General features: G+C 35.7%; 2 long non-coding RNA genes across 2 annotated transcripts; both read right to left on the bottom strand.

Moving 5' to 3' along the window:
* Window positions 1-10,453: 10,453 nt before the first annotated feature.
* On the bottom strand, window positions 10,454-11,164 carry LOC142552534 (uncharacterized). The gene is made up of 2 exons (XR_012821832.1): window positions 11,066-11,164; window positions 10,454-10,810 (listed from the first exon to the last, which is right to left on the bottom strand). It is a non-coding gene; the product is annotated as an uncharacterized LOC142552534 (long non-coding RNA).
* An 8,446-nt stretch (window positions 11,165-19,610) lies between these two features.
* LOC142552533 (uncharacterized) lies at window positions 19,611-20,321 on the bottom strand. Its single transcript, XR_012821831.1, has 2 exons — window positions 20,223-20,321; window positions 19,611-19,967 (listed from the first exon to the last, which is right to left on the bottom strand). It is a non-coding gene; the product is annotated as an uncharacterized LOC142552533 (long non-coding RNA).
* Between the last annotated feature and the right edge of the window lie 40,627 nt (window positions 20,322-60,948).

Raw genomic sequence — 60,948 nt, 5'->3', positions numbered from 1 at the left:
GTATCTGAGTAACTGGTTAGTTGAAGCTAGAGTCACCCAAGACCCATATACCAGGAGTATCCTTTAAATATCTAAGAACGTGTTTAGCTGCAATGTAATGAGATAATTTTGGATTTTCTTGGAATCTTGCACAAAGACATGATTTTGGCCGGCTAGCGGTTAATTATATAGCAATGACCCAATTAAACATCTATACACATTTGTATCAACTGAAGTTCCCCTTTCATCTTTGAATCGTCGATACATGATATAACTTTTCATTAAAATATAAGAGACTCACGTCATCTACTTCACGTCGAGTATAGAGCTAGCCATTGTTAAGAAAGAAAAATTGATGGGATAATTTATAAATGGAGATAGATGCAAATAATCTAACCATTTCACTCTATTGACAGTAATATAATTAAGTAAAGAGGATATTTCAAAATTCCGGGTCATTTTCAAATTCAATATTGCCACCTATTCGTTCGGGAAAGTGATTTATTAAGTAGGGTTTATGCAAATGTTCATACTGAAAAATGAAGAAGTCGTTTGGTATGTGTTTGAATAGAGTATTTATTGTAAAAGATGTGATTTTCAATACAGAAAAAAAATGGAAGACCAAATGGTGGATTTTCTCATGCATGTTCTCATGATAGTTAACTAGGTCGAGTGAATTTGCGTATGCAGATCTAGTCACATAGTCGAAGGATTCTACTGCGTAAAAATATTGGATATTTGGACAAATTAATGCTGACTGAATAATTCGTACATGTTTAGAACAATGCAACGAATCAAGTATTGCTTTTAACCACATAGCTCGACACAAGCGTAGCTGCTGCTATAATTTATGTGTGCTAGAACTCTTTTTGGAATTCCATTGTTTATGACATTTTGGTAAATAATGTGATTAGTTTTTACACTCTTACCTCACTATTTTTTTTTCTAGAAAATGGTATTCAAAAAACCCTATCTTTAGTTTATAATAAGGGAATTTTTTTATACTTTTATAAAAAGTTAATATTAGAATCACTTATTTATATATCAAACACTCTACTTTTAAAAAAAATTCATCCGTTCGCTTTTAATCTCAAACAATACTACTGGTCATTTTTGATTTTTTTTACTCGTTTTTTTCACAATCTATAAATTTAATTGCTTATTTGAAATCATGATCTTTTGCAAACACACTACTTGAAAGTTGAAACAAATCAACCAAAAATAATATATCATGTACGTAAGTGGATTTACCTATTTTGATCAGGGGTATGATCAAAATATGTAACGTAATAAACTAAGTTAGTGCACTGTAATAATACACTCAACACAAACGGCAAGATTTTTATTCATTCACCGTACAAATTTAGGAATAGAAGAGACGATAGTCGAAACATAAAATACCACAAGACAAATTAAGTTCATGAAAGACAAATCATTCAAATTATTATTGGTTAAAGTAGAGTCCGGTCGGGCAGGATTTATGTTGCCAGTTTCACTCATGCACATATTCTGACAGCCGGAAAGAATTGTGCTAATGGTGTGCATTGGCTTTCACAACACTCTGCATCTGTTGAACATAATTGACCGATACTTATAGTGCATTCAGTTTGCAGGAGTTTTCGAGATGGGGCTGCAGTAACCACCATTGAAGACATCGTCGTTCTTATGAATCCCGAATCTGCAAACGATATATATTCTAAGTGTTCGACCAACAAATAAATCTACAAGTGCATGTATTGAGACGGTTAATCATATTAAAACATGTTGAAATTATATCGAATCCGATGATCATGTACGACATTTCTGTAAAAACCATGCATGATGATCTTTTTGAAACAATATTAATATTTACAGCACTTTTACATATTGTGTGATAAAGAAATTAAAAAGTAAAGAATAAATAGTATTGAAGATGATGAAGTAAGAGAGTTACTAGGTGTCGAGAGGAGGAGGAGGAGGCAGAAAAAAGCAAGCTTAAGGAATGCCTTCTCCATGGATGAGTTTAGTTTTAGTTGAATTATTTCATGTCCAAACAACCCCTTTTTATAGGAGGAAAAAGCTTTCGGGCGAGTCCATTTAAAATAGCTAAATAAATAAATTAAGAAAATATTAGCTGGTTTTTATATTATATTATTATATAAAATTCAGGAAGCACGATACCATTTGATTGTGGCATGTGCATGGTTTTGTGGAATATTAGCTGTTTTATTAATTTAACGTGAATCATGTTATAGATAAATTATTAGGAAATTAATTGTTTGAAGGACAAAATAATATCAAATACTATTTTTTTCTTTAAAACTAAATATAATATTTGTTTTTCATTAGCATGCATCGAACGTGCATGATTTTAAAATGTTATTTTGTATATTGTGTTGCAGAGCAAACTAAGTAAAATAAAAAATTATATATATAGTTTCTTGAATAATATATATATAGGCGTTTGTTCATGTTAATATTTGACTTTTCATGTCAAATTGTATCGGGTTGTATAACGATAATATTTATTTAATTTTTTAATGATGTTGATTAATGATCATATGTAGCCGTAGATATTAATGAAAATCCAAAGTGTTGTATTGACATATTGATCGACCTTTACATATATTTAATTACAATATAACAACCTTTAAAAATGACATGCCAATATATTTTTTGAAAAGAAAATGAAAATTCAATCGTAGTATTTAGTTTTATATTGTAATAATTTTCTTAAATGGGATTATCTCCCTAGGAAAACCAATTATAGGATAAGTAATTGTATTTATTTTAAAAAAAATTCAGAGCAATAATTTTTTAACTCGATCATTGTTCATAATTGATAGTTTTTAATCAAGATTCCCACGCAATAAGCGTGATATTATTTAAAGAAGCATGTGCATTTCATTGACGATAACTTAAAGAATTAACATATTTGACAAAATATCAGATAGTATTCTTTCATTTTTATCTTACCAATGAAAATAATTTTTTCTTATTTGGAAACATCAAGGATACTCTTTTTTTTTTTTTTTTGGTATCTCGGCTCATATTTTTTTACTAATTTGGGGGAAGGATGACCATAAGATCAATACAATCTTTTGTCTTTTCTATCAATAGAATTTATTGTGAATTAAAATACAGGAGTAAATGGATTTATATCATTGAAAAAATGTACATATTGAAAACACTGAACTGAATGTAGATGAGAGACAAAAGGCGATTTGATTGTTACAAAATATGCAACCATTAGATGAAAAGGGATAGAGTGCACCCCTTGTCGTTGCCTCTAGAACCACCAACAGGGCAGCCATGCCATTTTCATGGTATTGATTTCGGACCGGCTCTGTTTCAAGCGTTAGTTCGTCAGGATCATCCGACGATTCGGATCATTTTACTGAACAAAATGGTTTCAGAGGACACATTGAGAACAGAATATTAAGCCCACTTTCTCGAAGCCCTGGTCGAGGATTGAGGCGTATTACAACCGCCACTTTGTCTATCCATGCTCGAATCAATGGGATTAATTTGGACTATTCAAATGGGAAACTGGAAGATGGAAGGAATGAATTTCATAAGTTGCCCCTTCCACCTGGTTCTTTAATTAGTCTCTCCTCATTATCGACCCCAAGAAGTCCCGGAACACCTGAAAGACCTGGTGGTATTTCTTCAAATTGTAGGAAAGGAAAGATTCTTGGAAGAAGCACATTTGGTCGTGTTTATCTCGGTTTTAATAGTGAGAACGGGCAAATGTGCGCTATTAAAGTAGTTAAAGTTGTCTTGGATGATCAATCTTGAAGGGAGAGCCTAAAGCAGCTGAACCAGGAAATAGCTTTGCTAAATCATCTTTCGCACCCAAAAATTGTTCAATACCACGGAATTGCTCTGATACCACTTAATATGATCGGTTAATAACAGTTGAGAGTGTTTAGAAAGAGGGGTTGAATAAACACTACGCTTTTTGTTATTTTTGACGGATGAATCAGTCTTTAGCTTCACTGATCCTGAAATCTTGTTTGTCGATATATATAAATCAGTCAACTAATAATAGTGCGGAAATAGACTGAAATATAGATTGAATACTCATTGTAGAATATTGTGAAAACTGAATAAATAATCGACTAGAACACATGAATTTTATGGATGTTCGGGGTCTTCAAATGCTTCTACGTCACTCCTTCTATCTCGAGAATATGTTTTTCACTAAAAGCCTCTGATGTATACAACAGATTGTAATAATCTCTTTCAGTTGGACTTATACACTGTCAAACTGACACTCTTAGTTTTTCAAATTCCTTACAACAGAAAACTGATTTGCTCTTAACAAGTAGTCTAACTGCTACGAATTAATACAAAGAAAATAAGAGCGTAATTGTGCGATTTGTAGATTTAGAAAATTCTTGAAGAGAGTATCGCAACTGATCGATGATCGTCAATAGTGTGTTCAGTATGGTCACCAACCTTCTTCAAAAGTTGATCAGCTATATATATAGTTTTAGATCCCAAGGGTCGTATTGAATGCATTTAATGACAAATATCCGTTGAATTGTTGTTTAGTTTAAGCTATTGAATTTATCTGACAGTGGTACGAAATATCAGACTGTTCTGCTCTGTTACATCTATTCTGCTTGTGTACGAACTATCAGTCTGCCGGCTGATACTACAATTGATGTCGTGGCTAACTGATCAGAAGTCAATTGAATAGCGGATCGGTTCAGCTGGACATTTGCAGTTCAAACTAATGTTCTTTCAGTTTGGGATACTTTAGTTGATGAAGATTCTTCCAGTTCAATTAATCAAGGTCTTTAGTTTTAAATATCGATTCGTTAACTGAAATTTTACAACATTGGATTTAAATCTTTTCAGTTACGATTTGTCTGATCCGTTTGGCTCATCAATTCTATTGCGAATATATTTGTCAAACTCTGAAATTTCTAATATTCTAACAAAGGATAGCAAGATACAATGAAAAATTCGAGGTGTTCGAAAAAAGAACGGCCCTACATTGAAAATATATAATGTATGTGAGACAAACATGTTAGTCCAAGTGTTTGAATGTTTGTGATTATTTTTTGAAATTTGAAAAGTTAGAGAATGACTGCTGGGAGTTCAAATTTATCCGCGTGAAATTAAATACATAATAAAAGGTGGATAATAACTGAATATTCATTAAAATATTTAAAGAAACTTTATAATATTTAAAACATCAAACCATTCAAAATATTGATATTATTTATGAGAGAGATAAATAGTCATGGTTTGGTCAAACTTTCCTTGAACTCTAGCTGGAGCAGCTTAAGTTATGGTGCAATCTCCTTTGCACAAAATCGAGACGTAGCATCTCGAGTTTTGTACCAATTTAATAAATTAATTCACCAGCTCGACTTTTATTTCCTCCAAACTTATGCATTTAATTTAAATTTATTAAGCCGAGAATATTTCAAAAAAAGAGAACTTACAGTCTGATAATGGCATATGAAGATATCGGTAACTTGTTGTTCTGTTGATATGTAATCTAGCCGAATATCAATCTTCATCACATGTTCTAAGATAAAATGATGTCCGATTTCAATATGTTTTGTCTTAGAGTGCATTAATAGGTTGTATGTGATTGATATTGCACTGTTACTATCACAGAAGATTGTGGATTCAACGGCTTGAATTTCATATTCTCTCAATTGTTGTTGAACTAGAGTGTTTGTGCATAGCAGCTTCCAGCGACTAGATATTCAGTTTCAACTGTTGATGTGACAATTGATGTTTGCTTCTTACTGAAACATGATATCAGTCTATTTCCACGAAATTGACATGATCCACTGGTTTTTTCCTATTAATCTTACAACCTGCATAATCTGCATCTGAGTAACTGGTTAGATTGAAGCTAGAGTCACCCAGGAGTATCCTTTAAATATCTAAGAACGTGTTTAGCTGCAATGTCATGGGATAATTTAGGATTTTCTTGAAATCTTGCACAAAGATATGATTTTTGGCCGGCTAGCGAATAATTATATAGCAATGACCCAATTAAACATCTATACATGGTTGTATCAACCAAAGTTCCCCTTTCATCTTTGTATAGCTTAATTGATGAGATCATTGGGATATGATATAGCAGCACAATTCTACGTCCTAAACATTTTTAGTAATTCCTTGGTTTATTTGGCATGCTTAATTAAAGTTCCAGCATCCAGCTTTTTGACTTGTAATCTAAGGAAGAAATTTATTCTCATATCATACTCATTTCAAACTTATCATGTATTACCTTTGAAAATTTCTCACAAAACTCGGGGTTAGTGGAACCAAATATAATATTATCAACATAAATTTGTACAAACAATTAATGATCACCCTTTGTGAATCTAAATAATGTTTTATATATGGTTCCAACAACAAAGTCGTGATCAATTATAAACTTGAACAATGTATCATACCAAGCTCGAGGACTTGGATTCAATCATGCAATTCTTTATCAAGTTTTAATACCAAATAAGGATAAACACGATAAATGAAACCAAGAGTTTAGGAGTTTGTTTAACGTAAACTGCTTCATTTAAATGTTGATTTAACATCCATTTGATATACTTTGAATTCTTTAAATACATCAAATGCAAGGAAAATTTTATTTGTCTCAAGTCTAGCTACAAGAGAAAATGATTCATCAAATTCAATACCTTCTTTGTGTCTAAACCATTGGGCATATAGTTTGTCCTTATTTTTTTACAACTATCCCACCTTCATGTAATTTGTTTTTAAACTCACATCTAGTTCCAATGATGTGTTGATTAGAAGGTCTAATAACTAAATGTCAAACTTTGTTTCTCTTGAACTAATTTTGTTCATCTTTCGTAACATCCATCCAGCTAGAATCTGCTATAGCTTCATCTATTTTCTTAAGTTCAATCTGAGATATGAATATATCATACAATAATTCATCAATCATTTGCTTTCTAATCCTAAGGGGAGCGATTGGATTATCAATGATAAGCTCGAGTGGATGATTCTTATTATACTAGAGGCTAGGTCCGAAGGGATTGAAACTTGATATTGGGTAGTTTGATTCTGATTCGAGCTTGCAAAAACATTTCCTTGAGGTAAATCTGGCTTGTAGTTGTCCAACGGCTTGACTTTAGTAGCAGCTTGATTTTCCTCAATAATGGCTATAGTTTGTTCGTGATCAACTCCAACCATTTTTCTTAAATTAATCTTATCTTTACTGCTATCATTGATATATATATATTTGGATAATGATAATGAGATAGATAAGGGATGATAATTTATCATAAAATCAAAATTTAATTCAAAATTTAAACATGAAAATAAGCAGCCACCCCTCTATAAATAGGAGAAGCTCCCATTTTAAATTTACACCTCATATTACACTCAAATTTTCGAGTTTTGCTCTTCGTATTTTCGAAATCCTCTCACAAGTTCTGATGCAGTCATCAAAGTTGCGTCCAAGTTTGGAAAATTGTTTCCCTCGCTTGATTGCTCGGAATCCAATTTTCACTATTCAGAATATGTTTTCATATGTTTTGAATAACATATCCAAAATTCTGCCAGATCCAATAGTTAGTTTTTTTGTATATCACATTCGCAAGAAAACTGCTCAGATTCTAGGCAGAAATATACCTACAGTGTTTCGTCCATAAACATGTTAAAATGAATTCAAAACTCGATCTCCACCGTTCATAATTTATTTGACATACTTTTGAACTTTATGTGAAATTTTAAGCCCGATCCAATGCTTCAATAAGGTGCAAAGGATGTTGCAAAACGACTGATTTTTCGGTCGATGTGCTGCTTTGTTTTCAAAGTGTCGGTTGCATGATTCTTCTATGGTTTTCAAATTTTTCAGTTTTCTTCCAGCTCTAAGGTAAGTGGGTTTGCTTTAAAAGTATAATTTTGTTTATGAATTATTTCGTTTTTCAAAAATTTCGGTCGAGTGAAATTCTTTTTCTACCTCCTTCTTTATACGATTATTGTATTTTTATGTTTTGGTACTGTGAGAATTCAAATGGATATGGGTGAGAATCCCAATATAAGGTATGTTTATGGCCATTACACAATGGGATTGTAACCATTATATGCCTCACCCCTTTGGAGAAGTAAAAAAATAAGGACTGATATCAGTAAATCATGGAAAGTAGAGTAATCTCAGTGCCTTGGCCAAAATTATGCTTATGATTATGATGATGACATAATCATGTTATACATAATATGATGTGGTTTTCGAAATTCATGTGTATTTGTTATGTTTGTGTTCAAACGGCCCCCGCTTACTAATTGACGACCATATCATTCACCCTTACTATAACCTTCCCATATATGTCGGAAGAAGAAATCGAAGGACATGAACAATGCCAGTTTTGTAGCTGGTAGTGGACGTATAAAGAAATTTAATTAAATTTATGTACGAATTTAGTTATGTACAAATTCAGTTATACATCTTGAGATAATATTAATCAAGTCGGACTTGAAATAAACATTGGTTTTATTCATTAAGTTATGTTAAGGAACACGATACATGTGACACCTGTGATACATGGAAGATAATGATCATTATAAGAGGACATATGGCTATGATTCATGTATTTGTTTCTTAACTTTGGATGATGATTAATTTCATGATTATTCAGTTCATTTGAAATATGTAGACCAAGTGAGAGAATGCTAGATTATTATTTTATTAAAATCTACTAAAAATATTAATTGGAATCAACTATTTCTTTAAGATAAATGTGGGAGACGTCTAATTTTTAAAAGAAGATAAATAGAGAATATTATCTGAATTAAGATAATAAATATTTTAAGAATTGATTTGTCATATGCCAATAGAAGTCATCAAGACAAGCTACAATCAATTCAAATTTACTCGATAATACTACGAGTTGTCTACAAACATTGGAATACATGATCCCTAAATCTATGCAGTTATTAAAAAAATACACCATCTATATAATTGCATAGAAGATCTTTATTTTCTTGTGTTCGTGAGATATCTCTAATTCCAATCACAAATTCAATAATAACGACTAAAGACTAGAATTGGTTCGTATTTATATTTCGACGTATTGATCTTTACGTGTTATGTTCGTGTATATGTAAATCAAATTTAGTTTAGCATTAAGTTAAATATTTCTAATAGATCCACTACAGGAAAAAATCCTAAAGACAACGGTTTTTCACCGTTATCGTATGTCCTGAAAAACCGTTGTTAAAGCCTCTGTGGTTAAAGGGTTCGCTCAAAGACAACGGTTTTTTACTATTGTTGTAGCTACAATTTGCGATGGCAAAAACCGTCGCAAATAAAATTAGCGACGGATTTATGCACACCATCGCTAATTAGCGACGGTTTACTAATCTGTAGTTAAAATTCGCAACGGTTTGCCATAAAGTCCGTCGCTAAAATTAGCGACGGTTTTTTCATGATTTCTGTCGCTAATGTTTTAGTAAAATAAAAAAGTTAATTTTAATAATTTAATAAATCTAAAGAAACTTACAATTTGACTACCCTAAATTGAAACTAAAATCATGTAAGAGAGAAATATTTTAAGTGTTGTGAAGTGAAAAAATCGTGTAATAGAGAAAAAATTTAAGTGTTGTGAAGTGGTGTGGAGGAAAATGGACCGAAAGTGCGGATATTTATAGACAATTTGCGATGGCTTTTGCTTTAATAGCGACGGTAATTGAAAAACCGTCGCATGCTTTAAATTTGCGACGGTTTTGCTTACAATCGTCGCTAATTTATAACATGCGACGGTCGCTTTATATAGCGACGGATTATACACCATCGCTAAATTTAGCAACGGTTTTAAGAAAAACCGTCGCTTTTTTTAAATTAGCGACGATTTTGCTGAAACCGTCGCTATTACGATTTTGCTGAAACCGTCGCTACGGAAAAATTATTGGATATTTGGACAAATTAATGTTGACTGAATAATTCGTACATGTTTAGAACAATGCAACGAATCAAGTATCGCTTTTAACCACATAGCTCGACACAAGCGCAGCTGCTGCTATAATTTATGTGTGCTAGAACTCTTTTTAGAATTCCATTGTTTATGACATTTTGGTAAATAATGTGATTAGTTTTTACACTCTTACCTCACTATTTTTTTTCTAGAAAATGGTATTCAAAAAACCCTATCTTTAGTTTATAATAAGGGAATTTTTTTATACTTTTATAAAAAGTTAATATTAGAATCACTTATTTATATATCAAACACTCTACTTTTAAAAAAAATTCATCCGTTCGCTTTTAATCTCAAACAATACTACTGGTCATTTTTGATTTTTTTTACTCGTTTTTTTCACAATCTATAAATTTAATTGCTTATTTGAAATCATGATCTTTTGCAAACACACTACTTGAAAGTTGAAACAAATCAACCAAAAATAATATATCATGTACGTAAGTGGATTTACCTATTTTGATCAGGGGTATGATCAAAATATGTAACGTAATAAACTAAGTTAGTGCACTGTAATAATACACTCAACACAAACGGCAAGATTTTTATTCATTCACCGTACAAATTTAGGAATAGAAGAGACGATACTCGAAACATAAAATACCACAAGACAAATTAAGTTCATGAAAGACAAATCATTCAAATTATTATTGGTTAAAGTAGAGTCCGGTCGGGCAGGATTTATGTTGCCAGTTTCACTCATGCACATATTCTGACAGCCGGAAAGAATTGTGCTAATGGTGTGCATTGGCTTTCACAACACTCTGCATCTGTTGAACATAATTGACCGATACTTATAGTGCATTCAGTTTGCAGGAGTTTTCGAGATGGGGCTGCAGTAACCACCATTGAAGACATCGTCGTTCTTATGAATCCCGAATCTGCAAACGATATATATTCTAAGTGTTCGACCAACAAATAAATCTACAAGTGCATGTATTGAGACGGTTAATCATATTAAAACATGTTGAAATTATATCGAATCCGATGATCATGTACGACATTTCTGTAAAAACCATGCATGATGATCTTTTTGAAACAATATTAATATTTACAGCACTTTTACATATTGTGTGATAAAGAAATTAAAAAGTAAAGAATAAATAGTATTGAAGATGATGAAGTAAGAGAGTTACTAGGTGTCGAGAGGAGGAGGAGGAGGCAGAAAAAAGCAAGCTTAAGGAATGCCTTCTCCATGGATGAGTTTAGTTTTAGTTGAATTATTTCATGTCCAAACAACCCCTTTTTATAGGAGGAAAAAGCTTTCGGGCGAGTCCATTTAAAATAGCTAAATAAATAAATTAAGAAAATATTAGCTGGTTTTTATATTATATTATTATATAAAATTCAGGAAGCACGATATCATTTGATTGTTGCATGTGCATGGTTTTGTGGAATATTGGCTGTTTTATTAATTTAACGTGAATCATGTTATAGATAAATTATTAGGAAATTAATTGTTTGAAGGACAAAATAATATCAAATACTATTTTTTTTTCTTTAAAACTAAATATAATATTTTTTTTTCATTAGCATGCATCGAACGTGCATGATTTTAAAATGTTATTTTGTATATTGTGTTGCAGAGCAAACTAAGTAAAATAAAAAATTATATATATAGTTTCTTGAATAATATATATATAGGCGTTTGTTCATGTTAATATTTGACTTTTCATGTCAAATTGTATCGGGTTGTATAACGATAATATTTATTTAATTTTTTAATGATGTTGATTAATGATCATATGTAGCCGTAGATATTAATGAAAATCCAAAGTGTTGTATTGACATATTGATCGACCTTTACATATATTTAATTACAATATAACAACCTTTAAAAATGACATGCCAATATATTTTTTGAAAAGAAAATGAAAATTCAATCGTAGTATTTAGTTTTATATTGTAATAATTTTCTTAAATGGGATTATCTCCCTAGGAAAACCAATTATAGGATAAGTAATTGTATTTATTTTAAAAAAAATTCAGAGCAATAATTTTTTAACTCGATCATTGTTCATAATTGATAGTTTTTAATCAAGATTCCCACGCAATAAGCGTGATATTATTTAAAGAAGCATGTGCATTTCATTGACGATAACTTAAAGAATTAACATATTTGACAAAATATCAGATAGTATTCTTTCATTTTTATCTTACCAATGAAAATAATTTTTTCTTATTTGGAAACATCAAGGATACTCTTTTTTTTTTTTTTTTGGTATCTCGGCTCATATTTTTTTACTAATTTGGGGGAAGGATGACCATAAGATCAATACAATCTTTTGTCTTTTCTATCAATAGAATTTATTGTGAATTAAAATACAGGAGTAAATGGATTTATATCATTGAAAAAATGTACATATTGAAAACACTGAACTGAATGTAGATGAGAGACAAAAGGCGATTTGATTGTTACAAAATATGCAACCATTAGATGAAAAGGGATAGAGTGCACCCCTTGTCGTTGCCTCTAGAACCACCAACAGGGCAGCCATGCCATTTTCATGGTATTGATTTCGGACCGGCTCTGTTTCAAGCGTTAGTTCGTCAGGATCATCCGACGATTCGGATCATTTTACTGAACAAAATGGTTTCAGAGGACACATTGAGAACAGAATATTAAGCCCACTTTCTCGAAGCCCTGGTCGAGGATTGAGGCGTATTACAACCGCCACTTTGTCTATCCATGCTCGAATCAATGGGATTAATTTGGACTATTCAAATGGGAAACTGGAAGATGGAAGGAATGAATTTCATAAGTTGCCCCTTCCACCTGGTTCTTTAATTAGTCTCTCCTCATTATCGACCCCAAGAAGTCCCGGAACACCTGAAAGACCTGGTGGTATTTCTTCAAATTGTAGGAAAGGAAAGATTCTTGGAAGAAGCACATTTGGTCGTGTTTATCTCGGTTTTAATAGTGAGAACGGGCAAATGTGCGCTATTAAAGTAGTTAAAGTTGTCTTGGATGATCAATCTTGAAGGGAGAGCCTAAAGCAGCTGAACCAGGAAATAGCTTTGCTAAATCATCTTTCGCACCCAAAAATTGTTCAATACCACGGAATTGCTCTGATACCACTTAATATGATCGGTTAATAACAGTTGAGAGTGTTTAGAAAGAGGGGTTGAATAAACACTACGCTTTTTGTTATTTTTGACGGATGAATCAGTCTTTAGCTTCACTGATCCTGAAATCTTGTTTGTCGATATATATAAATCAGTCAACTAATAATAGTGCGGAAATAGACTGAAATATAGATTGAATACTCATTGTAGAATATTGTGAAAACTGAATAAATAATCGACTAGAACACATGAATTTTATGGATGTTCGGGGTCTTCAAATGCTTCTACGTCACTCCTTCTATCTCGAGAATATGTTTTTCACTAAAAGCCTCTGATGTATACAACAGATTGTAATAATCTCTTTCAGTTGGACTTATACACTGTCAAACTGACACTCTTAGTTTTTCAAATTCCTTACAACAGAAAACTGATTTGCTCTTAACAAGTAGTCTAACTGCTACGAATTAATACAAAGAAAATAAGAGCGTAATTGTGCGATTTGTAGATTTAGAAAATTCTTGAAGAGAGTATCGCAACTGATCGATGATCGTCAATAGTGTGTTCAGTATGGTCACCAACCTTCTTCAAAAGTTGATCAGCTATATATATAGTTTTAGATCCCAAGGGTCGTATTGAATGCATTTAATGACAAATATCCGTTGAATTGTTGTTTAGTTTAAGCTATTGAATTTATCTGACAGTGGTACGAAATATCAGACTGTTCTGCTCTGTTACATCTATTCTGCTTGTGTACGAACTATCAGTCTGCCGGCTGATACTACAATTGATGTCGTGGCTAACTGATCAGAAGTCAATTGAATAGCGGATCGGTTCAGCTGGACATTTTCAGTTCAAACTAATGTTCTTTCAGTTTGGGATACTTTAGTTGATGAAGATTCTTCCAGTTCAATTAATCAAGGTCTTTAGTTTTAAATATCGATTCGTTAACTGAAATTTTACAACATTGGATTTAAATCTTTTCAGTTACGATTTGTCTGATCCGTTTGGCTCATCAATTCTATTGCGAATATATTTGTCAAACTCTGAAATTTCTAATATTCTAACAAAGGATAGCAAGATACAATGAAAAATTCGAGGTGTTCGAAAAAAGAACGGCCCTACATTGAAAATATATAATGTATGTGAGACAAACATGTTAGTCCAAGTGTTTGAATGTTTGTGATTATTTTTTGAAATTTGAAAAGTTAGAGAATGACTGCTGGGAGTTCAAATTTATCCGCGTGAAATTAAATACATAATAAAAGGTGGATAATAACTGAATATTCATTAAAATATTTAAAGAAACTTTATAATATTTAAAACATCAAACCATTCAAAATATTGATATTATTTATGAGAGAGATAAATAGTCATGGTTTGGTCAAACTTTCCTTGAACTCTAGCTGGAGCAGCTTAAGTTATGGTGCAATCTCCTTTGCACAAAATCGAGACGTAGCATCTCGAGTTTTGTACCAATTTAATAAATTAATTCACCAGCTCGACTTTTATTTCCTCCAAACTTATGCATTTAATTTAAATTTATTAAGCCGAGAATATTTCAAAAAAAAGAGAACTTACAGTCTGATAATGGCATATGAAGATATCGGTAACTTGTTGTTCTGTTGATATGTAATCTAGCCGAATATCAATCTTCATCACATGTTCTAAGATAAAATGATGTCCGATTTCAATATGTTTTGTCTTAGAGTGCATTAATAGGTTGTATGTGATTGATATTGCACTGTTACTATCACAGAAGATTGTGGATTCAACGGCTTGAATTTCATATTCTCTCAATTGTTGTTGAACTAGAGTGTTTGTGCATAGCAGCTTCCAGCGACTAGATATTCAGTTTCAACTGTTGATGTGACAATTGATGTTTGCTTCTTACTGAAACATGATATCAGTCTATTTCCACGAAATTGACATGATCCACTGGTTTTTTCCTATTAATCTTACAACCTGCATAATCTGCATCTGAGTAACTGGTTAGATTGAAGCTAGAGTCACCCAGGAGTATCCTTTAAATATCTAAGAACGTGTTTAGCTGCAATGTCATGGGATAATTTAGGATTTTCTTGAAATCTTGCACAAAGATATGATTTTTGGCCGGCTAGCGAATAATTATATAGCAATGACCCAATTAAACATCTATACATGGTTGTATCAACCAAAGTTCCCCTTTCATCTTTGTATAGCTTAATTGATGAGATCATTGGGATATGATATAGCAGCACAATTCTACGTCCTAAACATTTTTAGTAATTCCTTGGTTTATTTGGCATGCTTAATTAAAGTTCCAGCATCCAGCTTTTTGACTTGTAATCTAAGGAAGAAATTTATTCTCATATCATACTCATTTCAAACTTATCATGTATTACCTTTGAAAATTTCTCACAAAACTCGGGGTTAGTGGAACCAAATATAATATTATCAACATAAATTTGTACAAACAATTAATGATCACCCTTTGTGAATCTAAATAATGTTTTATATATGGTTCCAACAACAAAGTCGTGATCAATTATAAACTTGAACAATGTATCATACCAAGCTCGAGGACTTGGATTCAATCATGCAATTCTTTATCAAGTTTTAATACCAAATAAGGATAAACACGATAAATGAAACCAAGAGTTTAGGAGTTTGTTTAACGTAAACTTCTTCATTTAAATGTTGATTTAACATCCATTTGATATACTTTGAATTCTTTAAATACATCAAATGCAAGGAAAATTTTATTTGTCTCAAGTCTAGCTACAAGAGCAAATGATTCATCAAATTCAATACCTTCTTTGTGTCTAAACCATTGGGCATATAGTTTGTCCTTATTTTTTTACAACTATCCCACCTTCATGTAATTTGTTTTTAAACTCACATCTAGTTCCAATGATGTGTTGATTAGAAGGTCTAATAACTAAATGTCAAACTTTGTTTCTCTTGAACTAATTTTGTTCATCTTTCGTAACATCCATCCAGCTAGAATCTGCTATAGCTTCATCTATTTTCTTAAGTTCAATCTGAGATATGAATATATCATACAATAATTCATCAATCATTTGCTTTCTAATCCTAAGGGGAGCGATTGGATTATCAATGATAAGCTCGAGTGGATGATTCTTATTATACTAGAGGCTAGGTCCGAAGGGATTGAAACTTGATATTGGGTAGTTTGATTCTGATTCGAGCTTGCAAAAACATTTCCTTGAGGTAAATCTGGCTTGTAGTTGTCCAACGGCTTGACTTTAGTAGCAGCTTGATTTTCCTCAATAATGGCTATAGTTTGTTCGTGATCAACTCCAACCATTTTTCTTAAATTAATCTTATCTTTACTGCTATCATTGATATATATATATATTTGGATAATGATAATGAGATAGATAAGGGATGATAATTTATCATAAAATCAAAATTTAATTCAAAATTTAAACATGAAAATAAGCAGCCACCCCTCTATAAATAGGAGAAGCTCCCATTTTAAATTTACACCTCATATTACACTCAAATTTTCGAGTTTTGCTCTTCGTATTTTCGAAATCCTCTCACAAGTTCTGATGCAGTCATCAAAGTTGCGTCCAAGTTTGGAAAATTGTTTCCCTCGCTTGATTGCTCGGAATCCAATTTTCACTATTCAGAATATGTTTTCATATGTTTTGAATAACATATCCAAAATTCTGCCAGATCCAATAGTTAGTTTTTTTGTATATCACATTCGCAAGAAAACTGCTCAGATTCTAGGCAGAAATATACCTATAGTGTTTCGTCCATAAACATGTTAAAATGAATTCAAAACTCGATCTCCACCGTTCATAATTTATTTGACATACTTTTGAACTTTATGTGAAATTTTAAGCCCGATCCAATGCTTCAATAAGGTGCAAAGGATGTTGCAAAACGACTGATTTTTCGGTCGATGTGCTGCTTTGTTTTCAAAGTGTCGGTTGCATGATTCTTCTATGGTTTTCAAATTTTTCAGTTTTCTTCCAGCTCTAAGGTAAGTGGGTTTGCTTTAAAAGTATAATTTTGTTTATGAATTATTTCGTTTTTCAAAAATTTCGGTCGAGTGAAATTCTTTTTCTACCTCCTTCTTTATACGATTATTGTATTTTTATGTTTTGGTACTGTGAGAATTCAAATGGATATGGGTGAGAATCCCAATATAAGGTATGTTTATGGCCATTACACAATGGGATTGTAACCATTATATGCCTCACCCCTTTGGAGAAGTAAAAAAATAAGGACTGATATCAGTAAATCATGGAAAGTAGAGTAATCTCAGTGCCTTGGCCAAAATTATGCTTATGATTATGATGATGACATAATCATGTTATACATAATATGATGTGGTTTTCGAAATTCATGTGTATTTGTTATGTTTGTGTTCAAACGGCCCCCGCTTACTAATTGACGACCATATCATTCACCCTTACTATAATCTTCCCATATATGTCGGAAGAAGAAATCGAAGGACATGAACAATGCCAGTTTTGTAGCTGGTAGTGGACGTATAAAGAAATTTAATTAAATTTATGTACGAATTTAGTTATGTACAAATTCAGTTATACATCTTGAGATAATATTAATCAAGTCGGACTTGAAATAAACATTGGTTTTATTCATTAAGTTATGTTAAGGAACACGATACATGTGACACATGTGATACATGGAAGATAATGATCATTATAAGAGGACATATGGCTATGATTCATGTATTTGTTTCTTAACTTTGGATGATGATTAATTTCATGATTATTCAGTTCATTTGAAATATGTAGACCAAGTGAGAGAATGCTAGATTATTATTTTATTAAAATCTACTAAAAATATTAATTGGAATCAACTATTTCTTTAAGATAAATGTGGGAGACGTCTAATTTTTAAAAGAAGATAAATAGAGAATATTATCTGAATTAAGATAATAAATATTTTAAGAATTGATTTGTCATATGCCAATAGAAGTCATCAAGACAAGCTACAATCAATTCAAATTTACTCGATAATACTACGAGTTGTCTACAAACATTGGAATACATGATCCCTAAATCTATGCAGTTATTAAAAAAATACACCATCTATATAATTGCATAGAAGATCTTTATTTTCTTGTGTTCGTGAGATATCTCTAATTCCAATCACAAATTCAATAATAACGACTAAAGACTAGAATTGGTTCGTATTTATATTTCGACGTATTGATCTTTACGTGTTATGTTCGTGTATATGTAAATCAAATTTAGTTTAGCATTAAGTTAAATATTTCTAATAGATCCACTACAGGAAAAAATCCTAAAGACAACGGTTTTTCACCGTTATCGTATGTCCTGAAAAACCGTTGTTAAAGCCTCTGTGGTTAAAAGGTTCGCTCAAAGACAACGGTTTTTTACTATTGTTGTAGCTACAATTTGCGATGGCAAAAACCGTCGCAAATAAAATTAGCGACGGATTTATGCAAAACCATCGCTAATTAGCGACGGTTTACTAATCTGTAGTTAAAATTCGCAACGGTTTGCCATAAAGTCCGTCGCTAAAATTAGCGACGGTTTTTTCATGATTTCTGTCGCTAATGTTTCAGTAAAATAAAAAAGTTAATTTTAATAATTTAATAAATCTAAAGAAACTTACAATTTGACTACCCTAAATTGAAACTAAAATCATGTAAGAGAGAAATATTTTAAGTGTTGTGAAGTGAAAAAATCGTGTAATAGAGAAAAAATTTAAGTGTTGTGAAGTGGTGTGGAGGAAAATGGACCGAAAGTGCGGATATTTATAGACAATTTGCGATGGCTTTTGCTTTAATAGCGACGGTAATTGAAAAACCGTCGCATGCTTTAAATTTGCGACGGTTTTGCTTACAATCGTCGCTAATTTATAACATGCGACGGTCGCTTTATATAGCGACGGATTATACACCATCGCTAAATTTAGCAACGGTTTTAAGAAAAACCGTCGCTATTTTTAAATTAGCGACGATTTTGCTGAAACCGTCGCTATTACGATTTTGCTGAAACCGTCGCTACGGAAAAATTATTGGATATTTGGACAAATTAATGTTGACTGAATAATTCGTACATGTTTAGAACAATGCAACGAATCAAGTATCGCTTTTAACCACATAGCTCGACACAAGCGCAGCTGCTGCTATAATTTATGTGTGCTAGAACTCTTTTTAGAATTCCATTGTTTATGACATTTTGGTAAATAATGTGATTAGTTTTTACACTCTTATCTCAATATTTTTTTTCTAGAAAATGGTATTCAAAAAGCCCTATCTTTAGCTTATAAAAAGGTGTTTTTTTATGTTTTATTAAAAAGTAAGTATTATAATCACTTGTTTATATACCAAACACTCTATTTTAAAAAAAATTCATCCGTTCGCTTTTAATCTCAAGCAATACTACTGGTCACTTTTGATTTTTTTTACTCGTTTTTTTCACAATCTATAAATTTAATTGCTTATTTGAAATCATGATCTTTTGCAAACACACTACTTGAAAGTTGAAACAAATCAACCAAAAATAATATATCATGTACGTAAGTGGATTTACCTATTTTGATCAGGGGTATGATCAAAATATGTAACGTAATAAACTAAGTTAGTGCACTGTAATAATACACTCAACACAAACGGCAAGATTTTTATTCATTCACCGTACAAATTTAGGAATAGAAGAGACGATACTCGAAACATAAAATACCACAAGACAAATTAAGTTCATGAAAGACAAATCATTCAAATTATTATTGGTTAAAGTAGAGTCCGGTCGGGCAGGATTTATGTTGCCAGTTTCACTCATGCACATATTCTGACAGCCGGAAAGAATTGTGCTAATGGTGTGCATTGGCTTTCACAACACTCTGCATCTGTTGAACATAATTGACCGATACTTATAGTGCATTCAGTTTGCAGGAGTTTTCGAGATGGGGCTGCAGTAACCACCATTGAAGACATCGTCGTTCTTATGAATCCCGAATCTGCAAACGATATATATTCTAAGTGTTCGACCAACAAATAAATCTACAAGTGCATGTATTGAGACGGTTAATCATATTAAAACATGTTGAAATTATATCGAATCCGATGATCATGTACGACATTTCTGTAAAAACCATGCATGATGATCTTTTTGAAACAATATTAATATTTACAGCACTTTTACATATTGTGTGATAAAGAAATTAAAAAGTAAAGAATAAATAGTATTGAAGATGATGAAGTAAGAGAGTTACTAGGTGTCGAGAGGAGGAGGAGGAGGCAGAAAAAAGCAAGCTTAAGGAATGCCTTCTCCATGGATGAGTTTAGTTTTAGTTGAATTATTTCATGTCCAAACAACCCCTTTTTATAGGAGGAAAAAGCTTTCGGGCGAGTCCATTTAAAATAGCTAAATAAATAAATTAAGAAAATATTAGCTGGTTTTTATATTATATTATTATATAAAATTCAGGAAGCACGATATCCATTTGATTGTTGCATGTGCATGGTTTTGTGGAATATTGGCTGTTTTATTAATTTAACGTGAATCATGTTATAGATAAATTATTAGGAAATTAATTGTTTGAAGGACAAAATAATATCAAATACTATTTTTTTTTCTTTAAAACTAAATATAATATTTTTTTTTCATTAGCATGCATCGAACGTGCATGATTTTAAAATGTTATTTTGTATATTGTGTTGCAGAGCAAACTAAGTAAAATAAAAAATTATATATATAGTTTCTTGAATAATATATATAGGCGTTTGTTCATGTTAATATTTGACTTTTCATGTCAAATTGTATCGGGTTGTATAACGATAATATTTATTTAATTTTTTAATGATGTTGATTAATGATCATATGTAGCCGTAGATATTAATGAAAATCCAAAGTGTTGTATTGACATATTGATCGACCTTTACATATATTTAATTACAATATAACAACCTTTAAAAATGACATGCCAATATATTTTTTGAAAAGAAAATGAAAATTCAATCCTAGTATTTAGTTTTATATTGTAATAATTTTCTTAAATGGGATTACCTCCCTAGGAAAACCAATTATAGGATAAGTAATTGTATTTATTTTAAAAAAAATTCAGAGCAATAATTTTTTAACTCGATCATTGTTCATAATTGATAGTTTTTAATCAAGATTCCCACGCAATAAGCGTGATATTATTTAAAGAAGCATGTGCATTTCATTGACGATAACTTAAAGAATTAACATATTTGACGTTGGAAACGCAGGGCCAGGGAGAAGGGTCTAATTATATTTCGGCAGCCGAGTGGATTGCAAACGCCTAGCATGATGAATTTCACGGAAATTTCCATTTGGATCCAATGCTATAATCTCCCACTTATATTCATGCATAAGGACTTTCTGGAGAAACTAGGCCAACACCTTGGGGCCATAGAAGAGATTGACATGAAATAGAATGGCTTCGCTATGGGCAGATACGCTCGTGTTAAGGTACGTATTGATATTACGAGGCCTTTAAAGCAACATATCCGACTTTCTCTTAATAGCGATGAGGAAGACGTCTTTGTGATATTTTCGTACGAAAGATTGCCGGGTTCTTGGTATAATTGTGGCCGTATTGGACACTCACTCCGGGATTGTGAAATAGAGCCTCAAGAAATTGGTAAGCTGAGCTATGGTCGGTGGTTGAAAGCTTCTACAAGTGGTGGGGGATTTACCAAAACACGACAATCCCCCCACCGAAGTTCCAAGGAAGCAAGCCAATCGGTCCTTCGGGCAGCCCCTCCTACGGTTCTGAGGAGATCGATGCAAGTTATTCGAGAGGTTTCTTACATAAAGATGGAAAGGGAGTTGATGTGGCTGGTCAAAGTGTTGATGAGCAATCTAAAGAGGGGAGTATAATGGCTACTGATATATTGGGGACACCAAAAAGCCAAGGTAGATTGGCTGTAGATGAGTCACACCATACCCATCCTCATTTGGCTATTGAGCAGTTGACGCCAGAAGTAAGCAACCATGAAAAAAAATCTGTTGATAACGCTTGTAGTCTTGCTTATCCGATGGATGACCAAGAGACTACGTAGCACCCAAACCCGAAGTCTCATACACGTTGGAAACGCAGGGCCAGGGAGAAGGGTCTAATTATATTTCGGCAGCCGAGTGGATTGCAAACGCCTAGCATGATGAATTTCACGGAAATTTCCATTTGGATCCAATGCTATAATCTCCCACTTATATTCATGCATAAGGACTTTCTGGAGAAACTAGGCCAACACCTTGGGGCCATAGAAGAGATTGACACGAAATAGAATGGCTTCGCTATGGGCAGATACGCTCGTGTTAAGGTACGTATTGATATTACGAGGCCTTTAAAGCAACATATCCGACTTTCTCTTAATAGCGATGAGGAAGACGTCTTTGTGATATTTTCGTACGAAAGATTGCCGGGTTCTTGGTATAATTGTGGCCGTATTGGACACTCACTCCGGGATTGTGAAATAGAGCCTCAAGAAATTGGTAAGCTGAGCTATGGTCGGTGGTTGAAAGCTTCTACAAGTGGTGGGGGATTTACCAAAACACGACAATCCCCCCACCGAAGTTCCAAGGAAGCAAGCCAATCGGTCCTTCGGGCAGCCCCTCCTACGGTTCTGAGGAGATCGATGCAAGTTATTCGAGAGGTTTCTTACATAAAGATGGAAAGGGAGTTGATGTGGCTGGTCAAAGTGTTGATGAGCAATCTAAAGAGGGGAGTATAATGGCTACTGATATATTGGGGACACCAAAAACCCAAGGTAGATTGGCTGTAGATGAGTCACACCATACCCATCCTCATTTGGCTATTGAGCAGTTGACGCCAGAAGTAAGCAACCATGAAAAGAAATCTGTTGATAACGCTTGTAGTCTTGCTTATCCGATGGATGACCAAGAGACTACGTAGCACCCAAACCCGAAGTCTCATACACGTTGAAAACGCAGGGCCAGGGAGAAGGGTCTAATTATATTTCGGCAGCCGAGTGGATTGCAAACGCCTAGCATGATGAATTTCACGGAAATTTCCATTTGGATCCAATGCTATAATCTCCCACTTATATTCATGCATAAGGACTTTCTGGAGAAACTAGGCCAACACCTTGGGGCCATAGAAGAGATTGACACGAAATAGAATGGCTTCGCTATGGGCAGATACGCTCGTGTTAAGGTACGTATTGATATTACGAGGCCTTTAAAGCAACATATCCGACTTTCTCTTAATAGCGATGAGGAAGACGTCTTTGTGATATTTTCGTACGAAAGATTGCCGGGTTCTTGGTATAATTGTGGCCGTATTGGACACTCACTCCGGGATTGTGAAATAGAGCCTCAAGAAATTGGTAAGCTGAGCTATGGTCGGTGGTTGAAAGCTTCTACAAGTGGTGGGGGATTTACCAAAACACGACAATCCCCCCACCGAAGTTCCAAGGAAGCAAGCCAATCGGTCCTTCGGGCAGCCCCTCCTACGGTTCTGAGGAGATCGATGCAAGTTATTCGAGAGGTTTCTTACATAAAGATGGAAAGGGAGTTGATGTGGCTGGTCAAAGTGTTGATGAGCAATCTAAAGAGGGGAGTATAATGGCTACTGATATATTGGGGACACCAAAAACCCAAGGTAGATTGGCTGTAGATGAGTCACACCATACCCATCCTCATTTGGCTATTGAGCAGTTGACGCCAGAAGTAAGCAACAATGAAAAGAAATCTGTTGATAACGCTTGTAGTCTTGCTTATCCGATGGATGACCAAGAGACTACGTAGCACCCAAACCCGAAGTCTCATACACGTTGGAAACGCAGGGCCAGGGAGAAGGGTCTAATTATATTTCGGCAGCCGAGTGGATTGCAAACGCCTAGCATGATGAATTTCACGGAAATTTCCATTTGGATCCAATGCTATAATCTCCCACTTATATTCATGCATAAGGACTTTCTGGAGAAACTAGGCCAACACCTTGGGGCCATAGAAGAGAATGACACGAAATAGAATGGCTTCGCTATGGGCAGATACGCTCGTGTTAAGGTACGTATTGATATTACGAGGCCTTTAAAGCAACATATCCGACTTTCTCTTAATAGCGATGAGGAAGACGTCTTTGTGATATTTTCGTACGAAAGATTGTCGGGTTCTTGGTATAATTGTGGCCGTATTGGACATTCACTCCGGGATTGTGAAATAGAGCCTCAAGAAATTGGTAAGCTGAGCTATGGTCGGTGGTTGAAAGCTTCTACAAGTGGTGGGGGATTTACCAAAACACGACAATCCCCCCACCGAAGTTCCAAGGAAGCAAGCCAATCGGTCCTTCGGGCAGCCCCTCCTACGGTTCTGAGGAGATCGATGCAAGTTATTCGAGAGGTTTCTTACATAAAGATGGAAAGGGAGTTGATGTGGCTGGTCAAAGTGTTGATGAGCAATCTAAAGAGGGGAGTATAATGGCTACTGATATATTGGGGACACCAAAAACCCAAGGTAGATTGGCTGTAGATGAGTCACACCATACCCATCCTCATTTGGCTATTGAGCAGTTGACGCCAGAAGTAAGCAACCATGAAAAGAAATCTGTTGATAACGCTTGTAGTCTTGCTTATCCGATGGATGACCAAGAGACTACGTAGCACCCAAACCCGAAGTCTCATACACGTTGGAAACGCAGGGCCAGGGAGAAGGGTCTAATTATATTTCGGCAGCCGAGTGGATTGCAAACGCCTAGCATGATGAATTTCACGGAAATTTCCATTTGGATCCAATGCTATAATCTCCCACTTATATTCATGCATAAGGACTTTCTGGAGAAACTAGGCCAACACCTTGGGGCCATAGAAGAGATTGACACGAAATAGAATGGCTTCGCTATGGGCAGATACGCTCGTGTTAAGGTACGTATTGATATTACGAGGCCTTTAAAGCAACATATTCGACTTTCTCTTAATAGCGATGAGGAAGACGTCTTTGTGATATTTTCGTACGAAAGATTGCCGGGTTCTTGGTATAATTGTGGCCGTATTGGACACTCACTCCGGGATTGTGAAATAGAGCCTCAAGAAATTGGTAAGCTGAGCTATGGTCGGTGGTTGAAAGCTTCTACAAGTGGTGGGGGATTTACCAAAACACGACAATCCCCCCACCGAAGTTCCAAGGAAGCAAGCCAATCGGTCCTTCGGGCAGCCCCTCCTACGGTTCTGAGGAGATCGATGCAAGTTATTCGAGAGGTTTCTTACATAAAGATGGAAGACTCATGATAAATGGCATGCTTCAACAGACTACATACAAGAGCTGGAGAATCAAATTGAGTACCTTTCCTCCAAGGATGAGATTTATTGGAAACAGCGAAGTAGGGTAAATTGGTTGGCTCATGGGGATATAAATTCGAAATTCTTTCATGCTTGTGCCTCAATCAGAAGAGTGAAGAATCTTATTAGTGGGCTGCTATCGGTGCATGGTGACTGATGTTCTGATAAGGGGGGATGGCCGAGATTGTGGTGGACTATTTCTCTAACTTATTTATATCGGGCGACCCAAGGATCCAAGATATAAATCCGATGCTTGAATGTGTTCAACCGAAGGTTAATGAGCAGATGAAATCGGTATTATGTTCTCCATTTTCGGCTGAGGAAGTTAAGAAAGCTTTATTTGATATGTATCCGGAGAAAGCTCCAGGACCGGATGGTATGTCGGCATTCTTTTTCCAGAAATATTGGCAGGTGGTAGGCCCGGAGGTTTCAGAGGCTGTGTTGAGGGTTCTGAATGATGGAGCTCCGCTTCAAGAGTGGAATGAGACTATAATCACTCTCATTCGAAAAATTAAAAATCCTATGCTTATGAAGGACTTCCGGCCTATTAGCTTATGTAACGTCTGCTATAAAATCGTCTCCCGGGCCTTGACTAATCGTTTTCGGAAGGTTTTGGTTATGGCAGTAGATGAGTTCCAGAGTGCTTTTGTCCCAGGCAGACTGATAACAGATAACATCTTACTGGGTTATGAGGCTCTACACTGGATACGGAGCAGGAAAAAGGGGAGCAAGGGATACATGGCATTAAAGCTCGATATGAGCAAGGCGTACGATAGAGTGGAATGGGGCTTCCTAGAACTAATTATGGGTAAGCTCGGATTTGATCCTATATGGGTTGAGAAGGTGATGCGGTGTGTTCGTTCTGTCAAATACTCGATTGCACTCAATGGCGATATTATAGGTCACATTAATCCGGGCAGAGGATTGCGTCAAGGGGATCATCTATCACCCTTACTGTTTGTTCTGTGCGCTCAAGTGTTGTCATCGATTTTGAGCTCATTTGAATCACGTAAGTTGATTACTGGTGTCCGTATTGCAAATTCTAGTCCCCAAATCTCTCACCTATTCTTTGCTGATGACAGTCTCATATTTTTAAAACCTACTATCTCCGACTGTTTGAATCTTCGCCATTGTCTATCGTTGTATGAAAAAGCTTCGGGCCAGCTATAAACTTTGAGAAATCATCTTTATCCTTTGGCCCGAATACGGATCCAGTGACTGCTGATCAGATAAAGAGGGTGTTGTATATCTCCACTACACAGGGTCAAGAAATTTACCTGGGATTGCCGACATTCTCTTTGCGTAGCAAAAAACTCCAGTTCAGATATTTAATTGAGACTATAGTTAAACGTTTGAGAGGGTGGGGCAACAAGACATTTTCCGCCGGAGGCAAAGAAACGTTAATCAAGTCCGTTTTACAGTCCATCCCCACGTATGCTATGTCTAGTTTCCATATACCTAAGGCGATCTATGAGGCTATTGAACGGGAATGCGCAAATTTTTGGTGGGGCATGGAAGAAGGGAGAAGGAGAATGCACTGGAAAAATTGGCATACATTATGTGTGCCAAAATGTATGGGAGGGATGGGTTTTCGTAACCTGGAAGCGTTCAATAGAGCCTTTCTTGCAAAACAAGTTTGGAGAATCGCCATTAATCCCGACTCTCTTGTAGCTCTGGTTTTTAAGGCGAGATATTTCAAGCATCATGATATTATGGACGCTCCGATAGGTAATAATCCCTCGTTTATTTGGATGTCACTTTTGTGGAGTAGAAAGTTACTGAGGAAAGGTCTCTGTTGGCGAGTTGGTAATGGAGAAAAAATCACAACTTTTCGAGACCAATGGATTCCGGGAGTGCAGTCTCTAATGCGGCCTGCAGGTATCTCGAATGATCTTGATAACGTAAACTCTTTCATCGTGAATGGAGCATGGAATGAGTCACTGATTCGAACCACACTCCCGTCTTATATAGCTGAAGATGTTCTAGCTATCCCACTAGCAAATAATGCGAGTGAGGATTCTCGATTCTGGCTATATGATCCCAAAGGAAAGTACACTGTGCGGAATGGTTACAAGCTTGAAGTCGAGTTCTTTGATACGCACAGCCATACCTCGAACACCCATGCGAAATCTTGGTGGAAATTTGTATGGTCATTGTCAGTTCCTCCTAAGGTTCGGATTTTTTTGTGGTGAGCATTGCACAACATTATTCCATCTCACGCGAACCTGCTGCGGCATCATGTTCCCGTCACAGATCAGTGTCAGTTGTGTGGTTATGGTCATGATTCAACCGAGCACGCTCTGTTTTGGTGTACATTTGCAAAGAAGTGTTGGAAGGATACAATTTTTCATCCTTTTCTGAAACAAGTAAAAGACATGGATTTCTTGGATACATTCATCCGAATGAAAGCAGTGTTAAGAAAGGAAGATATGGAGGTTTTTGCGATGCGCACCTGGGCTGTATGGCATGATAGATTGCGGATTTTGCATGAGAAGGTGCCTGGATGTGCTCAATTGGATGTGGAGTGGAGCGCCTCCCTTTTGAAAGACTTCAAGGAAGCTCGGGAATCCTTAATTACCGCACCTGCTCCGAAGCCATTACCCCAGCTCAAACGCTGGACGAGACCACCGGTCAACACCTTGAAACTTGAGGTAGACGTGGCGGTTAATTTTGACACTGGTGGTTATTCGATGGGGGCATAGTGCGAGATCATGATGGTCAAATACTGTTTGCCTTCGGGAAAAGAATCTCTAAGCCACTGTAGGTGGTCTTCGCTGAGCTCCTTTCAATAAGAGATGGGATGAGGCTGTTGGAGGAACGTGGCATCGTAGTCCATGTAATTACTACTGACTCTCTGCTGGCGGTGCAAGCAGTCATCAACCCAGCAGAAGATTTAAGTTATTGTGGTGCACTCGCGTTGGATATTAGGAACTCATTGGACAGCTGCACTGATACCGATCTTAGACAGATTGGCAGATTGGCGAATCGGGTGGCGCATTCACTTGCATTTTTTTCTCTTTCTTCCCCTACTCCTTTTGTTTGGGAAAATGGGATTTTTCCGTTTTGGTTTGTGAATCTTGTAACAGACGATTTATTGCTTTCTGAATAAAATTACAAGCGTTACCATAAAAAAAACCAATTATATTATAGGATAAGTCTTTATATTTATTGTAAGGAACATTGTTCGACAGATGTGAATAAATATATTAACAGTAGTGTAAAATTGTAAATTTGTGTTTTATCAGAATTAAGTGTTGTGTCAAATGTTACAACATTTAAGACAACATGCAGCGTAATATTATATTTAGTAACACAAATTCACTTTAAATAAATAGATGGACGAGATTAAATATGCACAAGTATAAATACTTGTGCGGTGCCTCAGGGCAAAAATTAATCACTAGAAAAACAATTCGTTTACAAAAATCAATCACTAGTGATTTTCATAAGATTCAATTTCTTCAACAAGTTGAGAAAATAAACGCTTTCTAAAACAACCAACAATAATAAAATATCAACTAAGAAAGCAAAAGTGTGATGCCAAAAGAGGAGCCACGAAAAACGATCTTCAGCCAACTTCGTTACGGATGTTGTCTGCAGATGTCCCCAACATTCAAGGCAACACGCGATCACCAGTCTTCAACACAGCACGATCCTTGATGACTTATTTCCCTGAAATTCACGGCGTGCACAAGTGCGTATACGTATGTTTTTGAAGGAAGAAGCGGCGTAGCAAAGAGAGAGGTTTAATGATGTCCTTGATCTCTTATTTATAGATGTAGACTTTTATTCTTCAAGGAAACCAATTGCACAAGGAAAGTAAGAGTTTAATTAGAAATACACTCTTAATACCATATCTCTTTAAATTATTATCATAATTAGCATATCTAAAATATATTTGCTTAATTATCTCATTATCTTAGAAAGGAAAAATCTCACAAGATATTGTATGAAATCAAATTAACAAGGAAAATTTATTGTTAGGGAAATAATTTAAATCAAGACATTTTATCAATTAAATTCGGAAAATATTATTTCCCTTCAATCTCCCCCTTTTTGCCTTTCTTGGACAAAATGAGATCAAACTCATTTATCCTTGTTTAGCTCAAATCATCTCCCCCTGAATAAAAACAAAGTTAGCACTGGTGTTGTTGGTTTTGTTGGCAACATTTGACGTAACACCTGCACTATGTCATTTTAAGAACAATACATCAGGGCAAAGTAAAAACATATAAACATACAAACCTTAGATAAGCAAAGCTAGCAACAACAAAAACAACAAAGCCAATCAAAGACAAAATTAAAGCCAAAAGAAGTGTTAGTTTCCATCCCCTCCATCTGACTCCTCTTCCTCATCAATTTTCCCAGATGGTCCAGGTCCAGCTGCTGTTTGATCATCTCCCCCTTTTTGTCCCGGAAAGACACCTACTTCCAAAATTAGCCTGTGATTGGCCACAAGATCCTCATAACAGGCAATGTCTGCCTTAGCCTGAAAGATCTTGGTAAGGGCATGATCAATTTGAGCTTGAATTTCAGCGACTGTGAACTTCACAAAGCCATCTGCCGGCGGAGTAGAGGTAGAGCCTTGAGGAAGACCAGAAGCAGGTGGTACTATGGGAGACTCAGTCCAGGGGAGATCAATCTTTCGATTTCCTTTGAAGAATGCCGGAGCAATCTTGAATGGGTCTCCAAGGTCAGATAGTTGCTCATTTATATCTTTAACAAAACTTTGTGAGATAAGAAGCCCATAGATCAGACTAGGAAAAGGTAGCTTCGACGCTTTCAGACCACCATAAGCATATTGAAGCACTGTGTTGAACACAAGCTTCCAAAAGTTGAAGACCCCATTTGTTCCAATGGAGCATAGCACTAATCCTTGGTGTCGAGTGACAACAGTGGTGTTGGTGGAGGATGTGTAATTTCGAACAGACAGCTTGTGAAGCACTGAGTAAAATGAAGTCAAATTCGCTGCTGATAACTTATGTGGATGAGATGGAAAGTGAGTAACAAGGCCCCCAGTGATTGTAGAAGTGACAAGATGAATGTCTGGGGCAAGACCATCCTCATCCTCTGCAGGAGTCTGATAATGAGAGTTAATGGCTGCTGGACTGAACTCAAAGACTTTTTTGCGAACATAAACTCTCCCATATTTCGCAGAACGTTCATCACATATACCAGGTGAGAGGTTTGAGTAAAACTATAGCACCGGCCATCGATTAAACGATGTGACTGCTGAGACTGTGGAGAGTAAGGAGCAGTTTTTCAGGAAAGCAATCAGATTTTGCCTCGCAAAGGCATCAGTATTGACATTCTTTTCGTCAACGAAGTCGTGATTTGCATAAAGATGCCACTAAGCAACTGCGTGCTCAGTGTAGAATTTGGTAAAAAAAGTAGTGCCGAAGACATAGTCACTGAGGTCCGTGCTATCTTGCGTGCTCAGTGTAGAATTTGGTAGAAAAAGTAGTGCCGAAGACATAGTCACTGAGGTCCGTGCTATCTTCAGTGTTGGCATCATCCTCAGCAACATCCTGTTCAGCAGACCCATGTTCTTGAGCAACGATATCTTACTCAGCAGGCTTGTCAGTAGAACTGCTGGAGTTAGTGGAACTTCCAGAGTCTTGAGCATCAACAAGAACAGCAGAAGATTCGGCTTTTTGATTTCTCAAGTTGGCCATAAATTGGGCCAACGTGATTTCTTCTTCTGTAGATGGTGAGGGCTTTGGTGGAGGAACAGGGGGTGCATTCTTGTCAGAATCAGTGTTCTCGCTGGAGGAGATACTACTGTCCTCAGGCGGAGAGGTAGTCTTCTTCCGGGCCACGAACTCATAGTCACCATCGGCTGAGTTGTCGCCAGAGGTGTTGTCAAGATCAGCGAGTGAAGGGCGGCTCGGTCCCTCACCCTTTCGACGAAAATGCTTAGAAGTGGTCAAATCAGGGTTGTACCCTGCTTGTCTCTTTGAACGGCGAACAGGGGGACGTGGAGGACTAAAAACCTGTATTATTGGCGGATTCTCAAGATCAATCGCATTTCCAGGCTTACCTGGGATAATTACTTCCAGTGGTGTGGGTTGTTCAGCAGCGGGAACTATTTCCATAGGAGAGGCTTCCTTAGGTGTTGCTGGAGATGTTGTCTCTGTGGGGGCAACATCATCCGTGTGACCCATTTCACTCCGTATGTCATGGCGATCATAGCCTTTTCTTGCCATTTAAGTTTGTGGTTTGAGTGAAGAAGAAAGTGGGAAAGATGAAGAATGCAGAGAAACACAGAGAAAAATTGTGAGATAAGAAAATCCGAGAGACAATTATGAAGATAATGATGAATTGGCGGTGTCAATAATGAAGATAAGTATGAACGAACAGTGCAACGGTAACAAAAGATTTGGTAACTGGCTTAGTCTAACGGTAAAATAAAAATGAAACCGTAAAAATATAGCCGTTAACACCTTTCTGCACTTATTGTGATGATTTTCGCACAATACTTATTTCAAAAATTCCAGAAATAAACCCACATCAAATTTTAAAACTCCACTAGACATGAAATATTATTGAAATTTGAGTTTTAGCAAAGTCTGAATTTTCATCGAATTCTTCTTTTGTTGAAATACTCATGTCCTAATGACTCAACAATATTCACAATTATATGTTTATGCATGATCTAGTTATGCTTAATTACAGAATGTAATAGAAATAGAAACATGAAAACAAATATGAGATATGTTTACAGATGAAGTGTTGTCACAAATGTTGACAACATCTTCCGAAAACACGCACAATTACCAAAAATTATTTTGATTTTTCTCGACACTTGGTGATTTTATCAACTATTGATCATAGAAGTGGTAGCTCCCATACTAGAAGAACAGTCTTCTTTTGGACTCCTCTAGGTAGCTTTTTCCATTTTTTCCTATTTTGATTTCTGTATTAAATTCAGAAGAGGTAGCTTCCACACTAAAAGTACAGTCTTTTTTGGACTCTTTTAGGTAGTTTTTTCCAATCTTTTCTTCTGATACATAGTATGTTTTATAAATATTTTCAGTCTACTCAAATCACCTTTCACATGGGACAAACTCATGGTATACATGATTATCCTTCACTACTTAGTGACTCAATTCGAATATTTTTCATGTCCAAGTGTGTTAAACAAGATCGAATAAGGAATTGTAAGTGTAACAGAAGATTAAGCAACATCATTCCAACACATCATATTACAGTATGAATGTAAATGCAGAATGTTTAAAGAGAGAAAAAATGCACATGCATGTTAGGTGTTGTCCGAGATGTTGTGACATCTGAGACAACATCATGAATGATCAGGCAGAACACATGCTGAGAGATTTCTTAAGGTTGGAGAATCTCTCAAAGTCTAATACTTTTTTGAATATGTCAGCCAATTGGTTATTTGTATCAACAAATTCCATCCGAATCAATCCTTTCTCGACTCGATCTCGAATAAAGTGGTGTCGAATGTGATAGGATCGATTGACGTGTCAAGAGTGTTTAGAAGGGGGGTTGAATAAACACTCTCAATTAATATTGATCTTATCGAATTTTTGAGTTCAGTTTGGTGACAAACTGATTCTCGGAATCTTGTTGATCAATATCAATCAGTTAAACTGAGGTAGCTGCGGAAGGTAACTGACTGACTGATAGAATACAGAACTGAAATAAAATACACAAGGATTGTTTCTGGATGTTCGGAGAATTCAATTACTCCTACGTCACCCCTTCTATCACAATGATAGGATTTCCACTAAAAGACTTTGATCCAATACAACACTTGTACAGACCCACTTCAGTTAGGACTTACCCACTGCCTAAACTGAAACTCTTAGTATTACAAAATGATCTCTGTGCGTAACTGATCTTAGCACTATTGAATTAACAAATATTACAGAGTGCTAGTTTGCTCAACTTGTAGCCTTGATTGCTACGAATAAATCAAGTAAGAGTGAGCTGAGATTTTGACAGAGTAATAGCAAGTTTTGAATGATGTATCGTCGCTTCTTCTTTTTCTTCTGCCATATTTATACTCTTCTTTTCCAACGGTAATCTTGAGATAAATTTGAATCTTTGTATCCGTTGGTTTCCACTTGATTATTCCTTCGATATTGTTTGCTTCATTTATTGTAATTCGGCGTCTTAATTGCTTTGTCCGGAATGCGTTGTTTTAAGTAGTCTTGGTTGTTGTGCGGTGCTCTTGTAATCTGTTATGTCTTCTTTGTTCTTTCCCGAGACATCTTCAGTTGAGAGACTTTGAGGCATTCGGCTGAATGTTTTAACTGATCAGTTCCAACTGATCAGTTTACTCTGTATCATTGTATCAGCTGATTTCAGTTGATAAGTTCAGTTGCCGAATTTGCTTGCGCGTATCAGTTGATTCATATTTTGTTAATCGATTGATTCATGTTTTGTCAAACTCCAGAATTTAGTTTCCAACAATTTCCCCCTTTATGGTGTTTGACAAAACCAAGTGATTTAAGATCGAATAACTGAGCTCTTTGTAGATAATAGATTACGCAACTGAATCATAAAATAACTGGATTCCTTGTAGATAACATAAAATCTGAGAATATTATATCAGTTGATTCTAATAATCTGATTAATTCTTCTTCAGCTGCTGTTCTTCCCCTTTTTTGTCAAACAACTCCATTTTGTCTGATAATTTTCGAACGTCAATGGAAAGAAGTTTTACATATGATGAGATACTTGAGGCAACAGTTGTGAGGGAGGTCTGTAGCAATTCTATTTTATTTGAAACAGAGGTTTCCAGTCTCTCAACTCTCTGATTGATTACATCCTGAGTTGTAAAGAGTGAGTTAACTAGCCCCTTCTTTATTTCATGCACAGTTCTGCTAAGAGAGTCCATGTTGGCTTGAAGAGCATTTAGTTTCGCCGAGTCAAATTCAGTCGAAGAATCTAATTTGACAGTATGAGACAGTTGTTCGAATTGAATTTTCTTGATTTCAGCGAGCATCTGCTGCATATTGTACTGTATGTTCTGGATTTCTTCAAGAACAACATCCATTTCTGTGGATTGAATTGGAGGTCGCTGGTTGGGCGTTTCTGAATGATTCAATGTTTGTCCAAAAAGAACTAATACTTGATTAGTTTCCATTGTTCCAGCCATAGGCTGAGCTGGAATGTTTTCTTGAATTTGAGATGATGAACGTTGGTTTTGATCAAGAAATGGACTGTCTGGCTGAATGATGGAGATGGATGGTTCATACATAGGGGCCTCCTGTGGAGAATTAACTGAAATTTTTTCTTGCTCCTTTGATTCAGTGAGCAACTGACCTTCTACATGTTGAGCAGTTTCTTGTTCTGAGGGTTTTGCTTGTTCATCAGTTTGAATATCTTGTTCAGCAGAAGTTTCTGGCTGAACTGGTGCTTCAGTTTGAGCTTTTTCCGATTCAGTTATTTCTTTTTCTGAAGTTTGGTTTGGCACTTCAGTTTGAGCAGATATAAATTTTTCAGCAATAAGTGACTCAGCTGGTGCATCAGATGATATCTTAATGTCTTGCTCTGGTTGTTCAGCTGAATGGGTAATTGAGTCATATTGTATTTCCTCTAACTGAGCTTCCAAGGTAACAACTTGAATGATTTCATCAATGTTTGCCAAGGATAGTTCTGCTTCAGAATATAGCTGATGTTCTGTCTGAGAGGATTGAGGTATTCCCTGAACTGGCTTTTCAGTTGCCTGTTGTGGAGATGGTTCTTTTTGTGGAGAGGAGGATAAATCTTTTTCAATATTTGAGTTGGGGGGTTTGTCATGAAGAACTAGTTCCTGATCTTCTTCCCAAAATCTGATTTCTCTCTGCAGACTACTAAGATCTGTGTCCAATTGAGTGAACACAGCTCTATCATTGTATGCAGTTGGACTTGTGGGATTGTAGTTGGACTTCAGCTTTGCTACCATTCTTGTTAGCTTTTGACGCGAATCTGATTAAAGAAATATTTCTGCCTTTCTAATGCCTGTGGAATTGTAGCAGCTTTGACTACTTTCATCACAATAGCTTCTAGCTTGATGAACTTTTTCAGTTGAGATCTATGCTTCAGTTCTTTGGCAAAGATTTCTGTTCTGAAACTTTTCCAACAATCAAAAGATTTTAATTGTGATGTGGCAAATGCATTGACCTGTTCCCAAACTAGGTCAATGTGTGTTTGAATGACATTTGATGGCCGGGGTTCTTCAACCAGCTTGCCTTTTCCTTTTTCAGTTGAGAGAATGTGAGGAAGATCCATTCCAGAATGTGTGGAGTGCACTGGTTCCCTTAATATTACACCTTTAGATCTGGCTCTAGGCAGGATGGTAGGGCGATTTACAAGAGTCAAGGGAGCTCTTACCTTAGCTGGTGTCTTTGCTTTGGTAACTGAATCATCAGGTGAGACTACTTGCAAAGGGATAGCCTGAATGGGCTGTTGAGCAGCTGATTGAATAATTTTCTTAGGTGGAATGACTTCCACTGTGGTTATTGGTTTGGTTCTTTGAGTCCTTGGTCTCTTGACAAGCTTAGGGGAAGGAGTTTTCTCTGAATCTGATTCACTGAGAATCAGTTTCCTTTTTGCTGTTTTGACCTTCTTGACTACTGATGGCTCAACCTCTATTTTGGTTTTTGATGGCAAGGTGTTTTTGGCAGTAAATACCTTGAATTTTGATGATGTTTCAGCATTTTCAGCTACCAAACCCTTCAGTTTTAACAGATAACTGATTTGGATGGCGAAGCCACATGACTGTTTGGATGACTTGAGCATATTCTTCAAGATGTTAAAAAGAATATATCTCCAATTTGCTTTCTTTTCACCCATGATTATGGTCATTACCTGGAATTTTTCGAGTGTAAGAGCAGCATAAGAACCGGCTTTTGCTAATATTCCCTTTGCCACGATATCAGCTAAACTGAATTTCTGGTTTCAGTTCCTTCTTTGGATCGGAAACCTTGATTTTCCGTCCATCAGCAGATAGTCGAGACTGCATTTCTTCAATGTCATGAGTTTTTACTTCAGAAAAGCTGACATAACCATCAGTTGGCAAAGAGAAGATTTCTCTGAAAGCTTCTTCAGAAAGGAGTAGCAACTGATCATTGATAGTCACAGAGATAGTGTCATTAGCAGTGATAAATCACTTCCGATAGAATTCATTGACCTCCTTGAGGTATATCTTCTGAGAAGATTGTCCCAAGAACATCCTGAGACCTGCCGACTCAAGCTTTAGAAATACATTCTTAACGTCTGCTTCTTGAATCGATAGAACCGAGTTAAAATCGATGACCATCGCATTCAAGATATGGGCTGGGATCTGGTTTGCCATTTCGAAAAGTGTAGTGATCTGCAAATTGAAGAGAATAAGTTCTGAAATTTGTATACTCTTAGAAACTGATTGTAATTGTGAAGAATAGAACTGAAATGAAGCGGGCAAAATGCTTTTGTTCGTGACTGTTCAAATTCTGGACACGTGTCAGCCCGGGAAAAATTTTGAATAAAAATGTGTGCACGTGTGCTGTAATCGTGTGTATATAATAATGAGCGGTTTTAAAATATGCCACGTCATAAAAATTTAGTCACCTCATTTAATTTGGAATATAATAAGTTTTTAATTGGTTAACTCATGTGAGAAGATTTGTAAAATTTTCAAGCTGAATGATCAGTTGGGAAACTGATTCAAGTCAGTTGAGAATTCACAAACGATTGTCTTCTCAGTTAACGTCTTAAAAACTGACATTCCCCCTAAATTGGTGCATATAATACTTAAAGTAGTGCTACAAAATAATTTTAAGAGTCAGAGAGGTTATTGGTTTTGCTGAAACGTTGACGACTCTTCAGCTTTCTTGATATTCTGCTATAAATAGAAATGACTCAATTAGTTTTAGACATATCATCCAAAATATTCAAGATAAAAAATGTTTGATACGGGTGACTCAAGTCTTTCTCCCTTTTCTGTGGAGGCCAGGAAGGCTGAGATAGAAGACGAAGTCTTCTATGAAAGTCTGCATTACTGGGAGCGATTGCAGGAGCTTGAGATCTTATACAACTCTGGGGAGGCCACCACTCCTGAATTGGTGGCAGAACTGAATCAAGTGCGAAAGCACTTGAATATTGCTGTGTGGGTGGACGTCTTCAAGGACGGTCACATGTATCAGCTGATGCACCGCAAGGAATTGAAGATCCTGAGGCGCATAGCTCATTCTCACAGCTTTCTCATGACTGCTCCTTCTTCTCTATCTGTTTGGCTGAAATTTTGGATAATTGTTGTGGAGGAGAAGTATGATGATGTAATCCAGACCAACATTTATAAGTAATGAAATATTTATCTGGTTTTAACTCTGTTTTTCTGCAAATGATATATTTCATCAGCTGTGATATGTAAACAAATGAACTGATGAGAGACTAACTGTCATAAGTTGATCGTGAACTGGGACTATTTAAACAACTATTAATAGAATTCAAACTGGTGTCAGTTGACAATGAACAACTGATAACTTAAAGTCCTTGGTAAATGTGAAAGACGCATTGATTAACTTGAGACTCTTCAGCTTCTCCAACGTCATTTTCCTATAAATAAGATGATAGTGATAAAAATGTGATGCAATATCAGTTCAAAAATATTTCAATATGTCTGATTCTGATGCATGCAGCAGCACTCATGTTCATGTTACTGAGCAGTCAACCCCTCGTTTAAAAGATATCAAGAGAAAGATGGAGATATATGTTTTTCAGAAGGTGATGTTAACATGGGAAAAGATTCATGAGTTGAAGAGGGTGAGTGACAGTGGTGCTATTCCTACTCGTGCTCAGGAGGCAAGAGCACTGAAATACCTTGAACGTTTTGAAGTGAGGCATGTTAGGGATTTGGTTGAAGACAAATGTCTTTTGGAGGCGATGCTATGGAAGGAGTGGCATGTTGTTGATAAGATTTCGAAATCTAGGGCATTTGCTAGAGTTCGAATTTATGAGTTAAATGATTGGGTTAGGGCGTGGCTAGATTCAGTTGATTCCATGATATCTTCTGTAAAATGGGAACGTTGGTATTCTTAATGAAGTGTTATTTTCAATTTGTTGTGTTCTTATTTTCTGCATATAATTCTGTTAGTGAAGCAATATTACTAATAATTTCTAAGATAAATCAATTAAACCAAGAATATTTCGAAAGTAAGAAAACATAGCCTCGGGTAATGGTTTTGTGAAGATGTCAGCTGCTTGCTGTTCAGTTGAAATATATTCTAGTCGAATATCCTTCTTTAACGCATGATCCCTAATGAAGTGATGCCTGACATCTATATGCTTGGTCCTTGAGTGAAGAACTGGATTATAAGTGATGGCAATTGTGCTGGTATTATCACAAAATATGGGCGATTCAGTTGACGTTACTCCATAATCCTTCAGTTGTTGCTGAATCCAGATCAGTTGTGCACAACAGCTACCAGCAGCAAGATATTCTGCTTCTGTTGTTGAGGTAGCTATGGATGTCTGCTTCTTGCTGAACCAAGAGATCAGTCTGTCTCCTAAGAACTGACAAGATCCACTTGTACTTTTGCGATCAAGCTTACATCCTGCATAATCTGCGTCTGAATATCCAACTAAATTGAATGTGGAGTCTTTGGAGTACCATAGCCCAACATTTTGCGTGTCCTTAAGATATCTCAGAATTCTTTTAGCAGATGAGAAATGTGATTGCTTAGGATTTGCTTGAAATCTGGCACACATACAGACAGCAAAAACAATATCAGGTCGACTGGCTGTTAGGTACAACAATGAACCTATTAATCCTCTATATAATGTCGCCTCTACTGATATTCCCCCTTCGTCAGTATCTAGTGTAACTGATGAGCTCATGGGAGTAGTTGCAGCTGAGCATGATTCCATACCAAATTTATTTAGCAACTCCTTTGTATATTTTGTTTGACTAATGAATATACCAGTTTCCAGTTGCTTCACTTGCAGTCCAAGAAAAAATGTCAGTTCACCCATCATGCTCATTTCAAACTTTTCCTGCATTAACTTAGCAAACTTTTCGCACAATTTGGGGTTAGTTGACCCAAATATTATATCATCAACATAAATTTGAACTAATAGAATATGATTATTTTTAGTAAATTTGAACAAGGTCTTATCAACTGATCCGACTGTAAAGTCATGATCAGTTAGGAATTTTGAAAGAGTTTCGTACCAAGTCCTGGGAGCTTGTTTAAGACCATATAATGCTTTGTTCAAATAGTATACATGATTAGGAAGTTTGTGATTTACAAAACCTGGAGGTTTTTCAACATATACTTCTTCTTGTAACTGACCGTTTAGGAATGCACTTTTCACATCCATCTGGTAAACTTTGAAGTTTTTGTGAGATGCATAAGCAAGAAATATTCTGATTGCTTCCAATCTTGCAACTGGAGCATACGTCTCATCGTAGTCAATTATTTCTTCTTGCCTATATCCTTGTGCTATTAGTCTTGCTTTGTTGCGTATAACTGAACCGTCCTCGTTTAGTTTATTCCTGTACACCCATTTTGTACCTATAATGGTTTTTGAGGTTGGTCTTGGAACTAAGTTCCAGACGTTATTGTGAGTGAACTGATTCAGCTCTTCTTGCATAGCATTTACCCAGTTAGGATCAGCAAGAGCTTCATCAGTTTTCTTTGGTTCCATTTGTGAGACAAAGGCTGAATGAATAAATAAATTTAACATTTGATTGCGAGTTCTTACTGGATCAGATGGATTTCCTATTACCAATTCTGGTGGATGTGATTTTCTCCATCTGTACTCAGCATTCGTTGCATCTGCAACTTCTTCAGTTGGTAACTGAATGCAGTTTTCAGCTTCAGTTGATGCCTCGTCAGCTGATATTTGAATATTATCATTTTCCTTTAATAACTGATTGTCAGCATTGACTTCCTGCTCATTTAATTGATCCAATATCTCTGGTTCTAGTGTTTGAAGGATGTTTTGATTATTATGATTTTCATCTTTGTCATCATCTTCCAAACTGATATCTGAAAATCGATCAGCTAGCTCAACTTGATCAGTTGGCTTATCAGTTAGTGCAGTTTCATCAAAATCAACATGCGCAGATTCTTCAACATTTAAAGTTTTCTTATTAAAGACTCTATAAGCTATACTAACTGATGAATATCCAAGGAATATTCCTTCTGCAGATTTGGCATCGAATGCTTTTAGGTAATTTTTACTATTATCATGAATAAAACATCTACAGCCGAATATTTTGAAATAAGTTATTATACTTTTTCTTCTATGCCAGATCTCATATGGTGTTTTCATATGATTCTTATTAATCATTGATCTGTTCTGAGTATAACATGCAGTGTTTACTGCCTCTGCCCAAAATCTTTGAGAAATACCAGAATCAGCAAGCATTGTTCTAGCAGCTTCTTTAAGGGTTCGATTTCTTCTCTCAGCTACACCGTTTTGCTGAGGAGTTCTTGCTGCTGAGAGCTCATGCTTGATTCCAGCATTTTCTAGAAAGCTTGAAAGTGTTTGATTGATGAATTCAGTTCCTCGATCAGATCTGATTCGATCAATCCCAACTGATTTTTCATTTAAAAGTCTTTTAAAGAGTTTAATCAGTTGTGCAGCCGTAATGGTCTTTGGATTTGAGAAAGATAACCCAAGTAAATCTGAAAAAATCATCTACGACCACCAAGGTGTATTTCATTCCCCCTAAGCTCATGTCTGGTATTGGACCGAAGAGATCCATGTGCAATAGTTCTAAGCATCGGGATGAAGACTTACAGCCCTTGTTTTTGAAAGAAGATCGTACTTGTTTTCCATACTGACATGCTGAGCAAAGTTTTTCTTTTGAAAAATTTATTTTGGGCAAACCAGTTACAAGTTCATGTTTACTCAGATAGGCAATGGATTTAAAGTTTAAATGATTTAACCTTTTATGCCACAACCAGTTTTGAGATTATTTTGAAGCAATAAATCAGACTGGTGCATGAGGCTGTTCATTCCAACTGACTTTATATGTGTTTCCACATCGTTTGCCAGTTAGTATGATTTCATCAGTTGATGTTTTAACTGAGCATGAATTTTTATCAAATTGTACCGAGAATCCATTGTCGCATAACTGACTGATGCTAATCAAGTTATACTTCAGATTCTCTACTAATAAAACATCTTTAATAGTAAAGTTACCATGGATAAGCTTACCCTTACCCACGGTTTTACCTTTGGAATTATCTCCGAAACCGATGTTTGGACCACTATATTTGGTCAGTTGAGATAGCATACTTGCATCTCCTGTCATATATCGTGAGCAACCGCTGTCCAAATACCATATTGAATTTTTATCTGTACCTGTTAGCTGCAAGCACACACATAATATGATTTGGTACCCATATCTATTTGGGTCCAAAACTTATTAGTCCCTTTGGAACCCATACTTGGATTAGTCTAACTGACTTTCCAGTAGCTGTATTCCAAATGGTTTTTCTCGGCTTTTGTGTGCTTGGTGAGTAGTGTACAGTTGATACAGTATGTGTTTTAGTCTTATTCTACTGATTGTTCAATCTGTATCTCTTCTGAACTGGCTTGCAGTTATAGTAATTGACATAGCCATTCGAATAGTTTTTGTGAAATCTTTTTGATGACCTGCTTTGTGAATCAGTTGAAAGCTTTTGGTTATAGCCAATCCCATATCTTCTAGCCTTGTTCAACTTCTCAGTAGGTTGTTCAATCAGTTTACTGGGCTCAATTTGTTCTTGTACCACTGCTGATTTGACAAAGTGAATGTACTTCCCTTTGTTCATTGTCAGCTTTGGTTGAGTATCATTTGAAAACGTTTCTCCTTGATTACTGAACCCTAAACCAGTTTTATCAGAAACTGATTTTTGTGAATTCTGCATCTCATTCAGTGCAGTAGACGACTTATTCCAAGATTGAATGAGTTCAGTCTGTTTTGAATTTTCAAGGATCAATTTCTGGATCAGTGACTGATCTTTCTTTCTCTCTACTTTTAACTCAGCAATTTCCCTTTTTAGACTCAACCCATCAACTGATTCATCAGTTTTGGTTTTATTGTCCATGGGATCATTTTGCTTTGACTTTATTTCCTCAAATGATGATGCAAGTTTCTGGTACTCATTTACCATTTCATGCAATGTTAAAATGAGTTCTTCTCGTGTAAAATCAGTTGAACTAAAATCAAATACCTGTTGACTTGTAGATTCTGCTTCTGTATCATTGGCCATTAGACATTTGACTTCCTCTTCATCACTTGAGCTATATGAGCTTTCTGGTTCTGATTCGTCACTATCAGTTTCTGCCCATTTGGATTTGTTCTCTTCAGCTAATAGAACCTCATGTTTCTTTTTGTAGGTTTTCTTATCATCTCTGGATCTTCTCTTATGCTCATATGATTTCTTTCTTCTGTCAGTTGATCCTTGACTTTCCTTTTTAGGTTTAGGACAGTCAGCAATATAATGACTTGTTTTGCCACAATTGTAGCAAGCATTTATTTCTTCTTTGGAATTGTTTCTCTGGTATTGCTTCTGAAAGTTTCCTTGGTTCTTTCTCATGAACCTCCCAAAATTTTTGATGAATAATGACATAGCATCATTGCTTAACTGATCGGCAGATTTCTCGACTGAACTGGTTGATTCAGTCCTTACAGCTGCTAGAGCAGTTGTAGCTGTAGGAGTAAATGGTTCTCCTTCTCTGCTCTGCAATTCAAATTCATAAGCCTTTAAATCAGCAAATAGTTCATGAAGTTCGATCTGGTTCAAGACTTTAGATTCTCTCATAGCCATAGTTTTGACATCCCATTTCTTTGGAAGACCTCTCTTCACTTTTAGTGCAACCTCTTTGTTAGTATACACCTTTCCGAGTGCATTTAATTCATTTACAATACTGCTCACCCTTTCATCATACTCATTCATTGATTCTCCAACCTTCATTTTGATATTGTCAAATTTCTGAACAGCAACAGAGAGTTTATTTTCTTTTGTTTGGTCATTTCTTTCATATAACTGAATCAACTTTTCCCAAATTTCTTTTGCTGTTTTGCACATCTTTATTTTGTTGAATGTTGCTTTGTCCAGTGTTTTGTATAGAGTATCTTTGGACACATTATCAAGATTGGCTTTTCTTTTGTCCTCAGTTGTCCACTCTTCTCTGGGCTTTTGAATTCTCTATGGTGCCCCTTCAGTTATGGCAATTGCTGTATTTGCTTTTAGAATCTTCATGGGTCCGTCAGTTATGACATACCACATGTCATCATCTTGTGCAGCTAAGTGAGCCTGCATTCTGATTTTCCAGTCATCGAAATCTTCTCTTGAGAACATAGGAATTTTATTGAATGAAGTCATGCTAGCAGATTTATAGATCAAAAGTATTCAAGAACAAGATTCAACCGCTCTGATACCACTTGATAGGATCGATTGACGTGTCAAGAGTGTTTAGAAGGAAGGGTTGAATAAACACTCTCAATTAATATTGGTCTTATCGAATTTTTGAGTTCAGTTTGGTGACAAACTGATTCTCGGAATCTTGTTGATCAATATCAATCAGTTAAACTGAGGTAGTTGCGGAAGGTAACTGACTGACTGATAGAATACAGAACTGAAATAAAATACACAAGGATTGTTTCTGGATGTTCGGAGAATTCAATTACTCCTACGTCACCCCTTCTATCACAAGGATATGATTTCCACTAAAAGACTTTGATCCAATACAACACTTGTACAGACCCACTTCAGTTAGGACTTACCCACTGCCTAAACTGAAACTCTTAGTATTACAAAATGATCTATGTGCGTAACTGATCTTAGCACTATTGAATTAACAAATATTACAGAGTTCTAGTTTGCTCAACTTGTAGCCTTGATTGCTACGAATAAATCAAGTAAGAGTGAGCTGAGATTTTGACAGAGTAATAGCAAGTTTTGAATGATGTATCGTCGCTTCTTCTTTTTCTTCTGCCATATTTATACTCTTCTTTTCCAACGGTAATCTTGAGATAAATTTGAATCTTTGTATCCGTTGGTTTCCACTTGATTATTCCTTCGATATTGTTTGCTTCATTTATTGTAATTCGGCGTCTTAATTGCTTTGTCCGGAATGCGTTGTTTTAAGTAGTCTTGGTTGTTGTGCGGTGCTCTTGTAATCTGTTATGTCTTCTTTGTTCTTTCCCGAGACATCTTCAGTTGAGAGACTTTGAGGCATTCGGCTGAATGTTTTAACTGATCAGTTCCAACTGATCAGTTTACTCTGTATCATTGTATCAGCTGATTTCAGTTGATAAGTTCAGTTGCCGAATTTGCTTGCGCGTATCAGTTGATTCATATTTTGTTAATCGATTGATTCATGTTTTGTCAAACTCCAGAATCTAGTTTCCAACAGAATGTCAATGTGTTTAGTACAAGAGTGTTGTACTGAATTTTTTGAAATGTTTATTGCACTAGAATTGTCACAGTACACAACCAATGGTTCACTCTTAAGTCCATAACCTTATATCATTTGATTCATCCACAAGAGTTGAGTGCAATCACTTCCTGGTGCCACATATTCAGATTCAGCAGTTGAAAGTGAAACACAGTTTTTTTTTCTACTATGCCATGATATCAAGTTATTTCCAAGGTAAAAGCAGCCTCAAGATGTACTTTTTCTATCATCCAAATCCCCTGCCCAATCAGCATCTGATAACCCTACTAAATTCGAGTTGGTGTCATGAGTATACCATAATCCTAAGTCAATGGTTCCGGCTATGTATCGTAGGATACGTTTTACGGCTTTTAAATGAGAAATCTTAGGATTAGATTAGTATCTAGCACACAAGCAAACACTAAACATTAAATCAGGATGGCTAGCAATCAAGTACTGGAGACTTCCTATGATGCTGCGGTATAAGGTGTTGTCAACATTTTCGGCAGCATCATCTTTGGATAATTTTTCATTTGAGCCCATAGGTGTCTTCATGTGCTTGGTGTTCTCATTAGCAAATTTCTTTATCATGTTTTTTGCATACTTACTTTGACATAAAAAGATGTCATCATGCATTTGTTTGATTTGCAAACAAAGAAAAAAACTTAGCTCACCAACCATGCTCATTTCGAATGTGAATGACATGCACTCAACAAAATTATCAGCATGCTTTTAAGATGAGGAACCAAAGAATATCATCAACATAGACTTGACAAATAAGGATTTCACCTTTGGATTTCTGAATAAAAAAGGTATTGTCTACCTCACCTCGTTTGAAGCCAATTCAAGAAGATATTCTGTTAGTCTGTCATACCATGCACGTGGTGCTTGCTTCAAACCATAGAGAGCCTTTTTCAACTTGTACACGTGATTCAAGTTATGTGGATTTTCAAATCCTTTAGGCTGTCTGACATATGCTTCCTCACACAAGGTACCAATCAAGAATGCATTTTTAACATCCATTTGAAATAATTTGATTTTCATGTAGCAAGCAATAGCTAGCAATAGTCGGACTGACTCAATGCGGGCAACAGGAGCAAAGGTCTCATCAAAATCAACCCCCTCAACCTGTGTGTACCCTTGAGCAACCAACCTTGTCTTGTTTCGAATGATGTTCCCTGACTCATCAGTTTTATTTTTAAAAATCCACTTTGTTCCAATTATATTGACGTGGTCGGGAGGTGGAACTAGATACAAAACATCATTTCGAACGAATTCCTCAAGCTCATCATGCATTGCATTGATCCAAAACTCATCTTTTAAAGCTTCATTAACATTTTTAGGTTCAAATTGAGATACAAAATATGAAAATCTGACCTGTGAGTAAGTAGAGCTCATGCATATAAGTCCAGCCATCTTTCGGTAATCGACTTTCTCTTTCTTTCGATTTTAGACTTCACCTTGCACACTTCCAATTATCTGAGATGATGGATGATTATTTGGATCTTAGTTGGCATATTCTGTCCATCATCTGCTGTGTCATCATCACTATTTGCTTCGTCCTCAAATTCGGTGACTTCAGTGTCACGCGTTGTGCTAGGTGTTGCAACATCTGGGGCAACACCTGCATTTTCCAGTTCAATTGGGTTTTCCAAAAGGTCTTCAACGTCATCCTCAGCAGTTTTCTTCTTGAGATCTGCACAATCATAAAAAACAACATTAATGGATTCCATAATAGTCCTAGTTCTTAAATTAAACATGAGATAAGCTCGACTATTAGTGGCATATCCCAAAAACAAACACTTATTACTCTTTGAGTCGAATTTGGCAAGTTGATCCCTGTCATTCAAAGTGTAATAAACACATCCAAAAATATGAAAATATTTGAGATTAGGCTTCTTTCCCATGATTATTTCATAGGATGTCATGGTTGAGCCGCTTCTAAAATACACTCTATTTGAAATATGACAAGCCGTATTTAAGGCCTCTGCCCAAAAACGCTTTGAGATGTTCTTCGATGTTAGCATCACCCTTTCCATTTCTTGCAGTGTTCTGTTCTTGCGTTCGACAATTCCATTTTTTTGTGGGGTTTTTGGTGCCGAAAACTCGTGTGAAATACCTTTCCTGGCAAAAAATGATGAGAATGAAGAATTCTCAAATTCCTTACCATGGTCAGTACTGATTCTTCTCACCTTCAAACCATGAAAGTTTGTGATTCTTGTGACCAATTGTTTAAACACACTGAAGGTGTCTGATTTCTCCCTAATAAAACTAACCCATGAATACCGTGAGAAATCATCAACACATACAAAAGAATATTTCTTACCTCCAAAACTTTCGACTTCCATAGGACCCATAAGATCCATGTGAAGTAACTCCAGACAGCGTGTTGTCCCAGATGTTGCCAACACCGGGTGTGACACGCGAGTTTGTTTTCCTTTTTGACACTCATCGCACACATAGGGTATTCCAGATGAAAGATTGGGCATACCTCGCACTGCCTCATATTTACTCAGATTCTTCAAGGTTTTGAAATTCACATGGCCGAGTTTCTGATGCCAAAGTTCAAATTCAGTAACTTGTGCATGTTTGCATGAAAGTTCTTCACCAATTTGGTAGCAATTGTCCGAAGACCTTGTACCTGTCATGATACATATGTTAGATTCATCAAAAACTTCACACGCATGTTTATTAAACTTGACTTGCAAATTATCATCGCATAATTGACTTATGCTGATCAAATTTGAGTTTAATCCTTCAACATGGAGAAAATTGTGGAGCTTTGGTAATCCTTCAACATTCAAAGTTACCTTTCCAACAATCTTTCTTTTAGCTCCCCCCCATAGGTTACTCTGCCACATTTTTGTTTAACATAATCGATGAGATATTCTCTTGACCCTGTCATATGGCGTGAGCTTCCACCATCAAAGTACCAGTAACCTGCAGTGTTAGTTTTTAATGAAGTATAAACAACATTACAGTGAATTTTTACCTTTGGTACCCAAATTTGTCTTACTGTAGGTCGATTCTTGGAGGTGTTGCGGAAAGTGTTGTGCAACATTTGAGGCAACATCCGGCTTGACTTTTGGTTTATGCGGTCATCCCTGAGTTTAAAACAATATGGCCTGATATGTTCAGGCTTAAAGCAGTAATGGCATACATACCTGCGTTTTCTTTTCTTAGGAACAGGTGCAGTTGATTGTCTTCTCGGTGGAGAGCTTTTGGTTGAAGGTGTAGGTAATGACGGTGTGAATGTTTCAGTTTTTCCTTTCATAAAACGGTAGATTTTCCAGATTCACCAATTTCAAATACACTGTCTTTGAACCCTAAACCCTTCTTTTCATCTCTTCCCATCGAAAGTATGGATTCAAGCTTGGATGTGCTCGAATTAAACTTGGATAAGGTTTCATTTGCCTTTTGAAGTTCTTCTTTGGTCTTACCCAGTTCTAAGTTCTTTTTGCTTAGAATTACTTCAAGTTTGGTAACCACGGCTTTTAGATCAATGTTTTCCTTTACAAGAGTCGAGTTAAGCTTGTTTCTTTTGGTCCAATCCTCAAACAGCTCTTCATAAAGCTTTTGAACACTCTCAAGAGTCATCTCTTCATCATCAGCTTCCGATTAATCATCTACACTCGAATTTCTAGAAGTTGTGGATTTTAAACACACTGAATTTTTGCAGATGTTGCGGCTAGGTGTGGCAACACCTAGGGAAACACCTAAAGGATTCACATGCAGCCTGCAATTTTCTGTCAATAATGCAGTCAAGGAGGTGTGATTATCTTCATCATTGGATTTCTCCTCCTCATCAGATTCTTCATCGCTTAGAGGTGCATTGTAGCCTTTGTTCTTTCGCAATCTGTTGGCACATTCATTTGCATAGTGTCCGAACCCCTTGCATTCTCTACACTGCACTGAATCATAATTCTTTGAGTTAAATTGTTCTCTGCCTTCATTCCTTGGTTGAGATTGTCGCTTGGCAGGAAACCTTTGTGGTCTTTGAGTAGCAGGAGGACTTAGAAATTTCGATGGTTGTGCATCCTTCTTCTTATCTCTGATTCTTTTCAAGTAATCCCCAAATTTCTTTGTGATAAAGGAGATAGAATCCTCACAAAGGTCTGATTCATTAACTTCTTGGGATATTTGAAGAAGGTCATTGAAAGAATCATTTGAAGCTTGGAATGCAATTATTTTCCCTTTATCCTTCTTTTGCATGTCTATGTTCATCTCAAAAGTCCGAAGTGAACTGATAAGGTCTTCCAAAGCCATTTGCGTTGTGTCCTTAGCCTCATCTATCGCACAAATTTTTATGTTGAATCTTTCGAGCAAAGAACGGAGAACCTTACTAACTAATCGTTCATTGGAGATAGGGTCTCCAAGACTGAACGCCTCATTAGCAATTTTCCTTAGGCGACGATCATATTTCAGTATGTTCTCAGATTTTTCCATCCTCATCATCTCGAACTTGGAAGTAACCATCCTCAGTCTTGTTCGTCGCACACTCTCAGAACCTTCACAGTGTCTTTGGAGAATGTCCCATGTATCCTTGGCCCAGACACAATTAGTAATAAGCCCGAACATGTTCATATCAACTGAAGAAAAAATGACATTCAGTGCCTTTGAGTTGTAATTTGAAATATGCACTTCATCAGTAGTCCAGTCACTTTCAGGTTTTATCAGACTATCACCATCTTCGTCTATTCTCCTTGGTGGAGTCCAACCGCTTAGAACTCTTTTCCATGCTCTCTCATCTATGGATTTTATATGAAACCGGATTTTGACCTTCCATAGACTGTAGTTGGTTCCATCTAAGACTGGTGGCCGTTTGCGAGTGATGGATCCATTTGATATTTCTGTCAAACAAAACAAAAACCAGAATCAACACTTAGTATATCAAGAGTAGGCTCTGATACCACTTGTAAGGAACGTTGTTCGACAGATGTGAATAAATATATTAACAGTAGTGTAAAATTGTAAATTTGTGTTTTATCAGAATTAAGTGTTGTGTCAAATGTTACAACATTTAAGACAACATAAAACGGAATATTATATTTAATAACACAAATTCAATTTAAATAAATAGATGGACGAGATTAAATATACACAAGTATAAATACTTGTGCGGTGTCTCATGTCAAAAATTAATCACTAGAAAAACAATTCGTTTACAAAAACCAATCACTAGTGATTTTCACAAGATTTAATTTTTTCAACAAGTTGAGAAATAAATGCTTTCTAAAACAGCCAACAATAATAAAATATCAACTAAGAAAGCAAAAGTGTGATGCCGAAAGAGGAGCAACGAAAAATGATTTTCAGCCAACTTCGTTACGGATGTTGTCTGCAGATGTACCCAACATTCAAGGCAATACGCGATCACTACTCTTCAACACAACACTTAATTATGATAAAACACAAATTTATAATTTTACACTACTGTTAATATATTTATTCACATCTGTCGAACAACGTTCCTTACATTTATTTAAAAAAAATTCAGAGCAATAATTTTTTAACTCAATCATTGTTTATAATTGATAGTTTTTAATCAAGATTCCCACGAATTTGAAGCAATAAGCCTGTGTATTCATTCCATTGACGATAACTTAAAGAATTAATATCTTTAGTTCTTTATACTAGCCATTGCCGATCAATATTTGGGAAGAATCACGTTGAATCAAAATTAATGTCTACTATATATCATTACAGCTCGATCGATCACTTTAAGATGAAGGACAATATCAGATAGTGTTCTTTCATTTTTATTTTATTAATGAAAACAAGTCTTTCTTTATGAAAATCCAAAGTGTTGTATTGACATATTGATCGACCTTTACATATATTTAATTAGAGTATAAAAACCTTTAAAAATGACATGCCAATATATTTTTTGAAAAGAAAATGAAAATTCAATCGTGGTATTTAGTTTTATTTTGTACTAATTTTCTTAAAGGGGATTATCTCCCTACTAAAACCAAAAATTGTAGAATACGTTTTTGTATTTATTTAAAAACAATTCAGAGCAATAATTTTTTAACTTGATCATTGTTTATAATTGATAGTTTTTAATCAAGATTCCCACGCAATAAGCGTGATAAAGAAGTATGTGCATTCCGTTGAGATTAACTTAAAGAATTAACATATTTGACAAAATATCAGATAGTATTCTTTCATTTTTATCTTACCAATGAAAATATTTTTTTTTCTTATTTAGAAACTCTAAGGATACTCTTTTTTTGGGTATCTTGGTTCATATTGTTTTTACTAATTCGGGGGAAAGACGACCATAAGACCAATACAATCTTTTGTGTTTTCTATCAAGAGAATTTATTGTGAATTAAAATACAGGAGTAAATAGATTTATATCATTGAAAAATGTACATATCGAAAATGCTGAACTGAATATGCAACATTAGATGAAATTGTATCTTCTTCATGGTGTTGAGACAAAAAGGATAGATTGCACCACTTCGCTGCCTCTAGAACCACCAACAGGGCAGCTAGGCCATTTTGATGGTGTTGATTTCGGACTGGCTCTGTTTCAAGCGTTACTTCGTGAGGATCATCCAAAGATTTGGGTCATTTTACGGATCAAAATGATTTCAGAGGACACATTGATAACAAAGTATTAAGCCCACTTTCTCGAAGCCCTGGTCGAGGATTGAGGTGCATTACAACCACCACTTTGTCTATCCATGCTCGAATTAACGAGATTAATTTGGACTATTCAAATGGGAAACTGGAAGATGGAAGGAATGAATTTCATAAGTTTCCCCTTCCACCTGGTTCTTTAGTTAGCCTTTGCTCATTATCGACCCCAAGAAGTCCCGGAACACCTGAAAGACCTGGTGGAATTTCTTCAAATTGGAGAAAAGGAAAGCTTCTTGGAAGAAGCACTTTTGGTCATGTTTATCTTGGTTTTAATAGTGAGAACGGGCAAATGTGCGACATTAGAGAAGTTAAAGTTGTCTCGGATGATCAATCTTCAAGGGAGAGCCTAAAAAAAGTAAACTAGGAAATAGCTTTGCTAAGTCATCTTTCGCACCCAAACATTGTTCAATACAACGTAAGTGCTCTGTTACCACTTGATAGGATCGGTTAATACAGTTGAGAGTATTTAGAAAGAGGGGTTGAATAAAAACTCTGTTTTTTGTTCTTTTTTGACGAATGAATCGGTCTTTAGACATACTGATCCTGAAATCTTGTTTGTCGATATAAATCAGTCAACTAATAATAGTGCGGAAATAGACTTAAATATAGATTGAATACCTAGTGTAGAATATTAAGGTGAAAACATAATAAGTAACCAACTAGAACACATAGATTTTATGGATGTTCGGAGTCTTCAAATGCTTCTATGTCACTCCTTCTATCTCAAGTATATGTTTTCACTAAAATCCTTTGATGTACACAACAGATTGTAATAATCCACTTCAGTTGGACTTATACACTGTCAAATTGAAACTCTTTGTTTTTCAAATTCCTTACAACAGAAAACTGATTTTGAAACGTCTACCGTTTTAAAGTGCGGATTTATTTATTTATTTTTTTAAAAGCTCGCAATTACAAAATAACATTTAAAATAATCGTATTTATTTTCCAACAAGAATGACACAGTTTAAAAATAACTAACGTCATCTAAAATAAACGAAAACGTAAACGTATAAAAATCGTAATATTATCAACATATAAAAATGTGCAACTCCTCTCAAAACACGTGAATCTATATGTGGAAAAATAATGGTCCTCACGTCGTGTCAGCGCACATTCCGCCTGCCTACTCAGTCTTCGGCACCTTCGGTCCCCTGATCAAAATGCTCACCTGCATCACACACGCCTAGTGAGTCTAAAGACTCAACACACCTGTATCAGTAATAACAAGTACATATACGTAGCACACAGCAGTGAAAAATAGCATAATCAACATACATTTCATGAGCTTAAAAACATGAACATAAACGTGTCGTGTAAAATAGTAACGTGTCAAAACATGTCTCATCATGTTATCATATCGTATGCGTAACTGTGACCTGTCAAAACATGGTAATAGCATGTATCATCGTATCAGCATATAAATGTTAAAATCTTAATTTGAATTCCGTTCATTAGCTGTGACTTTCGTATCATTATGTCATCATGTCAGTCGATGGATCCATCTACGTGTAACCGCGGTACCCGGCGGCGGGAGACATCAGCGACACTCTCACCCGTCAACTGAGCCCGAGCCTATCATGTCATCATATCATGTCAATGGAAATACGATCGTCGGGCTCCCTCTGGGGCCTTCTCCCGTAAACGGGCTCTCTCTGGGGCCTTTTCCCTCACGATATCTCCAATCATATCATCATGTCATCGTGTTAGTCACAACTAAATCACTTCCTTCAAAACGTGTCATCATATTCATCACTTAATAAAAGCATGCATATACGTAATTTTTCTTTTAAACCAAGCATGCACCGTATTTGTCATAATTGCGTAAAACTTTTAAACATGATGCATAAACATTTAAAATATCATAAATTTGTGCTCAGGGTGCTGCCAGGACAAAAATCTCACCCCGGGTGCAAAATGACCAATTTGCCCCTAGAAACACAAAAATTTTCCTTTCATCCATAGACTTCTAAAATTGACCCGAAGCTTACCAAACTCCTTAAAATGTCCCAAAACATATTTAAAAGTATTGCTAGACGTAAATCCGAGCCAAAATCAGAACTTAACCGGTTCGTTTTAAAACTTGGATCGGGATCCCAATTTTAACCCGAATCGACTCAAAACTCTAATAATTTTTTCTTAACATTTTGTCTTAACTTAAAGCACTTAAGAGGTCCTAAAACAATAACAGTAGGCCCCCCAAACAGACGGCTGAATTTCCAGAATTTGCCCAAACTATCGGTCCTATCCTAATTCCCCACCTCATGCTTGATTTCCTCCCAAAACTCACACCTCAAGCTAACCCGTCGCACCAGTCATGAGGCAACCTAACAAGGACCTAGACCAGACCCCAAGCCACCTATCAGAACTAAACCACCGCCCCATGCAAGTCTCTAACCACTAAAAACCGAGAACCCACCAAAAGCACCTACCGCGTCTACCCTTCCCCTTCACTCGATCGATCTCACTTTCCAGCAAGTATCGGCCCCTTTCAGGCCTTGTCTCATATCCTCAAGGATCTAATCCATGGCTCAGATCAGTCCTTGTGTTGCTGGATCGGTCCTTGGCACGCGATCTACCCCAAAACCGAGACAAACTCCTTGCTGCCTTAACCATCCTTAGCGTACAGCCCCTACAACTCAAACCCAACCTAATGACAGCATACCCTTGGCATAAGGAACCCCTCAGCATGACACATGACAGCCCCCTTGCAACAATATCAAGGAATTAGTGAGTAGCAATCAAGAAAGTGCAAGAACATAAGTATGAACCGAAAATTCTTCATGAACTAAGCTAGATCTGAATTATCATCCATGAATGCGTTCTCCAGCATATAAAAACGTGTATGATGCAGCAAGAGGTAATACAAAGCGTGCCTTGACGACGTAGACGCAAAAGGATTGAAGAAAGAGTGCCGGAGAATATTATTCCTTCAAGTATGGAGCTTGGCCGTGGCCTCCTTGGGATTTTGATGAAAACGAGAGTGGGAAAATCTGAATGGGGGTGTCGGCTGTTGGGGTGGGATTAGGTTTAGGTTAATGAGTGTTTAAGGAATATTTAAATTATTAATTAGTAGATAATGGCCCTAATTGTTTAATTAAAGATTTAAAAAGATAATTAAGCCCAATAAGTATAAAAGTGGGCCCAATAAATCCAAACGTACTCTCGAAAAATATTTCGTGTTGAAAAGATTTTGAAAATATTAAACGGACCATTAAAAAGTCCCTCGATTCGATAAAATTTGCGTACCGTTAAAAATAAAATCATGCGGATAAAAATACCCAGTAACATCCCATTATTTGAAAATTTCACTTAAAACACCATATATTAATTTATATAAATAAATCGTAATTAAAATAATATTCCTGAAAATTCTCCGGTCTCCGATTCTCGTTCGAGCGTGAAATGCATCTAGAAACTCTAATGCCTGAACTTTTAAAATTTCATGAATTAAATCCTATTATGCATGAATTATGCATAAAATGCACAAAAATAAATAAACACAAACTAATAAAATAAACATGTATTTTATGCTTTAAAAGAATTTAATAGAACATCAAAGAAATTTAATAATTTGCATGAATGTGGTTCACGTGGACCTTCAATTTTTTTTCGGGACGTTACAATTTTTCCCCCCTTAAATTGAATTTCGTCCCCGAAATTCGCTTATCCTTGATAATCAAAAAAATTTAGATTTAGTTCTATTATCCCAATGGTCCACGCTTCCGCGGCGCTAGTCTGATTAAATAATAAATCTTAAGATGTCCTTATATCTCCTCAATCCTAATTATTTTGCCTGTCCAAATCCTCGTTTGTGAATCGTAACTTAAGACGATTTATAGTGACTTAATTTTATTCTACTATGTCCTCGAATTTTGACTTTTCTCGCAATTCTCAATATCAGAAATGGCAGTCCAAACTTATCGCATCTTACTTTCCTTATAATCTACCCAACACGTTCATTGACCTATTATATTTCAATATTGAAATCTTAACATCATCATTTCTTAAATTTATTGAACTCAAGGTATGTTAAAGCTTCAAATCCAAGTATTGACATTCATGCAGTTCAACTTAGGATATCTTAGCACCAAAATTTACTAATCGACTTCTATCTTTGGTAATACACTTAATAGTTAAACCTTATCTCAACCCCATAATAATATTAACCTAAGATCCTTGAATCGAATCTTTATATTACGGCACCAAACTTACATAACTTAATTATTTACATGTACATCCCAAATATTAAATTGTCGCAAATCTTAAATTCGAGTAACGTTAATCCATAAAACCCAAGATAGGCAATATCGATCTTCTACCTTAATAATAAAACCATTCTAGTATCAATTACATTCTTAAACTATTTCTTTCCCAATTACAATATAGTTGAGGCCTAAGACCCTTGAACTTTCCTCATTGGAACGAATGTCGCATTCTTACATATCCTTAATGCTTAATTAATTGTAGCGTATAAAACTTACTAAGTTATCCCATGTTAATGTTGGACTAACTCTAGTAAATCAACTTTACTTATAACCCATAGAATTTTAGAATTGCCATATCGAGGTTTTAGATTTTTACTCGATAAAAATCTTGATATTCGTTCATTGATAACATATGTTGAACATCACTAATTCTCTTTTTGTTTATTTCACCCAAAATTTTTGTATAATCACTTGTCTCATAAATTTGAAATTCAAATTTACTCAACCCAAATAGTAATAGATAGTATAACTCCAACACACATATCCGCTTAGTCTCAAGTTTCTTAATGACTTCCAAAGAATTCTCAAAACAACGTGTCCACCTCAACCCTTACATGCGTCTACGAAATACCCTAACCATCAGTCATGCCCAACTTTCTAGAAAAATTTAACCGTAGTGAAGATATAATTTTTTTTTTAACTTCTAAGATCATGATTAAAACTTATGCTACATCAAACCTTAAGTCTTCAAAAATATGTTAACTTAATGTCTAATTTTGTAAATTGACCAATTGTTCAATTTTATCTTAAATTGTTATCACTCTAAATTCTTAAATTTTCCACAGGATTACTCCATTAACATTTAAATTTTCAAGCCTAGTATTGATTCATCCTACACCGTCCTTGATTACCATTCCTTATAACATCATAAGCCAGATATCTAAATGTTCTAAATATTCTTCCAGCCTAAATCACCGAAAATTCCTATAATTTAAACCATCAATTCTCACTTACTGCTAAACTAATCCTCCATATTTCTTAAAATTGCAACATAAATTCTTAATTTCCTCAAAAATTATCCAATTTGTCCTTAATTTCTAAAATTCCACAATTACCCATAAGTTCTTGGCGTTACTAATTCCACTTTATAGGTTTTCCGGAATATATATTTCAATAATTTTAAGCTTATTAAACCCAAAATCAATTCTCATAACCTTGAAAAATTACTGATTTAACCTAAGTGTTCCTCAAAGTTCGAATTAAATCCTCAAAAATTTCGGAATTTGCAATATGACCCTTAAAGTTCTCGAAAATTACATTTTGACCCTACAAATCTTCTAAAATTGCATTCCTGGTTTTTTTTGGCCTTAAAATTCTCAAAACTCGGAATTTAATCCCAAAATTTGGCAAATTCGAAAATAGTCCCTTATAATTCTATTTTTGCACTTAGGTCCTCAATTATTGGTTATTACAATTAGGTCCTTAAAATTCTCAATTCATGCAATTCAATCCTTAAATCCAACTAGGTAGAACATGCATCTTAAATAAATTCTACGTTTTTATATTTCCAAAAATCGTCGTAGTCTTCGAATCATTATTCCTTACATGAAATCCTCAAAAATTAATTCAACTAGTAATCACGAACCATCAATATTTTCTTAAAAACCATACATACCCCAAAAGTATTCATGATCTTCAAGATTAACTTATGATCCAAAAGTAGAACATGAGTACTACTAACCAAAATCAATATAGACAAATCATGTACAACCTTTCCCAATGCCCAATAGCAAAATTTTTATTTATGTCCAATTCCACCACAAAACCAGCATGCATGAAAATCATTTAATTTCTCGTTTCATGTCGCAACATGCATGACAATTTTAAGCATCTAATCTCAAAACATAACGACAGATAAACATGTACCGTAAAACGTATATCATGTAAACATGCAGATGACAGTATTAAAAACATTTAAAAAATTTAGATCATAAAAGCTTACGGACTTGAGGCTTGAAGACTGAGCGGCAGAAGCTGGCGGTGGCACAACCCTATACAGGACCCTTGCTCTGATACCAACTGAAACGTCTACCGTTTTCAAGTGCGGATTTATTTATTTATTTTTTTAAAAGCTCGCAATTACAAAATAACATTTAAAATAATCGTATTTATTTTCCAACAAGAATGACGCAGTTTAAAAATAATTAACGTCATCTAAAATCAACGAAAACGTAAACTTATAAAAATCGTAATATCATCAACATATAAAAATGTGCAACTCCTCTCAAAACACGTGAATCTATATGTGGAAAAATAATGGTCCTCACGTCGTGTCACCGCACATTCCGCCTGCCTACTCAGTCTTCGGCACATTCGGTCCCCTGATCAAAATGCTCACCTGCATCACACACGCCTAGTGAGTCTAAAGACTCAACACACCTGTATCAGTAATAACAAGTACATATACGTAGCACACAGCAGTGAAAAATAGCATAATCAACATACATTTCATGAGCTTAAAAACATGAACATAAACGTGTCGTGTAAAATGGTAACGTGTCAAAACATGTCTCATCATGTTATCATATCGTATGCGTAACTGTGACCTGTCAAAACATGGTAATAGCATGTATCATCGTATCAGCATATAAATGTTAAAATCTTAATTTGAATTCCGTTCATTAGCTGTGACTTTCGTATCATCATGTCATCATGTCAGTCGATGGATCCATCTACGTGTAACCGCGGTACCCGGCGGCGGGGGACATCAGCGACACTCTCACCCGTCAACTGAGCCCGAGCCTATCATGTCAATGGAAATACGATCGTCGGGCTCCCTCTGGGGCCTTCTCCCGTAAACGGGCTCCCTCTGGGGCCTTTTCCCTCACGATATCTCCAATCATATCATCGTGTCATCGTGTTAGTCACAACTAAATCACTTCCTTCAAAACGTGTCATCATATTCATCACTTAATAAAAGCATGCATATACGTAATTTTTCTTTTAAACCAAGCATGCACCGTATTTGTCATAATTGCGTAAAACTTTTAAACATGATGCATAAACATTTAAAATATCATAAATTTGTGCTCAGGGTGCTGCCAAGACAAAAATCTCACCCCGGGTGCAAAATGACCAATTTGCCCCTGAAACCCAAAAATTTTCCTTTCATCCATGGACCTCTAAAATTGACCCGAAGCTTACCAAACTCCTTAAAATGTCCCAAAACATATTTAAAAGTATTGCTAGACGTAAACCCGAGCCAAAATCAGAACTGAACCGGTTCGTTTTAAAACTTGGATCGGGACCCCAATTTTAACCCGAATCGACTCAAAACTCTACCAATTTTTTCTCAACATTTTGTCATAGCTTAAAGCACTTAAGAGGTCCTAAAACAATAACAGTAGGCCCCCCAAACACACGGCTGAATTTCCAGAATTTGCCCAAACTATCGGTCCTATCCTAATTCCCCACCTCATGCTTGATTTCCTCCCAAAACTCACACCTCAAGCTAACCCGTCGCACCAGTCATGAGGCAACCTAACAAGGACCTAGACCAGACCCCAAGCCACCTATCAGAACTAAACCACCGCCCCATGCAAGTCTCTAACCACTAAAAACCGAGAACCCACCAAAAGCACCTACCGCGTCTACCCTTCCCCTTCACTCGATCGATCTCACTTTCCAGCAAGTATCGGCCCCTTTCAGGCCTTGTCTCATATCCTCAAGGATCTAATCCATGGCTCAGATCAGTCCTTGTGTTGCTGGATCGGTCCTTGGCACGCGATCTACCCCAAAACCGAGACAAACTCCTTGCTGCCTTAACCATCCTTCGCGTACAGCCCCTACAACTCAAACCCAACCTAATGACAGCATACCCTTGGCATAAGGAACCCCTCAGCATGCCACATGACAGCCCCCTTGCAACAATATCAAGGAATTAGTGAGTAGCAATCAAGAAAGTGCAAGAACATAAGTATGAACCGAAAACTCTTCATGAACTAAGCTAGATCTGAATTATCATCCATGAATGCATTCTCCAGCATATAAAAACGTGTATGATGCAGCAAGAGGTAATACAAAGCGTGCCTTGACGACGTAGACGCAAAAGGATTGAAGAAAGAGTGCCGGAGAATATTATTCCTTCAAGTATGGAGCTTGGCCGTGGACTCCTTGGGATTTTGATGAAAACGAGAGTGGGGAAATCTGAATGGGGGTGTCGGCTGTTGGGGTGGGATTAGGTTTAGGTTAATGAGTGTTTAAGGAATATTTAAATTATTAATTAGTAGACAATGGCCCTAATTGTTTAATTAAAGATTTAAAAAGATAATTAAGCCCAATAAGTATAAAAGTGGGCCCAATAAATCCAAACGTACTCTCGAAAAATATTTCGTGTTGAAAAGATTTTGAAAATATTAAACGGACCATTAAAAAGTCCCTCGATTCGATAAAATTTGCGTACCGTTAAAAATAAAATCATGCGGGTAAAAATACCCAGTAACATCCCATTATTTGAAAAATTCACTTAAAACACCATATATTAATTTATATAAATAAATCGTAATTAAAATAATATTCCTGAAAATTCTCCGGTCTCCGATTCTCGTTCGAGCGTGAAATGCATCTAGAAACTCTAATGCCTGAACTTTTAAAATTTCATGAATTAAATCCTATTATGCATGAATTATGCATAAAATGCACAAAAATAAATAAACACAAACTAATAAAATAAACATGTATTTTATGTTTTAAAAGAATTTAATAGAACATCAAAGAAATTTAATAATTTGCATGAATGTGGTTCACGTGGACCTTCAATTTTTTTTCGGGACGTTACAATTTTCCCCCCTTAAATTGAATTTCGTCCCCGAAATTCGCTTATCCTTGATAATCAAAAAAATTTAGATTTAGTTCTATTATCCCAATGGTCCACGCTTCCGCGGCGCTACTCTGATTAAATAATAAATCTTAAGATGTCCTTATATCTCCTCAATCCTAATTATTTTGCCTGTCCAAATCCTCGTTTGTGAATCGTAACTTAAGACGATTTATAGTGACTTAATTTTATTCTACTATGTCCTCGAATTTTGACTTTTCTCGCAATTCTCAATATCAGAAATGGCAGTCCAAACTTATCGCATCTTACTTTCCTTATAATCTACCCAACACGTTCATTGACCTATTATATTTCAATATTGAAATCTTAACATCATCATTTCTTAAATTTATTGAACTCAAGGTATGTTAAAGCTTCAAATCCAAGTATTGACATTCATGCAGTTCAACTTAGGATATCTTAGCACCAAAATTTACTAATCGACTTCTATCTTTGGTAATACACTTAACAGTTAAACCTTATCTCAACCCCATAATAATATTAACCTAAGATCCTTGAATCGAATCTTTATATTACGGCACCAAACTTACATAACTTAATTATTTACAT

This window comes from Primulina tabacum, chromosome 8 (genome assembly GCF_025594145.1).
Source record: "Primulina tabacum isolate GXHZ01 chromosome 8, ASM2559414v2, whole genome shotgun sequence".
NCBI lineage: Eukaryota > Viridiplantae > Streptophyta > Magnoliopsida > Lamiales > Gesneriaceae > Primulina > Primulina tabacum.
Note: the sequence above shows the minus strand (reverse complement) of the source record. Positions and strands in the feature narration are given on the sequence as shown.